The sequence below is a fragment of the Neomonachus schauinslandi genome, chromosome 4 (assembly GCF_002201575.2).
Source record: "Neomonachus schauinslandi chromosome 4, ASM220157v2, whole genome shotgun sequence".
Lineage (NCBI taxonomy): Eukaryota > Metazoa > Chordata > Mammalia > Carnivora > Phocidae > Neomonachus > Neomonachus schauinslandi.
This window is the reverse complement of record NC_058406.1, coordinates 32,325,534-32,390,304: the sequence shown is the minus strand read 5'-3', so window position 1 is coordinate 32,390,304 and position 64,771 is coordinate 32,325,534. Positions and strand designations below refer to the sequence as shown.

Sequence of the window (64,771 nt, the reverse complement as noted above, 5' to 3'; positions counted from 1 at the left end):
AATGCAGCAAGAGAGAAGTGACTTGTCACTTACAGGAGATCCTCAGTAAGATTATGAGCAGATTTCTCATCAGAAACTTTGGAGGCCAGAAGGCAGTGGGCTGATATATTCAAAATGCTAAAAGAAAAAAACTGTCAGCCAAGAATTCTATATTCAGCAAAACTGTCCTTTCAGGAGTGAGGATGAAATTAAGACATTCACAGATTAACAAAAACTGAGGGAGTTTGTCACTACTAGACCCACCCCGTGAGAAATCCTAAAAGGAGTCCTGTAGGTTGAAATGAAAAGATACCAGATAGTAACTCAAAGCTATATGAAGAGATAAACATAAATACATGGGCAATGATAAAATCTAGTGTTATAGTGACAGTGGTTTAAAACTCCAATTTTGGTTCTCTACATGACTTAAGAGATTGATATATTGCTTTAAAAATTATTATTAGCCTAAAATCTAGTATTATTGGAACTTTCATTCTAATTCCATAATTCGGTTTCTATGTAATTTAAGAGACTAATACATTTTAAAAAAGCAATTATTAATTCATGTTTTTGGATACACAATATATAAAGATGTAATTTGTGATGTCAATTTCTGAGAACAGAGCTGTAAATGAGCAGAGTTTTTGCATATTATTAAAGTTGAGCTGGCATAAATTCAAGGTGAAGTATTATAATTTTAGCATGTTAAATGTAATCCCTATGGTAACTGCAAAGAAAATAGTTAAAGAATATACTCAAAAGGGAATGAAAAGTAATTAAAATGTTTTATTACCAAAAAAATCAACTACACACAAGAGAGACACTTAAGCAGGAAATGAGGGAGACAAAAAGCTATAAGGTACATAGAAACAAATGACAAAATGACAGAAGACCTACTTTAATAATTACTTTAAATGTAAGGTACTTAATCTCTCTGATCAAAAGACACACATTGGCATCATGGATAAAAACACAACATGATCTAACCTTATACTGTCCACAGAAGATTCACTTTAGATCCAAAGATGCAAAGAGGGTGCAAGCAAAAGGATGCAGTAACCAAAAGAGGGCGGGGCTAGTTAAACTAATATCAGACAAAATAGACTTTAAATCAAGAAATATTACAAGAGACAAAGAAGGGCATTATATGTTAATAATAGGTTTGACACAACGATAAGATATAATAGCACCTAATCACCAACCAAAATATATAAGGCAAAAATTGGTTAAATTGAAAGAAGACATAGACATTTCTACAATAAGAATTGGAGACTTCAATACCCCACTTTCAATAATGGATAAAGAGTCAGATATAGGATAAGTAAGGAAATAGAGGACTTGAACAACACAATAAAGCAACAATATCTAAAAGACATATATAGGACACTCTACTCAATGACAACAAAATACTGACTCTTCCCAAGTGCACACAGGACATTCTCCAGGATAGACCACATTTCAGGCCACAGACTGAGTCTTAGTAGATTTTAAAAGACAGATATCATACAAAGTATCTTCTCCAACCACAGTTGGATGGAGACAGATATTAATTACAAGGAAAACTGAAAATTTCACATGTATGTGGAAATTAAACAACATACTCTTAAACAACAAATGGATCAAAGAACAAATCACAAGAGAAATCAGGAAATTTCTAGAGATGAATGAAAATGAAACATGAAACTACAACATATCAAAACTTATGGGATGTAATGAAAGATGTGCTAAGGGGGAAATTTATAGGTATAAATGCTTACATTAAAGAATGAGAAAGATCTGGGGTGCCTGGGTGGCTCAGTCGGTTAAGCGTCTGCCTTTGGCTTAGGTCATGATCCCAGGGTCTGGGATCGAGCCCCACATCGGGCTCCCTGCTAAGAGGAAAACCTGCTTCTCCTTCTCCCTCTGCCTGCCTCTCTGCCTACTTGCGCTTCACTCTATATCTCTGTCAAATAAATAAATAAAATCTTAAAAAAAAAAAAGAATGAGAAAGATCTGAAATCAACAACCTAACTTTTTAATTTAAAGAAGTATAAAAAGAACAACAAACTAAATCCAAACACAGCAGAAAGAAATAATAAGAGTTACAGCACAGATAAAATATAGAAAAACAATATAGAAAATCAGTGAAACCAGAAATTGGTTCTTTGAAAAGATCAACAAAATTGACAAACCTTTAGCTAGAATGACTAAGAAAAAAAGAAAAGACTCAAATTACTAACATAAAAGTTGAGAGTACATTCCTATGTATTTTACACATAAAAAAAGCATAGAAGAAAGTACTTCGAACAATTGTACACCAATAAACTGGATAACCTACATGAAATGGACAAATTCCTAGAAACACAAAACCAATGAAGATCAGGGATACCTCGGTGGCTCAGTCAGTTAAGCGTCTGCCTTCGGCTCAGGTGATCATCACAGGGTCCTGGGATCGAGTCCCATATTGGGCTCCCTGCTCAGTGGGGAGCCTGCTTCTCCCTCTGCCAGCTGCTCCCCCTGCTTGTGCTCTCTCTCTCTCTCTGGCAAATAAATAAATAAAAATTTTTTTAAAAATCCACAACAAAGACTGAATCGTAAAGAAACAGAAAATTTGAATAGACCTGTAACTAGTAGGATACTGACTCAGTAATCAAAAAGCTCAGGTACAAAGAAAAGCCCAGGCGTGATGGCTTCACTGGTAAATTCTACCAAACATTCAAAAAAGAACGAACACCAATCCTTCTCAAACTTTTCCCAAAACTTGAAAGGGAAGAAACACTTTCTAACTCAATCCTGTGAGGCCAGCTGACCCTGACATGAAAGTCAGACAAAGATACAAAAAGGAAGAAAAAAACACGGACCAGTATCCTTTATGAGCATTGATGTAAAAATTCTCAACAAAATATTATCAAAATGAATTTAACACCATATTAGAAGGGTTATACACCATGACCAGATGAAATTTATTCCTGAAATTTAAGTATGGTTCAACATACAGAAATTGATCAATGTAATACACCACATTAAAAGTATGAGGGAACAGGGGCACCTGGGTGGCTCAGTCGTTCGGCGCCTGCCTTCGGCTCGGGTCACAGTCCCGGGGTCCTGGGATCGAGCCCCGTGTCGGGCTCCCTGCTCGGCGGGAAGCCTGCTTCTCCCTCTCCCACTCCCCCTGCTTGTGTTCCCTCTCTCGCTGTGTCTCTCTCTGTCAAATAAATAAATCTTAAAAAAAAAAAAGTATGAGGGAACATTGACATGATCATCTCAATGATGGGGAAAATGCATTTGACAGGATCCAATGCCCTTTCATGATTAAAAATACATGAAATAAACCAGGAATAGAAGAAAACTACCTCAACATAATAAGAGATTTATAAGAAACCCACAGTGAGCATCATATTCAATGGTCAGGGATTGAAAGCTTTTCCTATAAGATCAGGAACAAAGCTTTCACCACTTCTATTCAACATAGTATTGGAAATTTGAGTCAGCAATTAAGCAAGAAAAAAAAAGACATCCAAATTAGACAGGAAGAAGTAAAATTATCTCTATTTGCAGATGAATTATCTTACATGTAGAAAATCTTAAAGATTCTACAAACAATTAGACATAATAAATGAATTTGCTGAGTAACAAGATACAAAATCAACACACAAAACTCAGTCCCACTTCTACACACTAACAACAAGCAATCTAAAAAAGAAATTACAAAAACACTTCCATTTATAGTAGCATCAAAAAGAATAAAATGTTAGGAATTAACCTAACCAAGGAGGTGAAAGACTTGTACAATGAAAACTACAAAACATTGCTGAAAAAATTAAAGAAAACAAACAGAAACATATTCCATGTTCATGAATTGGAAGACTTAACATTGTTGAGATGTCAGTACTACCCAAAATGATCTACAGATTCAATGCAATCCCTATCAAAATCCCAATAACATTTTTTGCAGAAACAGAAAAACCCATCCTAAAACTCATATGGAATCTCAAGGGATGCTGAATAGCTAAAACTATCTTGGAAAAGAACAAAGCTTCATGACTCATACTTCCTGATTTTAAAATTTACTACAAAGCCAGAGTAGTCAAAACAGTGTGGTACAGGCAGAAACACAGACGTATAGACCAATGGAATAGAATGCAGAGCCCAAAAATAAACCTTCATGTATATGGTCAAATGATTTTTGACAAGTGTGCCAAGACCATTCAATGGGAAAAGGCCAGTCTTTTCAACAAATGAATCTGGAATAACTGGATATCCATATGCAAAAGAATGAAGTTGTACCTTAACAGCATATATAAAGATTAACTCAAAATGGCTCAAAGATTTAAATGCAAGACCTAAAACTGTAAAACATAGAAGAAAACATGGGAAAAGCTTTACAACATTGGATTTGGCAATGATTTCTTGGATATGATATCAAAAGCACAGGCAATAAAACAAAAAATGGACAAACTGGACTTCATGAAATTTAGAATTTTTTTGTGCATCAATATAGTGAAAGTAAACTTATGGAATGGAAAAAGATTTGCAAGGTATATATCTGATAAGGGATTCATATAATCAGAATATGTAAAGAGCTACTAAAACTCAACAACATAATAACAACCTGGTTTAAAAATAGGCAAAGGAGGGATGGCTCGGTGGCTCAGTCCATTAAGTGTCTGCCTTCGGCTCAGGTCATGATCCCAGGGTCCTGGGATCAAGTCCCACATTGGGACTCTTACTCAGCAGGGAGCCTGCTTCTCCCTCTGCCTGCTGCTCCCCCTGTTTGTGCTCGCTGTCTCTCTCTCTCTCTCTAACAAATAAATAAAAAATCTTTAAAAAAATAGGCAAAGGACTTGAATAGATATTTCTCCAGTGACAACATATGGAAGGTCAATAAGCACATGAAAGATGTTTAACATCATTAATTATTAGGTAAATGCAACTCAAAGCACAATGAGAAACCACCCTGCATCCATTAGGATAGCTAGCACCAAAAACATAGAAAATAACAAGTGTTGATGATGATGTGGAGATACTGGAACCCTTGTGTACTGTCAGTGAGAATGTAAAATGGTGCAGTCATTATGGAAAATGGTAAGGTGGTTCTTCAATAAAATGAAAGAGAATTACCATATGATCCAGCAGTTCCACATCTAGGTATATACCCAAAAGAATTGAAAGCAGAGACTTGAACAGATATTTGCACACTCATGTAAATAGCAGTGTTATCCACAACAGCCAAAAGGCTGATGCAACCGAAGTATCCCTTGAGGGATGAATAGATAAACAGAATGTGGAATATACAATGGAATATTATTCAGCCTTAAAAAGGAAGGAAATTCTGACCTATGCTGCAACATGGATGAAACTTGAAGGCATTTTACTAATTGAAATGTGAGTCACAAAAGGACAACTAGTGTATGATCCCCCTTTTATGAGGTAGTGAGAGTAGCCAAAATCATAGAGACAGAAAATAGAATGGTGGTTGTCGTGGGCTGGGGGAGAGAAGGGCAGAAAGGGGAGTTACTGCTTAATGAATAGACAGTTTCAGTATTACAAGATGTAGGGAGTTCTGGAGGTGGATGTCAGTAGTGGCGGCACAACAATGTGAATGTGCTTACTATCACTAAACTGTACACTTAAAAATAGTTAACATGTGCGGCACCTGGGTGGCTCAGCGGGTTGAGCATCTGACTCTTGATTTCAGCTCAGGTCATGATCTTGGGGTTGTGAGACTGAGCCCCACCTTGGACTCCGCACTCAGTGCAGAGTTTGCTTCTCTCCCTCTCCCTATGCCCCTCCTCCTGCTTGCATTCTCTCTCTCTAATATAAATAAAGAAATCTTAAAAATAAATAGTTAACATAATAAATTTTCTGTTATGTGTATTTTACCATAGTAAAAAGGTTTTTTTGGGGGGGGGGGAAAAAAAGTAAAACAAAGACTTTTGCAAACAGACAAAACCAGAAAGTTTATCACTAATAGATCTACACTAGAAGAAATGTTGACTTTAGGCTAAATAAGTATGGTACCAGATAGAAACTTGGATCTATGCAAAGTAATGATGAGCTCTATAAATGGTCTATATTTGGTTAAATGTGAAAGACTTGTTTTCCCTTTAAAAGGTAATAGGCTAAAGCAAAAATAATAACAATGTATTATAGGGTTTAGAACAAGTGTTGTTCCTTTTTACTAACAGTTAATTCAATTTATCTTTTACCTCTCACATTTTACCATAAGCATCAAGGTTAAACCATACCTTACACATTTTGTTTGGAAATCATCATAGTTAAACATCCAAGTTCATCACTTATGGTTTTGGGTGCAATTGTAAATGGGATCGACTCCTTAATTTCTCTCTCTTCTGTCTTGTTGTTGGTGTATAGGAATGCCACTGATTTCTGTACATTGATTTTATATCCTGCTAGATATCTATATATATTATATCTATATATATTACTGAATTCCTGTATGAGTGCTAGCAGTTTTGGGGTGGTCTTTTGGGTTTTCCACATCAAGTATCATACCATCTGCAAAGAGTGAGAGTTTGACTTCTTTGCTGATTTGGATGCCTTTTATTTCTTTTTGTTGTCTGATTGCTTTGGCTAGGACTTCTAGTACTATGTTGAACAGCAGTGGTGATGGTGGACATCCCTGCTGTGTTCCTGACCTTAGGGGAAAGTTCTCAGTTTTTCCCCATTGAGAATGATATTCACTGTGGGTTTTTCATAGATGGCTTTTATGATATTGAGGTATGTACCCTCTATCCCTATACTCTGAAGAGTTTTGATCAAGAAAGGGTGCTGTACTTTGTCAAATGCTCTTTCTGCATCTATTGAGAGGATCATATGGTTCTTGTTCTTTTTTTTTTTATTAATGTATTGTATCACATTGATTGATTTGTGGATGTTGAACCAACCTTGCAGCCCAGGAATAAATCCCACTTGGTCGTGGTGAATAATCCTTTCAATGTACTGTTGGATCCTATTGGCTAGTATTTTGGTGAGAATTTTGGCATCCATGTTCATCAGGGATGTTGGTCTGTAATTCTCCTTTTTGATGGGGTCTCTGTTTGGTTTGGGGATCAAGGTAATGCTGGCCTCATAAAATGAGTTTGGAAGTTTTCCTTCCATTTCTGTTTTTTGGAACAGTTTCAGAAGAATAGGTATTAATTCTTCTCAAAATGTTTGGTAGAATTCCCCTGCGAAGCCATCTGGCCCTGGGCTTTTTTTTGTTGGGAGATTTTTGATGACTGCTTCAATTTCCTTAGTGGTTATGGGTCTGTTCAGGTTTTCTATTTCTTCCTGGTTCAGTTTTGATAGCTTATATGTCTCTAGGAATGCATCCATTTCTTCCAGATTGTCTAATTTGCTGGCATATAGTGGCTCATAATACGTTCTTATAATTGTTTGTATTTCTTTGGCGTTGGTTGTGATCTCTCCTCTTTCATTCATGATTTTATTTATTTGGGTCCTTTCTCTTTTCTTTTTGGTAAGTCTGGCCAGGGGTTTATCAATCTTATTAATTCTTTCAAAGAACAGCTCCTAGTTTCGTTGATCTGTTCTACTGTTCTTTTGGTTTCTATTTCATTGATTTCTGCTCTGATCTTTACTATTTCTCTTCTCCTGCTGGGCTTAGGCTTTATTTGCTGTTCTTTCTCCAGCTCCTTTAGGTGTAGGGTTAGGTTGTGTATTTGAGACCTTTCTTGTTTTTTGAGAAAGGCTTGTATTGCTATATACTTTCCTCTTAGGACCGCCTTTGCTGCATCCCAAAGATTTTGAACAGTTGTGTTTTCATTTTCATTTGTTTCCATGAATTTTTTAAAATTCTTCTTTAATTTCCTGGTTGACCCATTCATTCTGTAGTAGGATGCTCTTTAGCCTCCATGTATTTGAGTTCTTTCCAACTTTCCTTTTGTGACTGAGTTCTAGTTTCAAAGCATTGTGGTCCAAGAATATGCAGGGAATGATCCCAATCTTTTGGTACCAGTTGAGACCTGATTTGTGACCCAGGATGTGATCTATTCTGGAGAATGTTCCATGGGTACTAGAGAAGAATGTGTATTCTGTTGCTTTGAGATGGAATGTTCTGAATATATCTGTGAAGTCCATCTGGTCCAGTGTGTCATTTAAAGTCTTTATTTCCTTGTTGATCTTTTGCTTAGATGATCTGTCCATTTCAGTGAGGGGGGTGTTAAAGTCCCCTACACTTACTGTATTGTTGTCAATGTGTTTCTTTGATTTTATTATTAATTGGCTTATATAATTGGCTGCTCCCATGTTAGGGACATAGATATTTACAATTGTTAGGTCTTCTTGTTGGATAGACCCTTTAAGTATGATATAGTGCCCTTCCTCATCTCTTATTATAGTCTTTGGTTTAAAATCTAATTTGTCTGATATAAGGGTTGCCACCCCAGCTTTCTTTTGATGTCCATTAGCATGGTAAATGGTCTTCCACCCCCTCACTTTCCATCTGGAGGTGTCTTTGGGTCTAAAATGAGTCTCTTGTAGACAGCATATCGATGGGTCTTGTTTTTTTATCCAATCTCATACCCTGTGTCTTTTGATTGGGGCATTTAGCTCATTTACATTCAGGGTAACTGTTGAAAGATATGAATTTAGTGCCATTGCATTGCCTGTAAGGTGACTGTTGTTGTGTATTGTCTCTGTTCCTTCCTGGTCTATGTTACTTTTAGGCTCTCTCCTTGCTCAGAGAACCCCTTTCAATATTTCTTGTAGGGCTGGTTTCGTGTTTGCAAATTCTTTTAGTTTTTGTTTGTCCTGGAAGCTTTTTATCTCTCCTTCTATTTTCAATGACAGCCTAGCTGGATAGAGTATTCTTGGCTGCATATTTTTCTCATTTAGTGCTCTGAATATATCATGCCAGTCCTTTTTGGCCTGCCAGGTGTCTGTGGATAAGTCTGCTACCAATCTAATGTTTCTACCATTGTAGGTTCCAGACCTCTTGTCCCGAGCTGCTTTCAGGATCTTCTCTTTGTCTCTGAGACTCATGAGTTTTACTATTAGATGTCGGGGTGTTGACCTATTTTTATGGATTTTGAGGGGGGTTCTCTGTGCCTCCTGGATTTTGATGCCTGTTTCCTTCCCCAAATTAGGGAAGTTCTCTGCCACAATTTGCTCCAATACAACTTCTGCCCCTCTCTCTCTTTCTTCTTCTTCTGGGATCCCAATTATTCTAATGTTTTGCTTTATGGTATCACTTATCTCTCAAATTCTGCCCCCGTGATCCAGTAGTTGTTTATCTCTCTTTTTCTCAGCTTCTTTATTCTCCATCATTTGGTCTTCTATATCACTAATTTTCTCTTCTGCCTCATTTATCCTAGCTGTTAGAGCCTCCATTTTTTATTGCACCTCATTAAGAGTCTTTTGGGTTTCGACTTGGTGAGATTTTAGTTCTTTTATTTCTCCAGAAAGGATTCTCTAGTTACCTCCATGCTTTTTTCAAGCCTAGCTAGTATCTTTATAATCGTCATTCTGAACTCTAGTTCCAACATCTTACTAATGTCTGTATTGATTAGATCCCTGGAAGTTGGTACTGCCTCTTGTTCTTTTTTTTTTGAGGGAGTTTTTCCATCTTGTCACTTTGTCCAGAGAGGAATAGATGAATGAGAGAATAAAATGCTAAAAAAAAAATGCTAAAAGGGTAACAATGACCCCAGAAAAATATACACTAAACAGAAGAGACCCGAAACTTGGGGGGAGGGGGGGGGGAAGAAACGGGAAAAAAATATGATTAGGCTGGTGAATATAACAGAGCCACACACTAGATTTTGGGTGTACTTTGGTCTGTTAGAAGAAATCACCTCCCAAAATTTTACAGGAAGAAAAACTCATATATATACAAAAATAAGGGTAAATATGATGAAGGGATGGAATATGACTGTAAAGATGAAAATTTAAAAAGATTTTTAAAAAGGAATTGATAAGAAGTTGGTTGAAAAAAGAATGAAAAAAATTTTAAAAAAGAGAGAATGTGATCAGGCAGGAGACTAGGACAACAACGTCATACACTAGATTTAGGGTATATTTTGGTCTGTTAGAAGAAACTGTATCCCAAAATTTTAAAGAAAGAAAAACTTATATATATATACAAAAAATAAGGTTAAATACAATGAAGAGATAGAATATGACTGTAAAAATGAAAAATTAAAAAAGATTTTAAAAAAGGAATTGATAAGATGTTGGTTGAAAAAGGAACGAAGAAAAATTGAACAAAAAAAATAGAAAAAGAAAAAGTAAAGAAAATTTTCAAAATTAACTTTGAAAGACTAAAGCATCATGGGAAAAAAGCCATGAATTCTATGTGCTGTATTCCCCTAGCGCTGGAGTTTTGCCCTTCTCATTGATCGGTAAACTTGGTCTTGGTTGGCTGTTCTTGCTGATCTTCTGGGAGAGTGGCCTGTTGCTGTGGTTTCCAAGTGTCTTTGTCAGAGGTGGAATTGCCCTGCCCTTGCCAGGTCGGGCTAAGTAATCTGCTCGGGTTTGCTCTCGGGAGCCTTTGTTCCCTGCAAGCTTTCCATACAGCTTTGGGAGACGAGAGTGAAAATGGTGGCCTCCCAATCTCCGCCCCGGAGGAGTTGAGACCTCGGGGCCCCGCTCCTCAGTGAGCCCCGAGAGAAAAGCAGTCAATCACTCCCGCCTCCCTGGTCTCCGGCCACTCTCCATGCTCACCCAGCCTGTGACCGAGCATTTCTATCTCTGGCACCTGACCCCGTGTGGAGTCTCCAAAACCAGCAGATCCCTGTGGTGCGCTCCCGCGCCACTCCTCCCGGGGGAGGAAGGGGAGTCTCCCTGGATCTGCCGCTTGTTGGGTCCCTGCTGGAAGAGCAGTGGCCTGACTGTGCCGCGGATCACGGCTTATGGCAACCCCGAGCTGAGAGTCCACTCCTCGGCTCCGTGTCTGCAGCCAGTTTCCCTGCTCTGATACCTGGGAGCTCTGCCGCACTCAGGCACCCCCGGTCTTTCTGTCAGTCTGGCAGTTTTTTAATAAGATTAAACATACATTTACTTTATGACTTGGTAATTTCACTGCTAGGTATTTATCCAAGAATAAAAAAAAAAAGGTGTAAGGATATTAGTGGCAGCTTTATAACAGTCAAAACCTAAAAACAATCTGAATGTCTATCATCCAGTGGGTGGATAAACAATTTATGGTATATCCAAATTCAGGGATATTACTAAGCAATATAAAAAATGAACTACTGACACAGGCAACAACATGGATAAATCTCAAAAGCATCATTGTAAGTGAAAGAAGCCGAACACAAGAGCATATACTAGATGATTCTATTTTGTTTGAAATTCTAGAAAAGTTATGGTAATAGAAAGTGGGGGAGTGGAGACTGGGGTTGGAAGGTGGGTTGATGGCAAAGGGGGAGGGAACTTTATAGGTTAATGAATATGTTTTCTTTCTTGATTGCACTGGTTGGTTGTGGTTATAGGTGTATGCACCTGTCAAAACTCGCTGAACTCAACTCTTATAATATGGATGTTTATATTGTATTAAATATTTCAATGAAGCTAATTTTATAAAAGAAATACAAATAACTTTTAGACATATGAAAAATCCCCAATTTCACTATAAACAGATAAATGAACATTAAAACTACACTTAGATGACCATTCTCAGCTATCATTTAGTAAAAACACAAAAGCTTGACAATATATTCAGTTGGTGAATTCTTCAAGAAATTGGTTTTTACATGCATTGTGGAAGGAGAGGAAAGTGGTACAATTCTCTCTGAGGAGTATCTGGCAATATCTACCCAAATTACAGATCCATCTACTCTCTAATCCTACAATCCCATTTCTGTGACTCTATCCTACAGAAACACCCACATATGTATGCAATAGACTAGAAACAACCCAAGTGTCCATCAAAAGGAGACTGGTTAAATAAATTATAGTACATCCACACAATAGAAAGCTAGACTGCTCTAAAGAATGAGGAAGACTTTTTTATATGATATGGAAGGATCTCTAGGAGCATTTTAGTAAAAAGAAAAGGAAACCAGGAAAGGAGGAAATCTGAATAAATATTCAAAATTTTTATATTTGAATAAAGAAATACTGAAAGGATAAATAAGCTAATCAAAATGGTTACTAAAAATCGCCTTTTTTAAAAAGATTTATTTATTTGACAGAGAAAGAAAGAGAGCAGAAGCAGGGGGAGCAGCAGAGGGAGAGGGAAAAGCAGGCTCTCCACTGAGCAGGAAGCTCAACATGGGGCTCGATCCTAGGACCCTGGGATCATGACCTGAGCCAAAGGCAGATACTTAAGCAACTGAACCAACCAGGTGCCCCTCAATTTGTTTTTAATTAGAGAACTCTGAGTTCTTTTTTTTTTAAAGATTTATTTATTTATATTAGAGAGAGAGTAGGAGAGTGTGAGCAGGGGAAGGGGCAGAGGAAGAGAGAGAGGGAGAGAATCTGAAGCAGACCCCCCACCGAGCAGGGAACCTGACTCGGGGTTCAATCCCACGATCCCAAGATCACGACCTGAGCTGAAATTAAGAGTCAGACGGTCAACCAACTGAGCCACCCAGGCACTCTGAGCACTACTTAGTTCTTTGGGAATAGTTTTGGTAAAAGTTACTGAAGTCTTGCCTAGAAATTCCTTCTTTCCTTCCCTCCACTCCTCTCTTCCACCTTCTCTGCTTTTCCTCCCTTCCTTCCTACAAAAATGCACTGCTTCTATGCAAGAGGGTTTTGGAAGACAAGGAAGGATACTAGTTCCTTGGGTCAGAGCTAAGAATCCTATAGCTGTAGTTTCCATGATACCTAAGAGGTCTGGGCTATAGGGCCCAGGGAGCAACAATAAAAACAAGTTCAGCAACAAGGGATGTCACTCATCTTAGGTAAGTAAGAGGAAAGCCCCCCAAAGCAGTCTAGCCCCTTGCCCTGAGTGTCTGACACAGCCCTATCTAAAACATACAGGCTCCTGCTTCATTCCAGCTTGAGGTTGATCACCTTGCCCACCACTTCAGAGGCTGATCATGCTGAAAAGACCAGACACCGTGCACAGCGTCTAAGCCTTTCTGATTCTTTACCATTGTTTATTACTTTTAAGTGTGACTCCAACTACCCACTCCCCCATCATTGGTTGATTCTATAAATTGACTTCATTTTGATGATTAAAAATGCCCAAATTGTATCTTTGTAAGATTCCCTTTTTTTTCTTTAAAAAAGATTATAGTCCATTATATTCTTCATATAAATTTTCCCTGTGGGGAAGATGTGAACAGTAACACATCCTCTGTACCCCAGTTTCTTCCTCCACTCTAACTGGCCAAGCAATAGAAAAAGGCAATTAAGAGTTGAGGAGAAATGATCAGCACAATCACTCAGTGTACTCTGCAAAAATGCAACTCACTTAAAAATTCTAAATCAGAAAGAATAGACTTTAAAATACTTGTTCTTTCTGTTCAGCACCCACAGTTTACCCATGGGAGTGGTTTCCAAGTTGTTTATTCTCTTGAGATTCATAAATCTCTCCTTTAAGTCTTCCAACCTTAAATACAAAAGCATTTTCAATATGAGAGTATGGGGTTGGGGAAGTGGTTTGCTTTGTTTTTAAAAGATACAAGTAATACATGAATACATTCTTCATGAAAAAATTTCAAACAACACATAGATATATAGAGTAAAAAGTGAAATTTTCCTTCACATAACCTTACCCCACAATCCCATTTCCCTTTCCAGAAGTAACACTGTTTGGGATATACCCTTCTTGAATTTTATCATGCATGTGTATACATGTACGTGTATGTATTCAATATATAGGTATATGTTGGTATTACATATGTAAATGTAAAAAAACTAAGACAACTCGAACAGTTGTCGTTTATTCATTCTTTTTATGACTGCATTTTAAAAATAATGATAAAATATACATAATACAAAATTTACCATGTTGACCATTTTCAAGTGCAGAGTTCAGTATTATTAAGTACATTCTAATTATTATGCAAACATCACCATCATCAATCTCTAAAATTCTTTTCATCATGCAAAACTGAAACTCTATGCCCATTAAACAAGAACTCCCCATTCTGCCTTTCTCTTCCCCAGCCCATGGCAACCACCATTCTATTTTCTGTCTCTATGATTTTGGCTACTCTCACTACCTCATAAAAGGGGAATCATACACTAGTTGTCCTTTTGTGACTCACATTTCAATTAGCATAATGTCTTCAAGTTTCAGCCATGTTGCAGCATAGGTCAGAATTTCCTTCCTTTTTAAGGCTGAATAATATTCCATTGTATATTCCACATTCTGTTTATCTATTCATCCCTCAAGGGATACTTCGGTTGCATCAGCCTTTTGGCTGTTGTGGATAACACTGCTATTTACACGAGTATGCAAATATCTATTCAAGTCCCTGCTTTCAATTCTTTGGGTATAAACTCAAAAGCAGAATTGCTTGATCATATAGTGATTCTACATTTACTTTTTAGAGAAAGTGCTATTCTGGTTCCTATAGTGACTGCAGCATCATTTTTCACTCTGAACAACAATGCACAAGGGTTCCAATTTCTCCATATTACCATCAACACTTGTTATTTTCTGTTGTTTTTATAAGAGCCATCCTAATGAGTATGTATTCATTCTTGTAACAAAATTACTTGAGAACTTAGTATAGCCAGGTGCTGTGTGAGACATTAGAGATATGATTGCAAAATGAATATAAACTAAAATTGAAGACATATATCCAGAACTTGGAAGTACATATTAAAAATCAATAAATTAATGGGCGCCTGGGTGGCTCAGTCATTAAGCGTCTGCCTTTGGCTCAGGTCATGATCCCAGGGTCCTGGGATCGAGCCCCGCATCGGGCTCCCTGCTCAGTGGGAAACCTGCTTCTCCCTCTCCCACTCCCCCTGCTTGTGATTCCTCTCTTGCTATGTCTCTCTCTGTCAAATAAATGAATAAAATTTTTTTAAAAATCAATAAATTACTAAAAAGAAATGGTTCAAAAATGTGACACAACTCAAACTTATCCAATAAAATAGGGAAATAATTTCTATCTGGTAAATAAAGTATAAATAATTACCTAAATCTTTATTAAAAAGAAAAGATCCTAAACTGACATAATAGCAATAACATTACTGTTTAGCATGGGTAGTTAAAATGTATAAAACATAAATACTGATAGACTGCATCTAGGTCAGAGTGTGGCATCTATCTGGGATACTCTAGCTACCAGGATTGGTCCTCACTCATATGTATATAATGCTCTAGTTGCTGATTGTTATTTTATACACATTTAAATAAATTCTAAGAACAAATTATACTAAACAACTTACCACTTCTTCAAGCACTTTTTTTTCTGAGTCCAGTGATCGAACTCGATTTCTTAAAGTCAGAATTTCCTCATCCAGTCTCTATGTTCCCTTGCTTTCTGTAGGTCAACAGAATCTAAAAGAGAGAACAGACACAGTTGGCTCAATTGGATCAAAGTTTTAATTTGAGGGACTAACTTTAAAACCAAGGAAGTGCTATTTCCTGCCTTCTCATCAGTCCTACCATGTCTCTACATATGTGATTCTCTGCACAGGCGAGCTGCTACACTCTCAAGTCCAGCCCTAGAATATTCTACCAACCTATCCAAACAAAACAGAATTTTTTTATTACTCACATCAGACTAATGGGCTAGATATTTTGAGAATAGGATTTCCAGCAATAGAGGCTCTTCAAGGAATTGTACTTTCAAAGCAGTGGAGCCTACCTCCTAAAAGTTACACAACCGAGAAAATGATCTTCCCATCTTGCTTGGGGTCCTGTCTCTCTTACACACCACATATACTCCTAGACACTTTTCTTTTACTCAGCAACAGCAGGGCCCCACGGATGACAAGTGGTGAGCCATGAGCAGTGAATGGACAGATTTTCCTAGCTAAATAAAGTTCATGCATCAAAACCATCTTTCTGCCTGCACCACAGCCCATAAAATAGTAGTCAAGTCTGAGCTTAGCACCTCACGGTAAGACCTGCTCTTTCCAGCGTTCATCAGTTTCAGTATTGCAAACTTGCTGCCTGAGACTTTCCTGAATTTGTGGCTGTTTCTTTTGAGCTACTTCTGCTCATATTTCTCTTATTTTTCTTCTGCTTTAAAGTCTCCTTTGTTTTCCTTCTTCATCGCCTTCATTAATTATTCCTTGTGTTTTTTCTTTCTTCATTTTTTCTTTTTTCCACTTCCTATTTTCTTTTCTCCCTTAATATGTAATTTTTTTTAAATTTGAAAAGTGTTGAAAACACAGCAAAAAGAAAAAAAAAATCTTTCACAATCCCACCCAGTATGTGCAAGTGGATGTGATATATAATGAGAGAGACAGAGACAGAGACATTTGGTTTTTGGCCTGTGAAGTTTTTTTTAAAGATTTAAACAATGCTACATAATCTGTCTGCAACTTTACCACTTGTGAGTATGTCATGGATGTCTTTAGAGGACAACCCTTATAAAGTCACTTTTCATTTCTCATTTGGAACTATTTTTAGGTTAGTTTTACTGGTTCTTGCTCTTCCTACAAATGGAATCTTAATATACGTATTTTTTGTGTCCGGCTTCTTTTGCTCAATATATATTTTGGGGATTCCATCTGTCATATTGATAATTTATTCCTCTCTACTCTTTAGTCCATCTTATTCATATACCACTTATAAATATATCAGTCTTCATCCAATCTCTCATTTTGTTCTGCACAGTGCACCATTGTCCAAATGCGCCATAATGTGTGTCACTTTTCCCCTACTGAAGAAGATTCAGGTGTGTTGCCAATGCTTTACTCTTATAAACAATTCTAAAATCATTATCCTTGTTTATCAATCTTTAGGCACTTATGACATTATTTCCAAAAAATAAATCCCCAGAAATGGGACAGCTGGATCAGAGGATATGTGCATTTAGAAAATGTAATAGATATTGCCAAATTACTCTTTAAAAAGATTGTACAAAGTTACATTCTGTGCAATGACACTGCCCATTTCTCCACACTAAATGTTACCAGAATTTCAATTTTCATAAATCTCAAAGATGCATTTGAATAATGGCTTGTTTTAAACACTGATTTATTTATTTTAGAGAGAGAGAGAGAGAGTGTGTGTGGGGGATGGCCAGAGAGAGAGGGAGAGAGAAACCCAAGCAGACTCCACACTAAGTGCGGAGCCTAATGCAGGGTTCAATCTCACAACCCTGAGGTCAGGCCTGAGCTGAAACCAAGAGTGGGACACAACCAACTCCACCACCCTGGTGCTCCAAATAATGACTTGTTTTAATGCAATATTGTTTTGCTGATCACAAATGGAATATAGGCTTTCTGTTAAAAAGAAAAACTATACAGTTATGTTCAAAGTGAATATTGTCATCTAACCCTTATTCACCACGCTGACCTAAAATAATATTGTTAATACTTAGTAAATATTCTTCAAAATATTTTATATGCATATTCTTCAGATAAGGGTTGTATTAAAGATATTTAACAACTGCTAAAGCATGGGCCCTCACCTATAAGAACGTAGCTCCAGAGAAGAGTTCTAGAGAACTGCCAAGTATTATCCCTTTAGTGGCTGGGAAGACAAGGGGTGGGGAGGAGCTGGGATTGCTGGGGTAGGTGGTAGACAGCTGAAAGACTCAGGGCAGCAGCTATTTACAACTAATACAAAATTATTCCAGTGTTTTCACAACTTTATTGCCATACATTAATGTGTACCACCTCAGAGCAGTCCTGTGGACATACACACACAGACACACACACCCAAAAAATAAAAGCCAAAATAGCATTATACCACATATATTACTCTACAACTTGCTTTTTTCACTTGATAATATATCATAAACATCTATTCACATCTGTGCACATAGATCTATGTCCTTATTAATAGATACACAGTCACTTAGTTAGCCAATCCATTGCGGATAAACACAACTTAATTTTGCTACCCCAAAATTTACTTCTTACTCTCGGTACTTTTACAAGTTCTTCTATAGTCATTAGTGATAATGTAATATCTTTATCTGGTTTTGATATCAAGGTAATGCAGATCTCTTAAAAGTTGGAAAGTATTTTGGCTTCTTCAATTTTCTGGAAGACTTTATGTAAAATTGGTATTATTAATTCTTAAAATTTTTTTAGACATCTGAGCCTAGAGTTTTCTTCATGGGAAGATTTTTAACTACAAATTCAATTCCTTTGGCAGATTTCTTCTTGAGTGAGGCTTGGTAGTTTGTCTTTGAAGGAATGTGTTCATGTCATAATGGTCATTAAATATAGTGGCATGAAGTTGTTCAAAATATTCCCTTATTATCTTTTTGGTCTGTAGAAATGTTCTTTTTATCGTTTCTTATACTGGTGATTTGTTGTCTTCTTTTTTTCATGATCAATCTAATTAGAAGTTTACCAGTGTTACTGATCCTTCCAAAGAACCACTCTTGGTTCCATAATTTACTCTCTTATGGTTCTGTCTTTAATTTTATTGACTTCCACTCTTATTTTTAATACCCCTTTCATTTCGCTTGCTTTGGAATTAATTTGCTCTTCTTATTCTGGGTTTTTAAGGTGAAAGGTTGGATCACTTTGAGTCCTTTCTTGATTTCTGGTATAAGCATTAAATAGTATAAATTCCCATCCAAGCACGGATTTAGTTACTTCCCCCCAAATATCGATATGTTTTGTTTTTTTTTTTCATTTTCATTCAAGTTAACTCATGGAAAATATTTTCTAATATGCCTTGTGATTTTTTTCTCCGAAGGCATGGCAGTTTAGAAATATCTTGTTTGGCTTCCAAATATTGGGGGATTGTCTAAATACTTTTGTTATTGATTCTTAGTCTAATTCTATTATGGTCAGAGAACACAATTTGTGTGATTTCAGTTCTTCCACAGAAAGTTGTTTTATGGCTCAGTACAGCCTCTCCTTGTGAATGTTCCATGTGTACTTGAAAAGAACCTGTGATTTGGTGGAGTTTTCTAAAATTATCAATTTGGTCATGTTGGTTGGTACTATTCTTAAGTCTTTATCCTTACTGATTTTGTTTTCTTGTTTTATCAGTTACTAAGAAAGCAGTGCTCATGTTATAATTGTATTCATGTATTTTTGAAAAGGAGGGTTAACAATCTTGATCACCAATTACAATGTGTGGGGTTTTTTTCCCCACACATCCAGGCAATTCTTGGACACTAGCCAGGTATCCTATAATTCAACTCAATTTTGACACTATCTAGCTCGAGACAGCAGCAGATTCCACAGGTAAGGGCTAAGTCCCACAAGAATGCCCACCACTTCAGATGCCAATGACAAACCCATCTTGTTACCTGTGCTTCTGACTGACTGGTTATAAATCAGAGGTTGCCACAACCCCCATCTTCGTTTGATTAATTTGTTAGAGTGGCTCACAGAATTTAGAGAAACATTTTACTCACTAGATTACCAGTTTATTATAAAAGGATATGACTCAAGAATAGCCAGATGGGAGAGATGCGTGGAGCAAGGTATTAAGTAGAAGGGTCAGGAGCTTCCATATCCTCTCAGTGCACACCAACCCAGAAAGCTCTCCAGACCCTATCTTTTTGGGTTTTTATAAAGGTTTCATTCATAGGCATGATTGACAAAATCACTGGCCATTGCTGACTGAACTCAATCTCTAGCCACTGTCCACTTCCAGCCTCTGGTAACCTGGGGGCTTTCCAAAAGTCCTCATTAACATAACAAAAGACAGTTTTTATCACTCCCATTACAGGAAATTTCAAGGGTTTTAGAAGCTTCGTGCCAGAAACAGGGCCAACATTGACAAATGAATGGATAAAGAAGATGTGGTATACACACACACACACACACACACACACACACATACACAATGGAATATTATGCAGCCATCAGAAAATAAAATCTTGCCATTTGAAACAACGTGGATGGAACTAGAGGGTATTATGCTAAGCGAAATAAGTCAATCAGAGAAAGACAATTATCATATGATCTCACTGATATGTGGAATTTAAGAAACAAAACAGAGGGTCATAGGGGAAGTGAAGAAAAAACAAAACAAGATGCAACTAGAGAGGGAGACAAACCATAAGAGACTCTTAATCATAGGAAACAAACTGAGGGTTGTTGGAGGGGTGGGGGTGGAGAGATGGGGATAACTGGGTGATGGACATTAAGGAGGGCATGTAATGAGCACTAGGTATATATAAGACTGATGAATCACAGACCTGTACCTCTGAAACCAATAAAACACTATATGTTAATTAATTGAATTACAATAAAAATTTTTAAAAAAGAAGCAGAGACAAAGACCAAATATATATTTCTTATTATAAATCACAATATCACTGGGAAACCTAGTTTTAGAATTATTTAAAATGGGTAACATGCTATGGACTCCGGGAAACAAACTGAGGGTTTCAGAGGGGAGGGAGGTGGGGGGATGGGTTAGCTGGGTGGTGGGTATTAAGGAGGGCACGTATTGCAAAGAGCAATGGGTGTTACACGCAAACAATGAATCATGGAACACTGTATCAAGAACTAATGAAGTATTGTATGGTGACTAACATAACAATAAATAAATAAATAAAATGGGTAACATGTTTTTAATTATTTTTGTAGTTGCTACCATTATAACACTCAAATTTTATTGTATTATTTATAGCTGGTAACATTTGTACATAGTCAAACTAGGGTCAGATTAACAAATTCACCATGGATTCCAAGCCTGTTGGCTTCTGGGTGAACAAATCTGTGTGAGGTATTGTTAAATTCATCATAAGGTGTCTTGATCTCAGTGGTAAGATATGTATTATTTGTGTTGACCACAGGTTTTAGAGTCAGATATATATGGGTTCAAATACCAGCTCTATATTACTTAATTCATTAATACTTAATGTAGCTATTGGATAACTCACTTAACCTTGCCATAACTCAGCTTCTTTGTTTATGAAATGGGAATAATAATACTCACTACTTGGAATTGTTGTGAGGATTAGAGTTAATACATACATATAAGGCACCCAGTACTTAGTAAGCAATAAGTGGTAGTAGTAGTTATAGTAGTAGGAATAAGTAATAACAGTGGCAATAGTGCTTTATTATTATTATTAAAGATATTATGTTAAAACATGTATAATACACTTACGTTATTGTTTAATGTATTATTAAATATTATATCTGCTGACATGCATGAGTCACCATTTTCTTTCAGTTTTGTCAAATTTTCTTTCAGTTTCTCAATTTCTAGCTGAGCCTTCCCAATGGCAGAATCTAAAGAAAAAAGAAAATATTTCTCTAAGGAGCAAATGGTTAGTGTAATAATCAAATTTAAAATGATTCTCTTTCTTTGGAATACTCCCTTTCTGCTGACTGTCCTTTCAGTTTCTGCATAAATGTCACCTCCAGGAAACTTTTCCAGACTCCTTCTCTTAATGTTCCTACTGCACCCTATCATTATTCCTGATTATGTGATCATATACAGGAAATGTGGGATATGAAGCTGGATAGATAGGCAAGGGCCTAACCAGGAAGTCCTTAGACAGCTCAGTATTTTACAGAATAAATTTTTTATGGAGGCTTAAATTACTGAAGGTAATTGAGAAGTTCTGCAAACATTTGATTTCCACTTAAAAAAAAAACAATCTATATTTACAATAACACATACAGCCAAATATATCATATACCAAACTCAAATATATCAGAGACCACCAAATGCATTAATTCATGCTGCCAGGTTAGCTTCTCCTGTCATGTTTATGCAGATATTTGAAAATCATAGCTCTCCATCATGACTCTTAAACTAGTAATATTTCTGAAACTGTTGGTTTTAAGTTTTCGAGACCTCTCTATTTGACAGTTTTACTTCCCAAGTCTATTCCTTTAGTGGTTACCCGAGATATTTTTTTGGAACTTTTTATTATGGAAAGTTTCAAACATATATAAAAGTAGATAGAACAGTTATGGAAATACCTATATCTATCATCCAGCTTTTAACAATTATCAAGCCATAGCCAATCTTGTTGCATTTACATCCTTAAATATTAAATACTTAGTTTTTTTTTTTAAGATTTTATTAATTTATTTGACAGAGAGAGACACAGCGAGAGAGGGAACACAAGCAGGGGGAGTGGAAGAGGGAGAAGCAGGCTTCCCGCAGAGCAGGGAGCCCGATGCGGGGCTCCATCCCAGGACCCTGGGATCATGACCTGAGCCGAAGGCAGACGCTTAATGACTGAGCCACCCAGGCGCCCTTAAATCATTTTTTAATGCTGTATAGCAAATCACCACAAACTTAGTGACTTAAAACAACATCCATCTATCAGCTAACAGTTTTGTAGATCAGAAGTCCAGGAAGGTGTGGCCGGGTTTTCTGATAAGAGTCTTAGGAGGCTAAAATCAAGGTGTGAGCTGGGTGTGTTCCTCTCTGAAGCTTCAGGAAAGAATCCATTTCCAAGCTCATTAACGTTATGGGCTGAATTTGGTCCCATGGTTGTAGGATTGAAGTCCCCATCTTCTTGCTGTTAGCCAGGGAGCTCTATCAGCTTTTAGAAGCAACCAACATTCTTTGTCACATGGTGTCTTCCATCTTCAAAGTCAGCAAAGGAGAATTTCCCTCACGTTGAATCCTTCTCACACTTTGAATATCTTTCACCAGGAAAAGACTAACCCCTTTTAAGGGCTCATCTGATCAGGTCAGTCTCACCCAGGATAATCTCTCTTTCTTAAAGGCAACTGATTTGGGGCCTTAACTACATCTGTAAAGGTCTTCACAGGAGCATCTATATTGTTTTTGATTGAATAACTGGGAAAAGGTATGTGTTCACCAAGTGGGATTCTTGGAGACGATCTTGGATTTCTTACCACCTTTGCTTTTGGTTCTGAACTAACATTTCATTGCCTAATCCAAGATCATGAAGATTTACTATGTTTTCTTCTGAGAGGGTTATAGTTTTAATTCTTACATTTAGCTTTGTAGTCCATTTTGAGTTAATTTTTGTGTGGGTATTACGTAGGCGCCTTTATAAGACAAATCCCAAAAACCATATCACTCATCTATAAATATTTCACTATATATCTCTAAAAGATAAGAACTCTTTTTTAATATTGCTCATTATTTTACTTTATAGTTAAATTACCAGATAAGAACTCTTTTTAAACCTAAACTCCACATGTGGTTAAGGAAATTTAACAATTTCTTATATATCCAGTACATATCCACATTTCCAATTCTTTCACAAATTTAACAAACGTGTTTGAATCAGGATCCAGTAAAGGCCACACATTATAATTGGTTAGTAATTCCTTTAAATTGGGGCGCCTGGGTGGCTCATTCATTAAGCGTCTTCCTACAGCTCAGGTCACAGTCCCAGGGTCATGGGATCAAGCCCCGCATCAGGCTACCTGCTCCACGGGAAGCCTGCTTCTCCCTCTCCCACTCACCCTGCTTGTGTTCCAACTCTTGCTTTGTCTCTCGCTGTCAAATAAATAAATAAAATCTTTAAAAAGTAATAATAATAATTCCTTTAAATTTAAAAAATTCATCTTTTTCTTTCAATTTATCTATTGAAGAATACTCTAAATATTTGACATGAATTCTTTTTTATTCTTAAAAAATATCTTTGTTATTATTCAAAATTTTTAATTCCCATCCAAATTTTTGGAAATGATATAGAGAGAACTAGAAAATAAATTAAAATAGAGTACTTCATCCAAAAGAGTCATTTTGGGGGCACGTGGGTGGCGTGCCCATTGGCTCAGGTCATGATCTTGGGGTCCTGGGATCCAGCCCTGCATCAGGCTCCCTACTCAGTGGGAAGTTTGCTTCTCCTTTTCCCTCTGCCCCTCTCCCCTGCTCCTGCTCTCTCTCTTTCAAATAAATAAAATCTTTAAAAATAAATAAATAAATAAATAAATAAGTCAGTTTGTTGAAAGAAGTAGACTAATAGTTGGTAAACACTGCCATAGAACACAGTTACCTAGAAATACATTCTGACTTATAAATTGATGACTCAAGAAGTTATACATAGGGCACACATTGGTACTAATATATTTTATTTTATTTTTTGATACTACATATATTTTTAAAGGACTTGCTAATTCAGCTTCCCAACAGTCCCCCAGTATACTTACTGGGGAGACAGCTTTCAGTTAATAGTTTAGGATCTACCAGACTAACCAACTGCTGATGGAAGAGAGGGCCATATGATGGTGTTCTGTTGTGTCCAAATGTAACTAAGAGGAATGAGTGTCCTGCTTTACCTTTCTCCTTCTGTATTGCAAGCAGCAAAGACTGCTTCTCATCATACTCACATAGCCAAATTTCTTTTCTTTTTTTAAAATTGGGTGTATAGCTTGCATACAGTAAAATTCACCCTTTTAGGTGTACAGTTCAGCGAATTTTGACAAATATAATGGTGTACACACCAACCCTATCAGGATATAGAACACTACCATATTCCAAAAATTTCATTTGTGTTCACTGTTTAAAACACATTCTTTTTTTAAAAAATATTTTATTTATTTATTTATTTATTTGACAGAGAGAGAGAGAGCAGGGGGAGCAGGCAGAGGGAGAGAGAGAAGCAGGCTCCCTACTGAGTAAGGAGTCCGATGCAGGACTCGATCCCAGGACCCTGGGATCATGAACTGAGTCGAAGGCAGATGCTCAACCCACTGAGCCACCCAGGTGCCCTTAAAACACATTCTTAACAAAATCTCAACCCTCCTGATATTCTTTGTTTTTAAATCCACATCAATTTGGCAGAATCTTTACTGTTTTAACATTTAACACTTTAAAGATATGATCCTAAAGTAACCTATATACTGCATTTGAAAATTGGCCCAATTTCTTAATCATTGTAAATTATAAATATAGAAAGGGGATAATTTTTAAAGTTTAAACTTTATTCTAAAATAAATTGTTGATAAAGGAAAGATTTAAATATAAACAATGAAACCCTAAAAGCACAATAAAACACTATAGGGATGAACACTTTAAAAAACCTTGTAGTGATATAGAAAAGGCTTTTAGAGGAGGAGCAAGATGGCGGAGGAGTAGGAGACCTAAATTTCGTCTGGTCCCAGGAATTCAGCTAGATATCGATCAAACCATTCTGAACACCTACGAACTCAACAGGAGATTGAAGAAGAGAATAGCAGCAACTCTCTGAACAGAAAAGTGACCACTTTCTGGAAGGTAGGACGTGCGGAGCAGTGAATCCGAGGCGATATTCAGGAAGATAGACCGCGGGGGTAGGGAACCTCTGTCAGCCGCTACTGGCAAGTGATAGAGCCCCGGAGCACAAAATCAGAACTTTTAGAAGTCTATTCCGCTGAGGGATGTCGCTCCAGTGGCTAAGTGGGGGGGTGGAACCCTCGCCGGGACAGTGTGGTCTCAGGACCCTCAGGGTCACAGAAAGACCAGGGGTGCCTGAGTGTGGCAGAGCTCCCAGGTATCAGAGCAGTGAAGCCGGCTGCAGAGACGGAGCCAAGGGCGGGCTCTCAGCTCGGGGTTGCCATAAACTGTGATCCCCGGCACAGTCTAGCCACTGCTCTTCCAGCAGGGACGCAACAAGAGGCAGATCCAGGGAGACTCCCCTTCCTCCCCTGGGAGGAGAGGCGCAGGAGTACACTGCAGGAATTGGCTGGGTTTGGAGACTCCAAATGGGGTTGTGTGCCAGAGATAGAAATGCTCAGTCACAGGCTGGGTGAGCACGGAGTGCGGCCGGAGACTGGGGAGACGGGAGTGATTGACTGCTTTTCTCTGGGGGCGCACTGAGGAGTGGGGCCCCGAGATCTCGGCTCCTCCGGGGTGGAGATTGGGAGGCCACCATTTTCACTCTCCTCCCCCAAAGCTGTACGGAAAGCTTGCAGGGAACAAAAGCTCCCAAGAGCAAACCCGAGCAGATTACTTAGCCGGACCAGCAAGGGTGGTGCAATTCCGCCTCCAGCAAAGACATTTCAGAACCACTGTGACAGGCCCTCCCACAGAAGCAAGACCAGCTAGCCAAAACCAAGTTTACCAATCAATAAGAACGGCAGAACTCCAGCACTAGGGGAATACAGCACATAGAATTCATGGCTTTTTTCCCATGATTCTTTAGTCTTTCAAAGTTCATTTTTTAAATTTTCTTTTTTTCTTTTTCTATTTATTTTTGAATTTTTCTTTTTCCCTTTTTCAACCAAACAACTGATCAATCTGTTTTTTAAGTATCTTTTTTATTTTTCATTTTTAGAGTCATATTCTATCCCTTCATTGTAGTTAACCTTATTTTTGGCATATATATAAGTTGTTCTCTCTTTAAAATTTTGGGAGACAGTTTCTTCTAACAGACCAAAATATACCCTAAATCTATAGTGTATGGCTTTGTTCTAGTCTCCTGCCTGATCACATTCTCTCCTTTTTTGTTTTGTTTTGTTTTTTTCAATTTCTCTTTCTTTTTTCAACCAACTTCTTATCTTATCAATTCCTTTTATAAAATCTTATAATTTTCATCTTTACAATCATATTCCATCCCTTCATCATATTTACTCTTATTTATGTACATATATAAGTTTTTCTTTCTTTAAAATTTTGGGAGGCAGTTTCTTCTAACAGACAAAAATACACCAAAAATCTAGTGTGTGGCACTAATCTGTTCACCAGCCTGATCATATTCTTTTTTTATTCTTTCTTCTCCTTTCTTTTCCCCCGGTTTCAGGTCCCTTCTGATCTGTTTAGTGTATATTTTTCTGGGGTCATTATTACCCTGTTAGCATTTTGTTCTCTCATTCATCAATTCTCCTCTGGACAAAATGATAAGACGGAAAAATTCACCTCAAAAAAAAAGAACAAGAGGGTGCCTGGGTGGCTCAGTCGTTAAGCGTCTGCCTTCGGCTCAGGTCATGATCCCAGGGTCCTGGGATCGAGTCCCACATCAGGGTCCCTGCTCGGCAGGAAGCTTGCTTCTCCCTCTCCCACTCCCCCTGCTTGTGTTCCTGCTCTCGCTATCTCTCTCTCTGTCAAATAAATAAATAAAATCTTAAAAAAAAAAAAAAGAACAAGAGGCCGTACTGACTCCCAGGGACCTAATCAATATGGACATTAGTAAGATGTCGGAACTAAAGTTCAGAATGATGATTATAAAGACACAAGCTGGGCTTGAAAAAGGCAAGGAAGATACTAAAGAAACCTTTCTGGAGAAATAAAAGAGCTAAAATCTAACCAAGTCGAGGGGCGCCTGGGTGACTCAGTTGGTTAAGCGACTGCCTTTGGCTCAGGTCATGATCCTGGAGTCCCGGGATTGAGTCCCACATCGGACTCCCTGCTCAGCGGGGGGTCTGCTTCCCCTTCTGCCCTCTTCCCTCTCGTGTTCTCTGTCTCTCATTCTCTCTCTCTCAAATAAATAAATAAAATCTTTAAAAAAAAAATCTAACCAAGTCGAAATCAAAAAGGCTATTAATGAGGTGGAATCAAAACTGGAGGCTCTAACAGCTAGGATAAATGAGGCAGAAGAGAAAATTAGTGATATAGAAGACCAAATGATGGAGAATAAAGAAGCTGAGAAAAAGAGAGATAAACAACTACTGGATCACGAGGGCAGAATTCAAGAGATAAGTGATACCACAAGACGAAACAATATTAGAATAATTGGGATCCTAGAAGAAGAAGAAAGAGAGAGAGGGGCAGAAGTTGTATTGGAGCAAATTGTGGCAGAGAACTTCCCTAATTTGGGGAAGGAAACAGGCATCAAAATCCAGGAGGCACAGAGAACCCCCCTCAAAATCCATAAAAATAGGTCAACACCCCGACATCTAATAGTAAAACTCATGAGTCTCAGAGACAAAGAGAAGATCCTGAAAGCAGCTCGGGACAAGAGGTCTGGAACCTACAATGGTAGAAACATTAGATTGGTAGCAGACTTATCCACAGACACCTGGCAGGCCAAAAAGGACTGGCATGATATATTCAGAGCACTAAATGAGAAAAATATGCAGCCAAGAATACTCTATCCAGCTAGGCTGTCATTGAAAATAGAAGGAGAGATAAAAAGCTTCCAGGACAAACAAAAACTAAAAGAATTTGCAAACACGAAACCAGCCCTACAAGAAATATTGAAAGGGGTTCTCTGAGCAAGGAGAGAGCCTAAAAGTAACATAGACCAGGAAGGAACAGAGACAATACACAACAACAGTCACCTTACAGGCAATGCAATGGCACTAAATTCATATCTTTCAACAGTTACCCTGAATGTAAATGAGCTAAATGCCCCAATCAAAAGACACAGGGTATGAGATTGGATAAAAAAACAAGACCCATCGATATGCTGTCTACAAGAGACTCATTTTAGACCCAAAGACACCTCCAGATGGAAAGTGAGGGGGTGGAAGACCATTTACCATGCTAATGGACATCAAAAGAAAGCTGGGGTGGCAACCCTTATATCAGACAAATTAGATTTTAAACCAAAGACTATAATAAGAGATGAGGAAGGGCACTATATCATACTTAAAGGGTCTATCCAACAAGAAGACCTAACAATTGTAAATATCTATGTCCCTAACATGGGAGCAGCCAATTATATAAGCCAATTAATAATAAAATCAAAGAAACACATTGACAACAATACAGTAAGTGTAGGGGACTTTAACACCCCCCTCACTGAAATGGACAGATCATCTAAGCAAAAGATCAACAAGGAAATAAAGACTTTAAATGACACACTGGACCAGATGGACTTCACAGATATATTCAGAACATTCCATCTCAAAGCAACAGAATACACATTCTTCTCTAGTACCCATGGAACATTCTCCAGAATAGATCACATCCTGGGTCACAAATCAGGTCTCAACTGGTACCAAAAGATTGGGATCATTCCCTGCATATTCTTGGACCACAATGCTTTGAAACTAGAACTCAGTCACAAAAGGAAAGTTGGAAAGAACTCAAATACATGGAGGCTAAAGAGCATCCTACTACAGAATGAATGGGTCAACCAGGAAATTAAAGAAGAATTTTAAAAAATTCATGGAAACAAATGAAAATGAAAACACAACTGTTCAAAATCTTTGGGATGCAGCAAAGGCGGTCCTAAGAGGAAAGTATATAGCAATACAAGCCTTTCTCAAAAAACAAGAAAGGTCTCAAATACACAACCTAACCCTACACCTAAAGGAGCTGGAGAAAGAACAGCAAATAAAGCCTAAGCCCAGCAGGAGAAGAGAAATAGTAAAGATCAGAGCAGAAATCAATGAAATAGAAACCAAAAGAACAGTAGAACAGATCAACGAAACTAGGAGCTGTTCTTTGAAAGAATTAATAAGATTGATAAACCCCTGGCCAGACTTACCAAAAAGAAAAGAGAAAGGACCCAAATAAATAAAATCATGAATGAAAGAGGAGAGATCACAACCAACGCCAAAGAAATACAAACAATTATAAGAACGTATTATGAGCCACTATATGCCAGCAAATTAGACAATCTGGAAGAAATGGATGCATTCCTAGAGACATATAAGCTATCAAAACTGAACCAGGAAGAAATAGAAAACCTGAACAGACCCATAACCACTAAGGAAATTGAAGCAGTCATCAAAAATCTCCCAACAAAAAAAAGCCCAGGGCCAGATGGCTTCGCAGGGGAATTCTACCAAACATTTTGAGAAGAATTAATACCTATTCTTCTGAAACTGTTCCAAAAAACAGAAATGGAAGGAAAACTTCCAAACTCATTTTATGAGGCCAGCATTACCTTGATCCCCAAACCAAACAGAGACCCCATCAAAAAGGAGAATTACAGACCAACATCCCTGATGAACATGGATGCCAAAATTCTCACCAAAATACTAGCCAATAGGATCCAACAGTACATTGAAAGGATTATTCACCACGACCAAGTGGGATTTATTCCTGGGCTGCAAGGTTGGTTCAACATCCACAAATCAATCAATGTGATACAATACATTAATAAAAAAAAAAAGAACAAGAACCATATGATCTTCTCAATAGATGCAGAAAAAGCATTTGACAAAGTACAGCACCCTTTCTTGATCAAAACTCTTCAGAGTATAGGGATAGAGGGTACATACCTCAATATCACAAAAGCCATCTATAAAAAACCCACAGTGAATATCATTCTCAATGGGGAAAAACTGAGAACTTTCCCCCTAAGGTCAGGAACACAGCAGGGATGTCCACCATCACCACTGCTGTTCAACATAGTACTAGAAGTCCTAGCCAAAGCAATCAGACAACAAAAAGAAATAAAAGGCATCCAAATCAGCAAAGAAGTCAAACTCTCACTCTTTACAGATGGTATGATACTTTATGTGGAAAACCCAAAAGACTCCACCCCGAAACTACTAGAACTCATACAGAATTCAGTAAAGTGGCAGGATATAAAATCAATGCACAGAAATCAGTGGCATTTCTATACACCAACAAGACAGAAGAAAGAGAAATTAAAGAGTCAATCCCATTTACAATTGCACCCAAAACCATAAGATACCTAGGAATAAATCTAACCAAAGAGGCAAAGAATCTGTACTCAGAAAACTATAAAATACTCCTGAAAGAAACTGAGGAAGACACAAAGAAATGGAAAAACGGTCCATGCTCATGGATTGGAAGAACAAATATTGTGAAAATGTCAATGCTACCTAGAGCAATCTACACATTTAATGCAATCCCTATCAAAATAACATCAACTTTCTTCAAAGAAATGGAACAAATAATCCTAAAATTTGTATGGAACCAGAAAAGACCCCGAATAGCCAGAGGAATGTTGAAAAAGAAAAGCAAAGCTGGCGGCATCACAATTTTGGACTTCAAGCTCTATTACAAAGCCGTAATCATCAAGACAGTATGGTACTGGCACAAAAACAGACACAGAGATCAATGGAACAGAATAGAGAGCCCAGAAATGGACCCTCAATTCTATGGTCAACTAATCTTCAACAAAGCAGGAAAGAATGTCCAATGGAAAAAAGACAGTCTCTTCAACAAATGGTGTTGGGAAAATTGGACAGTCACATGCAGAAGAATGAAACTGGATTTCCTTACACCACACAAAAAAATAGACTCAAAATGGTTGAAAGACCTAAATGTGAGACAGAAGTCCATCAAAATCCTAGAGGAGAACACAGGCAGCAACCTCTTCAACCTCAGCTGCAGCAACTTCTTCCTAGAAACATCGCCAAAGGCAAGGGAAGCAAGGGCAAAAATGAACTATTGGGACTTCATCAAGATAAAAAGCTTTTGCAAAGCAAAGGAAACAGTCAACAAAACCAAAGACAACTGACAGAATGGGAGAAGATATTTACAAATGACATATCAGATAAAGGGCTAGTATCCAAAATCGATAAAGAATTTATCAAACTTAACACCCAAAGAACAAATAATCCAATCAAGAAATGGGCGGAAGACATGAAAAGACACTTTTCCAAAGAAGACATCCAAATAGCCAACAGACACATGAAAAAGTGCTCAACATTGCTCGGCTCCGGGAAATCCAAATCAAAACATCAATGAGATACCACCTCACACAAGTCAGAATGGCTAAAATTAACAAGTCAGGAAACGACAGATGTTGGCGAGGATGCAGAGAAAGGGGAACCCTCCTACACTGTTTGTGGGAATGCAAGCTGGTGCAATCACTCTGGAAAACAGTATGGAGGTTCCTCAAAAAGTTGAAAATAGAGCTACCATATGACCCAGGAATCACACTATTGGGTATTTTCCCCAAAGATACAAATGTAGTGATCCGAAGGGGTACATGCACCCCAATGTTTATAGCAGCAATGTCCACAATAGCCAAACTATGGAAAGAGCCAAGATGTCCATCAACAGATGAATGGATAAAGAAGATGTGGTGTATATATACCATGGAATATTATGCAGTCATCAAAAAAAAAAAACAACAACAACGAAATCTTGCCATTTGCAACAATGTGGATAGAACTAGAGGGTATTATGCTAAGCGAAACAAGTCAATCAGAGAAGGACATGTATCATATGATCTTACTGATATGAGGAATTCTTAATCTCAGGAAACAAACTGAGCGTTGCTGGAGTGGTGGGAGGTGGGAGGGATGGTGTAGTTGGGTGATGGACATTGGGGAAGGTATGTGCTACAGTGAGTGCTGTGAATTGTGTAAGACTGATGAATCACAGACTTGTACCTCTGAAACAAATAATACAGTATATGTTAAAAAAAAAAAAGAAGATAGTAGGAAGAGAAAAATGAAGAGGGGAAAATTGGAGGGGGAGATGAACCATGAGAGACTATGGACTCTGAGAAACAAACTGAGGGTTCTAGAGGGGAGGGGGTAGGGGGATGGGTTAGCCTGGTGATGGGTATTAAAGAGGGCACGTACTGCATGGAGCACTGGGTGTTATACACAAACAATGGATCATGGAACACTACATCAAAAACTAATGATGTATTGTATGGTAATTAACATAACAAAATAAAATTTAAAAAAAGATATGGCATTAACAGCACAATCTGTGAAAGAAATACTTGATAAATGGGACTTCATTAAAATTAAAAACTTATGCTCTGTGAAAGACACCATCAAGAGAAGGAAAAGGCAAAGAAACCATAGCCTGGGAGAAAAATTTTGCAAAAAGATGCATCTGCTAAACCTTTACCCCCCCCCCAACAAAAAGCCTCTTAAAACTCAACAATAAGAAAACAACCCAATTTAAAAATGGGCAAAAGAACAATATAGAAAATGGATATTAAATTTCAGTCATGATCTTCTGTACAACTTTGTGCTTATAGTTAACATACTGTACTGTACATGTAAAATTTATTAAGTGTATAGATCTCATGTGTTTTTACCACAAAAAAAACACAGAAATAAATACATTACAAACATGTCCTTAATGAAAAAAAAAAAAAAGAAAAGGCTTTTACACATGAAAACCCAGAAGCCATACAGAATAACTCTGTTAAACCCAACTTGATAAATATTAGCATTTCTATATGGCAAAAAACCCCAACATAACATTTATAACCAATAGAAGGCTCATATCCATAATATATAAAGAATTAAAAAATTTTTTTTTACTAAGTAATGCCTATGCCAATGTGGGGCTCGAACTCATGATCCCGAGTTCAAGAGTCACACGCTCTATGGACTGAGCCAGCCAGGTGCTCCAGGAGTATATAAAGAATTTTTACAAATTAATAAAAGATATAACCCAATAGAAAAATATACACGTGACTTAAGCAGGTACTTCACAAAATAGTATATCCAAATGAGCAACAACAACAGTAACAACAAATTATGACAGGGTTTTCAACTTCATCAGCCATCAGGGAAATGCAAATTAAAGCCGTAACTAAATATCACGACACACTTACCAGAGAAGGCAAAGTTAATAAGACTGACAATACCAAATACTGACAAAGAATTGGGAGCAACCAAAATCTCATATACAACTGAGGGGGGCTTAAATTAATACAACTATTTGGAAGACAGTATAACAGTTATCTACCAAAGTAGAATATGCACATAACCCTTTGATCCAATAATTAGGTATATCACAATTAGAAATGTGTTGGTAAGTCCACGAATATTCCTAGCAGCACTATTCATAATAGAGCACAGCTGGAAGCAACATAAATGTCCACCAACAGTAGAATGGCTAGATAAGGAAATTGTAGTATGTTTATTCAGTGGACTACTATACAACCAGCATAAGTGAACAAAGTGCTGCCACATGCAACAACATGAGTGAATCTCACAAACATAAGATTGAACAAGAGAAACAAACTAAATTCAAGAATGCATATTGCCTGCTGTCAAAACTCAGAAATAGTGTTAAAAGTCAGGATAGTGGTTACATCTGGGTGGGAGAGAGGGTGTAGACCTAGAGAGAAGAAACAAAGGGGGCTCTGGAATGCTGGGAGCTTCTTGCACCGCATGATGTACACTTAGGAGTTGTGTGTGTTTGGGTAAGTATGTTATGCTTATGCTTCAGTAAAAATTTCTGGACACTGTACAAAAAAAAGCTGTTTATCAAACTTTCATGTGTTTTAGATTTTTTTTCTCAATGTACGCATGTTCTACCCTGAGAAAAGATCAATTACATTTAAAGCATCATCAGAAATATTCCTCTGCAACCACAGCTTACCTAATTTACTCTGTTCTTTCTACCTCCCTTGTAGCTCATCAGTGAGCCTTTGGATCTCTTCCTGGGCCATCCTTCACCTCTCCGTTGCTTGTTCCGCATTTCTCTCCAGGCAGTTCTGTGAAGTTTTATCTTTTTCCAGGTCTTCATTATGGGACTGAAATAAAACGATTATTAGTAATAAAACAAAAATTAAATGTACTCTTATAACACTGCACTATTTCCTACAAGCATTTGAAAGCTAACAAAGAAAAGCAGCAAACAATATTTCATTTGTATGTATTTCTTTTATTAAATGAAACCATAGGGCGCCTGGGTGGCTCAGTTGGTTGGGCGACTGCCTTCAGCTCAGGTCATGATCCTGGAGTCCCAGGATCAAGTCCCGCATCAGGCTCTCTGCTCAGCGGGGAGTCTGCTTCTCCCTCTGACCCTCCCCCCCCTCATGCTCTCTCTCTCTCAAATAAATAAATAAATCTTTAAAATAAATAAATAAATAAATAAACCATATAAAATTGGTGATACTTGGTTTTTTTACCTATGAACATACAACTTCATATAGTTCAACCTAATATATCTAAGAGTTTATGGTTATACGATTATAAAAAATAGAAATTTTATCATAAAAATGAGTATCGTCTGACAAAAAAGAGAGAAAAAAACTCCTCCTGTATATGGTCCATTAAATACTGTTTATAAAATGCTTTCACATAGAGTATTTCATTTAATATCAAGATATGCACACACTCAAATCATATTTACAGATCCTTTTCTGCAATTATTTTCAAAGCATTTTAAAAGCTAAGAAATTCAGTCTCCATTATACCTTGCTTTTGATCCCCAAAATATGTATTCATTTATATAATCATCATACAAATATTTCTAAAAGATAAGAAGACAACCAAAATACCATCTGTATAACAAAACCACTTCTAGTATATTGGTATATATCCTTGCAGTATTTTTTATTTATATACATTTTTACATAGTCATAATCCCAATCTACGTACATTTCTGTCTTTTTCATTTAACATTATATGAGAAACATTTCCCAAAAAAACTATACAAATTTTGTAATGATAATTTTTTTAAAGGCTATATAGTGTTCCATAGTGGGTGTAATATGATTTATATAATCATTTAAATATTTGGTAGTTTCTAATTTTTGCTATTTAAAATAATACTATGATAAACAGTTTCATCCATATACATTTATCTTGGGTTACTTCCTGCGGTTAAATTCCTAGCATATACTTTATTTACTGGATTTAGCACTTAACAACATTTCTCCAGATCAAAAAATTTAATTCCATGAAGAGAATTGATTATACTTAAAATAATGTGCTATATATATTAAAGGACTACCCCCCAAAAAGGGCTCCAAACATATTTGGGAAGGATTATCCCAAAGTGATTTTTCAAAGGTCATAACACACATTGATTGTTTAAATTTTGATGCATTCAATAATAATCAGCTATTAATTTTTTCTTCTCAAATCTTTGTGATGTATTTATAATACTTTTATGCACAATTTTATAATCTTCACAGCATCAATCTATATTTTAATATATTCAAACAAAATACTTGGTAAAAGCTAATGTGTAATTAGCTGCTATTATTAAGTGAAGGATTTTTTTTTTTTTTTTTTTTTTTTTTACCTCACTCAGATTTTTTTCAGATTGCTGCACAGGTTCCTGATATTTCTCATGTTCTCTTTGCAGAGGCTGGTGGATTTGTTCAAGTTTCTCCTAAATAAATAATGAGATAAGTGAAACTTACATCAGTCCGGCTTCATAAATTAAAATGTCATTTAAATTTTTTTAAAAAGCAAAAAACAAAAAAAAGGAGCACAGTCCAATCCATTTCATCAAGTTAGGCCATGCATTTTCAATGAGACAATATCACCCCAAAGGGAGTGAAAATTGGTTCCTATGGGGGCAAAAAAATCTTACTCTTTTTATGTACAAAGCATGATATGCCTACACTATGTAGAACTCTACAGTACTGTTAAAATTTCACAGGAGAGTGATTAGGAAAATTATCTAAAAAGTCTTACTCTAGAGGCAATAATGAAAAACAATTGGCTAACACTGGCTAGCCAAACCTTGAGATTAAAACCCAATAAAGATAACAGGAGAAAGAAAAATCACAGGGCAATCTTCTTATTCATAAATATAGATACAAAATCCTAAACAAAATTTTATGAAATCTAATCTAATAATATCTAGAAAGGACAACATATCATGAATAAGTTGGATTTATCCCAGCGATGCAAGATAGATTTAATATTAGAAAAATAAATCAACGAAATTCTCCCATTAACAGATTCAAGTTCTAAATTATTTCATCATCAATGGCTACAAAAAAAACATTTTCTAATATTCACCACTGGTTCCTAATAAAAACTCTTAGCAAATTAGGAATAAGAGTGTAAATAATAAATAATAAAGACTACCATCTGAAATAAAAGCTTCAGCAAACATCATACGTAATAGTGATTCACTGAATGCTTTCTCCAATATTAATAACAAGATGATAATACTAGATAATACTAATAATAATACTAATTTCAAGATAATAGTAAAGAGCCTAGCCAGTATAAGGCAGGAAAAAGAATTGAAAGGAATAAGGACTGAAAAGGAAGAAACAAAAGTTCATTATTCTCAGATAATATGATTGTACAGGTAGAAAATATTTGAAATCTTCAAAAAAATTATTAAAATGAATAAGAGGGGTGCCCGGCTGGCTCAGTCAGTGGAGCACATGCCTCTTGACCTCAGGGTTGTGAGTTCAAGCCCCACATTCAGTGTGGAGCCTACTTAAAAAAATAAATAAATAGGGGCGCCTGGGTGGCTCAGTCATTAAGTGTCTGCCTTCAGCTCAGGTCATGATCCCAGGGTCCTGGGATCAAGCCCCACATCGGGCTCCCTGCTCAGCGGGAGGCCTGCTTCTCCCTCTCCCAGTCCCCCTGCTTGTGTTCCCTCTCTCGCTGTGTCTCTCTCTGTCAAATAAATAAAATCTTTAAAAAATAAATAAATAAAAATAAAGAGTAAAAAGTATTTTATAAATAAATAAGTAAAATGAATAAGAAATTTTAGCAACAATGTTAGGTGTTGGTCAGTATATAAAATAATTATACTTTTAAATACCGGGCGCCTGGGTGGCTCAGTTGGTTAAGTGACTGCCTTCGGCTCAGGTCATGATCCTGGAGTCCCGGGATCGAGTCCCGCATCGGGCTCCCTGCTCGGCGGGGAGTCTGCTTCTCCCTCTGACCCTCCTCCCTCTCATGCTCTCTCATTCTCTCTGTCTCAAATAAATAAATAAAATCTTTAAATAAATAAATAAATAAATAAATACCGGTGACAGTTAAAAAATTAAATTCTTTTTAAAAAGATAGCATCTGGGGGCGCCTGGGTGGCTCAGGCGTTAAGCGTCTGCCTTCAGCTCAGGTCATGATCCCAGGGTCCTGGGATCGAGCCCCACATCGGGCTCCCTGCTTGGCGGGAAACCTACTTCTCCCTCTCCCACTCCCCCTGCTTGTGTTCCCTCTCTCGCTGTGTCTCTCTCTGTCCTATAAATAAATAAATAAAATCTTAAAAAAATAAAAAAAAATAAAAAAGATAGCATCTGTTATTAATAGCATCCAAAAATATGAAGTACCCAGGAATAAATGTAACAACAAGAGTGTAAGATTTTATGGAGAAAATCATAAAACTTTACTTATATACATTAAAAAATACATGGATATTCCATGATCACAGATCACATCAATAATTTTAAGATAGTAAATTCCTCTTGAACTGATTCATTAAAACCAAAAATCAAAATCCCAGATTTTGTAATAACATGAATCAGAATGTTACTCTTTCCTCTTAAAATTATTTAGTGACTCTCCAGACCTTCTATAACAAAATCCATCAAATGTTTTTATGCCTTGGGGTGCCTGGCTGCCTCAGTGGTTATAGCCTGCAACTCCTGATCTTGGGGTTGTGGGTTCAAGCTCCGTGCTGGGTTTACAGATTACTGAAAAATAAAATCTTTTTATTTTTTTATTTTTTATATTTTAAAGATTTTATTTATTTGACAGAGAGAGACACAGCGAGAGAGGGAACACAAGCAGGGGGAGTGGGAGAGGGAAAAGAAGGTTTCCTGCTGAACAGGGAGCCCGATGCAGGGCTCGATCCCAGGACTCTGGGATCATGACCTGAGCTGAAGGCAGATGCTTAATGACTGAGCCACCCAGGCACCCCTGAAAAATAAAATCTTTTAAAAAAAATGTTTTTATGCCTCTAGTATGGTTCAGGAACATTGATGGGTGCTAAGTCCAAACTTTAGCTTGGTATATGAATCTCATCATGAGGTGGTTCCTGAAAATATCTCCAGCCACATTTCTCAGCATTCACTCACACGAACCAGTCTGTAATATACACTGTTTCCTCTGCAGAAATGCCTTTCCCAGCTTCTTCATCTAGCTAACACATATTCAGCTTTCAAACTACTACTCAGTATCTTCTCTGGAAGGCTTTTCAGTCCCCCGACCCATCACATCTGACTCAGCCCCTTCTCTCAGTTTCTTGAACCTTCTATGCCTTCCCTTATCATGGGATTTTACACACTGAACTATAATCACTGGCTTTTTCCTTTCCTCCATTAGCTTATAAGTTCCTTGCAAGTCCAGATCATGTCTAACTTGACTTTGTTTCTACATGCACTGGCACAGAGCCTGGCACATGGGAAATTCTCAATAAACAATAATAATAATGCTAATTAATACTCTGGTTTCTCTTCAGATGGCATAAATCTTTCACCTTTTACAGATTTCTGTGGAGAAAAAAAGCCTCACAATAATGCTAATTAATGTGTGAGGTAATATTCTAGAGCCTTATATATGTTATTTCATTTTCATGATAACCTTGTGGAGTAGCTGAGTCGATCCCAGATTTTATAGATGAGAAAATCAAGGCTCACAAAAGTTAACTAACTTGCTCAAGTTCATACCGAGAACAAGTGGCAGAGAAGTCCATCCAAATATAAAACCTATATACTTGGGGTGCCTTGGCAAAGTCGGTTGAGTGGCCAGCTCTTGGTTTTGGTTCAGATCGGGATCTTAGGGTCCTTAGATCGAGCCCCACATCTGGCTCCCCACCAAGCAGGGTGTCTGCTTCAGGATTCTCTCTCTCTCCCTCTGCCCCTCCCCCCACTCACTTGGACACGTACTCTCTCTCTCAGATAAATAAGTAAATCTTTAAAAAAGAACACCTATATACTTAAGCATTATTAAAACTGGCTTCCTAATAATTTAATGAATGAATTATTAAAGAAACAAACAAAAAAACTGGCCTGCCTCTTATTCAATTACCTACTTAATTTCAGAATACCTGGGCAAGTCCTTTCTGTAGGTTACTGGTCATACGTCTTTGTGACTCTGGCTTGGAGCCCCCAGTTTCCAGTTTCCTCCAGAGTGTTTTCTTTCTACCAGTAAGTATGTAATCTGTTCACTGGGGCTGCTCAGAGCTATTTCGGATAAGCCCTCTTGATACAACATTTCTTCAATCTCTTTTATTTGCACTTCTGTTAGGAAGAAATAACAGAAACAAAACTGTTAAAAGAAATGCCGGCGAATAATTGCTGTTATAAGATGTTAAATGTGTTTTTAATGAAATAGCAAGTTAATTTTTAAAGAATCAGCTATACGGCTACCACCACTCTTCTCCCCATCCCTCCAGGGTGTTTGCAAACTTTCAGAAAAAATAACAAAAAAAGTAGTCGGAAAAGGTTCTCAAAAGCGGTAGATATTCTTACTGTTGCATAACTTTAAAATTTATTGTTTTTTTATTGAGCGCTTACTATGTGGTAGGTATTGTATTAAGCACTTAAGATAAATTTATGTCATCTAATCCTTGCAACAATCCACTGAGGTAGGAAATATAATTATTCCATTTATGAGACAAGGATGCAGGCACCAACAAGCCAACTAATTTGTGTAAGGTTACTTAACTAGCCCTGCCAAAATTCTTGGTGATTTCAATATTCAGGTAGATTATTCCAGTGCCCTGGCTTCTCAAGGCTCTTCACCAACTAACTTCCAAAGATTGAGTCCTCCACCCCATCTCAGCCCCTACTCCACAGTAATTCTCTAGACCTTGTTGTTAGCAGCAACTCCCCAGTCTCAACTTCAAGCATCCCATTCTCCAATCACCCTTTCCTATGTACTTCTTCTACTACCTAGATGTTAACAAATTTTTTACCATACTGGCAACTATAATCCACTAACTTTAAACACTTTTTAATGTTCCTTATCCCACTCCCGTTCTCATCTACTTTCTTTTTTTTTAATTTTTTAAATTAAAAAAATTTTTTTATTTAAAGATTTTATTTATTTGACAGAGAGAGACACAGTGAGAGAAGGAACACAAGCAGAGGGAGTGGGTGAGGGAGAAGCAGGCTTCCCGCCGAGCAGGGAGCCCGATGCGGGGCTCGATCCCAGGACCCCGGGATCATGACCTGAGCCGAAGGCAGACGCTTAACGACTGAGCCACCCAGGTGCCCCTCATTTACTTTCTTACCTAGCTTAGATTCATCTAAGCAATTCATCATTATAATCACCCCCCTTGAAAACATTCACAACTCCCTTGCCCCTCTTTCCTTCCATTATACTTGGTTGACAGAACTCCAGCCTGTAAACCAACCCTTCACTTCTGCCCCTCACTCCAGAATTGGAGTGAGAAGTTCTAAAATGAAAAATAAAACAAAACAAAACAAAAAACCATGATTCCAAATGGAATATCTGAGGTGCCAGGGAAAATGCTGAGCAAAGAAAATAATAACTGTGGTAAATATAAATAATCACTGTCCCTATGTAATAATATTATCTAATTTGTGAGGTTAAACAAAACAGAATATTCTAAAGGGGTCCTATCCATGTCTTCTCTTGTAGCTTTGTAGTACTTAATAAATATTTCCTGAGTCCTTAATATGCTAGGTCCTTTACAAGGCAGGTGCTATGGGAAACACAGAAACCACTAAGACCAGGGCACGATCTCTGCCCCAAAGGAGCTGACACAGGTCACTCTGACACAGTGTGGTAAGCGCTAGAATAGACATTGAAGGAAATAACCATCCTGTACTCTCTCACACACATTTCCGACTATTTCAGAATAGATAATTTTAAAAGACCAGACAGAAAATACACTGTAAGTACTTTTCTTGGAGTGGAGGATTATATTTTTCCCCTTCTTTCTACTTTTATACATTTCCCAGATTTCTGTAATTGTCACATATTATTTTTAGAAGTAGGAAAAAAAGTAAACTTCACATTGTTACAAAAAGAAAAATTACCCTGTTTGGGTTGGAGCTCATTAACCACATGTCTATGCTGTTTGTTTTCCTTTTCACGACCGTGAGAAAATGCTTCTTTTTCCTCTGTTATGGACATGGTTTGCATACTTTTCCACCTAAAAAGAAAATAATACATTTTCTTACTCTTAGTCCATGGTTCATATAGTAATCCATATCAAATCTATGAAGTGAAAGAGTCATTGAGAGATCACCATACTATCGTGTCTATAATCTAAGAAACAGAAAACCTGGCTTTCGTTAAGTATGGGTCTCCCTCCCTAAACTTCCTTCCAGCTGCTTCATGTTATCAGACACTGTTTCCCACAGATATGATGACACATCACCACAAATTTCTGGGACAGTCACAATCTCTAATTTCTTTTTTCCATTAACTTACCAGGTTTCAAATCAAGTCTCCTTATCTATGATTTAGGAAATACAGCATGATACCCATGAACAGAGAAAAATCTCCACAAAAATTTATACTCCTGTACTAACAATGATTAAAATGTCTGAAATGTTAACAGAAGATTGTATTAAAATACTAAGTATTTTTTAAAAATAGCTTTTGGTTAATATGGCAGCTTCATAAAAGGTACTTTTATGTGATGCATAATAATAGATTAAAAGCTAGCTCGATGCTCCCGGCACTATATTAAGGACATCAAATACTTCATTTTCACCGCAATCCTCTGAGACTTATTATCCTCCCACTTTATATGGGAAAAAGCAGGCCGTTAGAGGCCAAGGGATTTGCACTGTCATGCAGGAAATAAGGGGAGGAGCTAGACTTCACACTCAGCAGGCCCAAACCCAGAGGCTAAGCTCTTACCTACTGTGCCAAATTGCTTAGAAGTAGACTACCAAAGTAACTGCATTTTGCTGCATTGTGTTGAGACCTATTGCACAACTCCTCATAAAACGAACAAAGACCTGAATGGTACAGCAGACGTAACTTGGCACTGCCACCCAACTTTATAACTTCCTGCTAATCTTCAATTTCTTTCTCTTCAAAATGGCAGGAAGAATAACACCTATCTCTAATAATAACTATAATTTATTGAATACTTGCTAGGTGTCAAATACATGTCTGTGAAATGTTTTATGGACCTTAACCTGTGTAAACCCCACACATCTCTTTGAAGAGGCTATTATCATCCCCATCTTACAGATGAGGAATTTCAAGTTCAAAGATGTTAACTAACTTCCCCAAGGTTACACAGAAAGACAGTACTAAAGGCAATTTTTCACCCCCATGTGCCTAATGTTAAAGTTCATGTCTATTATGCTGTCCTGCTTTTGTTCTAAAGAAGCTGCATTCTTCTTTAAGAGTTTGGAAATCAAATCAAAAACTCCTCTAAGAGTTAAATTTAAAAATCAATGAGTTGCCTATCTGAGCTGAGATGTTGAAACACAGTAGAATGATTTCCAGTCAACCTGAGAGAATTTCTTAACTCATTTAAAGAAAAAATATGTTGAAAAGTAGGTTGATCAGTATTGGAAACATCAAAAGAGTGATAAGAAAGTCAAAAGATGCCATTATCGACTCCTCTAAGGGCTAGGTACCCTGCTAGGTTCTAGTCTATAACAGGTCCAGAAATAAAGGCAGGTATAGAGAGCTCTATTGTGGAAATCAGGCTATCTTAGCCAGTGCTATAAAAATTAGAATCATTTGTTCAGCAAGTAAACATCTGTAATGCAGTGCACGTGTAGAGAAAGAATCCATCAGTCACAGGACATGCATGTCTGGTTCTTGTGGCAATTATATTTCTTTCTGTCAGCTAGTAAGCTGGTATCTATTTTTCTACAAACTTCTCTGTGGGTGTAGTTAATATAAGATCACCTTTGAGAAACAGATCCACTGACTAATCAGGTTTCTAAGCCTACAAGCTACAAGCAAGAGTCAGCTAAAGGGTCGGTTATTGAAACATGGATGAATTTACAAAGATAATGAGAGCCACCTTGAGCGGACCTATTTGGATGTCCAACCAGTCATCTCTGGGTAACATTCTGTACATGTACTCTACTAGAAATAAATACAGACTGTTGGAACATTTTAGGGGAAAAAAATGTACGTGCAAGTGCTTTGCAAACTACACAGTAATATTCAAATGTTGGTTTTTAACATGTCAATTTAATGAAGGACAATGAACAAAACCACAGGTATCTTAGAACTTTATGTTATTAGCTCTTACTTCTTTCATTTCTTCCATGTACTTCACTGTAAGTTCTAAATTTCTGGTAGCAGTGCTCAGCCCGTCTTCACTGTTCTGGAATAAGCACCAAATAAAATAGAGTGGTTCTTCTGTAGCAACAAAGGATTCAACCCCTCCTTTCTCGAGATGGTGAAATACGTATTTTATCTGAAGTTGTCCCTTGGTAAAAGAGATAAGCATATGTGTATATACATACATGCATACAACACACATGCACACACAACTGAGCATGCAAGAAAACTGACATGTATATACACCTAGAGTTAGACTCTGTACAAAGTAGTTTAGTTCTCCTGTTAATTAATGGGTATGTTATCCAGTTATGATGAACATTTACATGAATAGCCAACAACACAAAGAAAATTAAAGTTTCAAACAGCTTTATAATATCTTCTAGAATAAGAAATGATGAAATTATATATATAATGCAAATATGTGTTTTAAAAAATACAAGCTTTTCTGTATGCCCAGTTCTGAAGTTTACAATTTAGTAATCTGAAAATTGCCCAAAGGCCCCTTGCAAAGTTATATGTTCCAAAGAAGCCTTTTTTCTCTCAATTGAATTTGAGAGATAAAAGGACTCCTCTGGAAGCTAGAGAGCTCACTGATTCTGTACTATCAAGGAATACTCACAGAATATGGCTTATAATTTCTGGTGACTTTTTTTTTTAAAGATTTTATTTATTTATTTGAGAGAGAGAATGAAAGAGAGAGAGAGAGAGAGAGCACATGTGAGGGGGGAGGGTCAGAGGGAGAAGCAGACTCCCTGCCGAGCAGGGAGCCCGATGCGGGACTCGATCCCGGGACTCCAGGATCATGACCTGAGCCGAAGGCAGTCGCTCAACCAACTGAGCCACCCAGGCGCCCTAATTTCTGGTGACTTTTAAATCATTCAGTTCTCTTCTAAAACCTCTTGATATAAGCCTGTCATCAATATTATCTTTAGTTTTTTAAGTTAAAAGTAGTCATGCTACAAAAGAGCTGACACTATAATGGTAGGTGAAAGATAAATTTCTGATTGAAGTTGTATCTGTGTTTCTCTGTTACTAGAACCTCTAGCTGTGAATAGGACTAGCTGTTATAATCAAACATAACTTTTTAAAAAATATTTTATTTATTTATTTGAGAGACAGAGCACGAGCAGGAGGGAGGAACAGAGCGAGAGGGAGAAGCAGGCTCCCCGCTGAGCAGGGAGCCTGACTCGAGGCTCGATCCCAGGACCCTGGGAGCATGACCTGAGCCGAAGGCAGACGTTTAACCAACTGAGCCACCCAGGCACCCCCAGACATAACTTTTAACCAAGTTAATCTGACCAAATTGTAGTGATCTGCATAATTATTATTGTACTGCTGATAGTCCACACAAACTATACTGTTTTGCTTTCTTAATTATTTGTATTATTTTTCTCCTTTCTTTCTAAGTGTTTCAGTGTTATCATTTTCACATCAACAGTTTTAGTGGGCAATATATAGAATTCTAATTATCATCTGAACCTCACACTGGAAGAAAAAAGGACCCAGGCCTGAATCTTTGTACCCCATGTGTCCTCCTCATGACTTACAGCTAAAAATCTTCTTGTGCTCCTCCTCACCCCATTCCCATCATCTGGTCCCCACTCACATTCTCCTTCTCCCTTTTTAAGGCTGACTAATATTCCGGTGTATGGGTGTGTGCATGCATGTGTGTGTCTGTGTGTGTATGTATCACATTTTTTCATTCATTCATCTGTTCATGGATATTTGAGCTATTTCCACCTTTCAACTGGTGTGAATTAACACTGTTGTGAACATGGGTTACAAGTATCTGTTTAAGTCCCTGCTTTCAATTGTTTTGGGGATATACCTAGAAGTAGAATTGCTGTCATATAACTCTGTTTAACTTTTTGAGGAGCTGCCCTACTGTTTTCCAAAGTAGCTGCACCATTTTTTTTTTTTTTGCCAAATTTTTACTTCTTTATTTTTTTTAAATTTTTTTATGATTTTTTTTAAATTTTATTATGTTATGTTAGTCACCATACAATACATCATTGGTTTTTGATGTGGTGATCCACGATCCATTGTTTTCGTATAACACCCAGTGCTCCATGCAGTACGTGCCCTCCTTAATACCCATCACCGGGCTAACCAATCCCCCCTCCCCCCTCCCCTCTAAAACCCTGTTTGTCTCTCAGAGTCCATAGTCTCTCATGGTTCATCTCTCCCTCCAATTCCCCCCCCCTCATTTTTCCCTTCCTTCCCCTAATGTCCTCCATGCTATTCCTTATGTTCCACAAATAAGTGAAACCATATGCTAATTGACTTTCTCTGCTTGACTTACTTCACTTGTAGTCACACCATTTTATGTTCCCACCATACTACCCAGAAGGGTTCCAATTTCTTCACGTCTTTGCCAACACTTATTATATTTGTTTTATATATATAACAAAGCCATACTGATGGGGGTGAAGTGATTGCTCTCTTAAACTGTACTTATTCTACAATGACAGTGAGACCTCAGTCCCTAGACCATTACATCTTTCAAACCAGCAGATACTTTTGGTTTTTCCCCTCAAGCCTGGACCCAGTAGCTGATCACTGCAATCTCTCATCAATGTCCCCAGTTATCTTGCTCCTTGTCCCACCTTCCCTGAAAATCCCAGCCCTGGAAAAGTTTGACCATTTGACTATCCTATATTGATTTTAGTTTGCTGAGTGCTCATAGAGAAAAATAAAACAAGCAAGCAGACTGGGGCCACTACAGATTCATGGTCTGCAGCCTGAGCCAAGCTTCTCTCCTGCTAGATCAATCTATGCATTCTTTACCAGATTCTGCTACAATTTCACTCGGCAACTATCCAGAACTTCCAGCTCTCCCATCAAACTCCAAATCTTACCTCTCCCCTCTTTTGGCAGATGATCTTGTCTTCCACAGCACTAATAAAATTAAAGTCATTATAAAACTCTGTCAGCTTCTTCCCCTACACCAAGATACTAGCCTTCATCTTTAGAGAACTTGTTCTCTTTCTCCGCTCAGTGGAGACTTCCATCTTCCTGATGAAAGCAAGTCTCTTCACCTGTGTTCTAGATCCCATCCCATATTGCTTCTTCAAGGAAGCTTTTTCTTTTCTGTATACTCATTATCTGCCTCTCTACTGATCTCTTGCCCTTCATTCAAGATGTTTCTGGTCTTAAAAATAAAGATACAAAAATAACTCTCCTTTGACCCCACCACATTCCTCTGAAGGTACTGTCCTTCTTCTAATTTGTCTTCCCCTCCTCAAACATCTGCATTTTGGCTTCTGTTCTTACCACTATACTCAAAATACCACTTACCAATAACCCTCAAAATGCCAATCAAACTGGACATGTTTCTATAATTTTTATATATAATCTCTCTGCACCCCTATCTTGAAAGTGTTTCCTTTCTCTTTCCTGTCACATCACTTTCTCTTGTGTTTACTCTTACCTCCCTGGCCTTTCCTTCTCTGTGTTCTCCCTGAGCTCCTCTTCTTCCATAGCCCCTCGAGATGCTGACATTCCTAAGAATCCTGCCTTTGGCTCTCTGCCTTTCTCACTTTCATGGTGATTAACAGCGTGGATATAGGAGTCTGACATACCTTGGTTCAAACCCTGGCTCCACCAATTTCTAGCTTCGTGATTAAGCAAGTCACCTAACTTCTTCAAACTTTTACTTACCCCCAAATAAAATGGATTAATAATAATGCTACCTCATGGGGTTGTTAGGGTTGAATAATAATCTATCTTTGCTAAGCTCCAGCTCTATCTAGAAAAAAATGGGAAGAAACAGAAACACGCTGAAGTTAGAACAAACACAAGTACGTGTGGCAAAGACTGCCAGTTGTCCCCCAATATTTATTCTTCCCTTTTCCCGCAGCATAAGATAACTGACTTCTTGAATGATCATACGGCTGCCTGCCTTACTGCTAGATACAGCCAAGTTCTGACCAATGGGATGTAAACGGAATTGTGTGCCACCTCTAGGAAGTGCCCTGAAAGGAATGGGATCGCTCTTCCTCACTCCTTCCTCCATTCTACTGGCTGCAATACACACAAGATAGTTGAAGCTTGAGCAGCCATCCTGGACACCATGGGGTAGAAGCCACCTGCCATAGATAATATACTATCATGGGAGAAGAAATCTGTGAATCTCCGACAATTTCAAGATGCTGCCCTATCAGTTCTGGACTGCTTTCTTCTTCACTCTTATTTGGGAGAAATAAATTTCTATCTTTTTCAAGCCATTTTTACTTTGAGGTTTCTGACCCCCATGGCCAACCAATCCCAACTATTACAGAAGGGTTACTTAAAGAATAAGATACATGTGCATATACTGGAAAATAAATATGACTACATAGGAACTGGATATGGAACTGGACAGCCCATCCTGGACCAGACTGGACTAGTCTATCCTGACCCATGAGGTCTTTCGTCTCTGAGTTTCCACATGAATCTGCCCATTTACTTGCTTTTCCGCATGGATAGATTTTCTCTGCTTGCTCATCAGCCAGGCTAGAAACAGCCATTCATGTGTTAAGCCTAACTAACTTTTCAGATTAAGTCATTTCTGTTCTTTATCTTTTAATTCAAATTCATGAAAGAGAGATGATTATTTTTTGCTCATTCAATGATCCATGTCCCCCTCTCCAAAGTTAGTTATATAATCCTCATTCAGTCCCTTGTCACTGGAATGGGTTAGAAGCAAATATGACATACAAACATGGCCACTAAAGCCTACTCTTTAAGTAAGGACTGGTAGAGAGGTACAAATTCCAGAGAAGAGGATGTGTAGGTAAGAAGACAATATAAAATGAGTCTACGGTTTAAGAGCAATGCATATCAAATTGTCTAATGAACAACTCGGCTTGAATCCACTCATCTTTCCCTTCCACCTGCTCCTCCTTCTGTATTGTACAGTTAATAAAATCACCATCAATACAGTTTCCCAAGCCAGAAATCTGGGAGTCATCCATGACCCTGCCTTCTTATTCATCCCACTCTCATTAATGACCAGTCCCTGAATATGTAGATTCTACTTCTTATCTAAGGGTGCTGCCTTAATTTAGGCTCTCCTCACTTACTGTCCAGTTTAGTGTAATTGCATCCTTAACTGATATCCCTGCTTCCAGGCTGTCCCCCATTCAAAGCCCTCAGACTGACTGTTCTGAATGCAAATCACTTGCTGCTCTTCATTCCCACTGCTTTCAGGAAGAGTTCAAATCCCTTAGCTTGGCACCAGAGATTCTTCACAACCTAGTTCCTGTCTGTCTTTCTAGCCTTATCTTCTGCCACACCTTGACATTAGTATACTTACCAATCCCCATCATGCTGCTTATATTTCCATGACTTTGAACATTTGGGTCACTCTGCCTGTTCTGCTATGACACCCCAGAACACACATTTTTCCAGGGGGTTAGTTCACTGAGACTCAATGGTTAAGTAATTTGAAAATTCTAAAAAAGCAGATCTTGAGGTAATATAAATCCATTATTTAGCATCTGCCTTCGGCTCAGGACATGATCTCAGGGTCCTGGGATGGAGCCCATTTCAGGCTCCCTGCTGAGCAGGGAGTCTGCTTCTCTCTCTCCCTCTGCCCCTCCCCCTGACTCGTGCTCTCTCTCTCTCTCAAATAAATAAAATCTTTTTTAAAAATCCATTATTTGAATTATAAATGCTCTAACATCTAAACTGCACCTAAAATTACCCACATAACAAAGTATACACACAAACTATTCTCTATAAAGTAGATACTGAATAAATGCTCATTAACGATCTTAAAAAGTTTTTGCCCTCCTCCCCAAACTTCCAGATGTAAAGAATGAGTTGGTAAAACTGTCAAAGCAAACTGAGACAGAGACAAAGAATTTTAAATGGAAAGAGAGCAAGGAGAATGGGTGCAGAGTCATTGCTTCTTGTTCTTATTTCCCCTACAGGTGCCCTCGAACTACAGTGAGGGGCCAGGACCATACCTCATGTTACAGCACATCTTTTGGCCCTAAGCAAGGGATGAGTTTTGGATCTTATGGTCTCAGAGTGACATTAGGGAACAAAAGTAAATAGCATGGCCGCAAAAACTGATATACCCAGATAGGCTATTCACCCTAACCCTTCTTTCTCCCTTCTACACAAATATAATTTAAAAATCATAGGCATCGGGCGCCTGTGTGGCTCAGTTGGTTGAGCGACTGCCTTCGGCTCAGGTCATGATCCCAGGATCCTGGGATCAAGTCCCACATCGGGCTCCCGGCTCAGCAGGAAGCCTGCTTCTCCCTCTCCCACCCCCCCTGCTTGTGTTCCTGCTCTCGCTGTCTCTGTCTCTGTCAAATAAATAAATAAAATCTTTAAAAAAAAAAAATCATAGGCATCTTAAATATAATACATATTAAACACAGTTTTTTCCTTCTCAATTCCCAAGTAAAATGAGAAAAATACTTTTCAAAAAATTGAAAACAACGTAGCAATGTTTAAATGCTTAAAATATAAAATTAAAAGAAAGGCAAAATGCACACTATCATTACAGCTACGTAAAAATGTACACTCATGGGCAAGGGTTGACCCAGAACAGAAAAATGAACTTGATATGTTGGGACAGGGTTTCTTAACCTCAGCGTCATTGACATTTGGGCTGGATAATTCTTTGTTGTGGGGGGATGTTCTGTGCATAGCAGGATGTATAGCAGCATCCCTGGCCTCTGCCAACTAGATGCCAGTAACATATCCCCAGCTGTGACAACTGAAAATATCTCCATCCTTTGCCAAATGTCTCATGGGAAGCAAGATCACCCCTGGGTTTAGAGCCACTGTCCTAGGGTGAGAGGAAAGTTTTTAAAGAGTTACTTTTCAATGTTGCCCTAATGATGTTTGTTCAGTAAATACATATTGGAAGGGGAAAGGTAAGACCCTTAAAATATAGCATCTAATACTCTGCTTTTCAAAAGTTAGAATTTATCCATTAAATGTGAAAAATTGAAAAAGTTTCACAACTTTTTCTTTTCTTTTTTAAAGATTTTATTTATTTATTTATTTATTTATTTATTTATTTATTTATTTAGAGTGCAAGCAAGGGGAGGGGTAGAGGGAGAGGGAGAGAGAGAATCTCAAGCCGGCTCCACACTGATCGCAGAGCTTGATCTTAAGACCCTGAGATCATGACCTCAGCTGAAATCAAGAGTCAGACGCCCAACCGACTGAGCCACCCAGGTGCCCCCAGAACTTCTTTTTCTTTTCCAATCTATTACAGAAGAGAAAGCTGAATTTCTCAGCATTTGGAAAACTGACCTGGCTGTAATATGAGATATCACAGATAAGTGCTATAATTGGTCTGAGAAAATAAAAATATCCAAATCATTCTAGCCGCCAAAATACCCGCTAAAAGTGCGTATCTTCAAAATAAGTTTACATTTAAACCTGAATACTGAAAAAGAAATAGTAAGACTTAACCAGGAACACATACTTTAAGACATATTAAAGTTTTTCAACTAAAAGAAAATTGCACTGGCTCTAAATGAATCTCATTCTATTTTTTAAGGTTCTATGTTCCAGTCTTTTTAGGACTATTAAGACTTCTCCCTTGCCAAAAATGTTTATTTTCAATCACTCCTCCTCATTGTTTCTGTTTCTTGGCTCATATCACAAAGAATGTCTTCTGATTAAGAAACTGACATGAAGGGGCACCTGGGTGGTTCAGTCGGTTGGGCAGCCCACTCTTGATTTCCCCTCAGGTCTTGATCTCAGGGTCCTGGCGGAGCCCACCCCCGCAAACCCCCTCTCAGTGGGTATCTGCTTGAGGATTCTCTCTCCCCCACTCCCTTTGCCCCTCCCCCATGAACACGTGTTCTCTAAAATGAATAAATCTTTAAAAAAAAAAAAGGAAATTGACATGAATAGAAGGCACAAGACCTGTTTTAAGCATCTCCTCTCCAGAAAATTCGATGGTATCAAGGCACTGTGTTCATACGGGCTTAAAGTTGAAATCCGGTTACATGATCATTCTGAATGATCTTTTCATACGCATGAATACATCATGTAAATTAACATAGTATTCACTTGAGCAAGGCACAATCTCCTTTTTTTATATAAGCCTGGGACAGGCCTAAAAATGCATTTTTATTTTTCCCCCTCCGTTTTCAAAACACACTAAGCTTGCAGAAATTTACTGTTTGTTTTTACCAACGTGCACTTCTCCATGCTAGTTAGTTTACCCAAGACAGGAAGCTTGCCATAGTGCAGAGAAACAAAGAAAACCTTCCAAATGATTCCAGAGCTGGAGAATGTGGAATACTTAGCTACCCAAAGCATTGTAGCAGGAAAACAGAGGGAGGTGGTCTATAGATGGCAGAGGTGGTGGAGACGAATGAACATTCAGTGATGCGCAGCATGGACAAGAAAGGGTGAAAATGGCTGTGGAATGAGCAGGATGAGAAAAGTGGCGCTCAGGGTGATGAGAGAAGCGGATGAGATTGTAGCTCGAAAGGCAGAAGGTAACTGACTTGATGACGTCGGATGCTGAAGATAACCAAAGGCCTCTGCAGAGCTTCATCGGCAATTAAGGTTCTGCATGATGAACATAGGACGAACAAGCAGAAAACGGCAGTTCTTTGTTCACAAGCCTACGACCTGGGGAAGCCGTGGCTCGGAGGACTCGGGCCAGGTCCGTCAGGCGCAGTGGTCTGCGCAGGGCTGAGTCTTCGCTTGGGCAGTGAGAAAAGGAGCGCCCACCTAACTAACTGACGGGTTCCAAGCCCTCTCTAAATAAGACAGACAGCCTAATTCTAAAGGCCTGTGGCGGTTGGGTCCCTGGGGACGGGCGAATCCTTCTTCAGGCAGAATCACTCCAGCCCGCCACAACAAAGGCAGAGCCAGGAGAGGCTCTCCTCCGGTTTCGGGCCACACGGATGAGAGAAGCGGGAAAGACCTGGAATGCTGAAAAGGAACGCAGAAAAGGCGCTTTCTTCCTTGGGGCCGAGGCGGAACCGCGGGAACCAGGCCGGAAACTGTCTTTCGGAGAGTGCCGTGAGGGTCCCGGCTCACTCGGCTCCACCGCTGCTCAGCGGCCAGAGGCAGGTGCCTACCCAGGCCCGGGCGTCATAGCAACAGCGCTCACCACAGAGACGCTGAGGCGTCCTTCCGGCGGGAACCATAGAAACGACGCGCACCATTGGCTCAGGGGCTGCTCTTCCTGTGGAGACAGCGCACAGCATTGGCCTTCGGGCCGTGGGGCGGGGTTTTTCGGCAAAACGAAAGTACGGCTCATTCCATTGGCTTTGCAGTAACCATGGTAACAACATAGGTGCGCTTTTTCTACTTTGAGGCTACATTTTTGTTAGCGGGCATTTATAATTCTCAAATAGCTTCCCGCCGGCCTAATAATCTTGGTTTTATTTTTCTAGAAGTAGCTTCATTCTTAAAAGGGAGAGGGTCAGGAGTTGGGAATTTTAAGCCTAGATCTGTCACTACCTGGGGCGCCTAAGACAAATCACATTTTTCGGACCTGGCTTTATTATTGTAAAAATGAAGAAATCGGACTTGACTAGAATTGTCCCTAAGACAGAAGCCCTTTAGAAGTCCTAGAAAATTCAGTTTAAGTGAACCGTTCCTCCACTTATGTCGTGCAAAATAAAAATTTCTAAACGACAACTTGAGAGGCTTGGTTTATATCATGTTCATTTAAATGCTCTTATTGCATTTTTATTGCAAGATTCTAGTTAGTTCATCAAAGCTTGATTTTACCCATTTTTGGGGGGCCCTTGCTTTGCTGATATCCCAAATAGGTACCCACATTTCAGTCTTATTCTAGTTCCACATAGGATCCTTTCCAAAGCTTTGCCAGTTATCTGGATAGATCGCATCCCTTACTTTATGGAAGTACTTCAACCATTTCCACCTTACAAATGTATTTTCTCTTATCTAAAATGCGCAGTGCCATCACTTCCAGTCCACTTAACTCCTACTTATCACTTGTCACTTCCTCAGGGAAACAATTCTTAGTCCTCCAATCTAGATCAAGGGCTTTCTCATTTGCTCTCATTGACTCGCGTTCCTTTTCATTATTTCTTTCTTTGCACACTATTTGCTGTCAAAAAAAACAAAAAACAAAAAACAAAAAAAACCTCTTGGAATTTTAACATGTGTAAATACTGTTTAAGTGCTCCAAATGGAAATTAAACTGAATTGGAAAACACTTCAAATAATTCCATGTAGGAAAGTGGTGTTTGTTTAAGCCTAACAAACCAGGATAAGAAATGGTTCCCAAGGGAAGTAATAGTTATGGTAGAAACAAACATTAAGATCACTTCTAGTTTTCACTCCATTTACCCTCGTTGGACGTTCAAACATCATAATGACAGTCATCATCCACATGAAGCTATAGATGCAGGGAAGAAAATCAATCTTTTGCTTCCTATCCCTTCAGTACTGCAGCCACTGCTGACAGAGCCTGTTGTCTTTGAGATTTTGCTAATCGGACCTTAAGTTAATTTATAATTTTTGTTCAATGGGACTGCTGCGTCCAGAACAGTCCTGATTGCTGCAGTTATTTTTCCTCTGCTTGAAAGTCACATTTCTTGATTTAATGACATATTTCAATGCATCTTTGCACCTCTGCTCAAATCTTTTCAACTAACATTTATTGTATCACTGTCATCAGACACATTGGGCTAACCTTCCCAACTCTATGATTATCAGTAGTTGCATTTTAAATCAAGTATGTAAAGTGTATTTCCTGCTTCTACCTACTTATTAATGGTAGTTTCTCAACATGCACTCTGGACCAACCTACAGATCATTTAGGGGATTTTTCTGAACCACATTTCTTGTACACTCCCATCCCAAGCCCAGGACAGTATAGTATCTACATGCCAGACACCAGATGACTAATGCTTTATCTTCACTATTTTACTTACTCCTCACAACAAAGGGCATTATTCAGCAGAGAGATTTATTATCTCTATTTTATAAATGAGGAACTTGAGATTAAGTCAAGGGTCTAAGCTTACAAAGGTAACAGGTGACACAGCTCGAAGAGTCAAACTTGGCTGAGATGGCTCCAAAGCCCCTACTCCTTACCACATAGTAAAGCTTCCCTCAGGGTAGAAATCACTAATAGGCCCCTTCCTGGCCCCAGGTAGAAGTCAAGTTTCCCTTAAGAACAGTTCTAAAATATTTGAAAGGTAAACTGTTAACTCAAATAGAGAGTCAATCTAGGAAAAGGAGCAAAAAGTAAATGTAGTGGGAAGCTCATCATTCTACAGGCTATCTATCTTAGGTGTCCTTCTCTTGTACTCCCACCTTGGATAAATTTCCAAAAAACATCATTTCCATCATGTTGGCTTTTGGGCACACACTTTATTGCACTTTATTTTTCATACATCCATTTCCCAGAGACATTATTTATTCATCTTTTTAATCCTCATAATCCTCAGGGCCTACCACATAGTAGGCATCAAGAAATATTTGATCTTTAAGGCATGGCCATTCATGCATCCATAATCCTTCTCATATTATGAAGGTTGATATTCAGGCCTCACATGTATATGCTGAGGAATATAATTCCCAATAAGCTCTTTTTTTTAAAGGTGAGGACCAGCTCATGTTCATTTTCAAAATCCAGGTGATAATCAGATGAGTGTGTCAGGTGGCTTGGTCATAAGTGCTTTGCTTTTGTTTTCATTTTTATTGAGTATGAAATGATCTTTAAAAGACAAATACCAAACTATATTCACCTGCATACCACTCACTGTTTTTTCCCTTCATTTTTTGTCTTTATGAAAGCAAAGGATTTGTTTTTACCAGTGGTAAGAGCCCTGGAAGGCAGCTATGCTCACCACTATACCACCAACGCCGGCTTAAGAGCCCTGATCCACTGAACAATTTTTGATCCTACAAAGGCTTTTTTACTTCAGTTCTCATGTATAAAAGCTGTGTGTCGAGACTGAAGATCACCCACTATCTTCTCTTCTATATCTATGCCTTTTTCTACTTCTTCCTCTGACAGCAATATCTTGGTTTCTGAGTCTTTCGTTAAAATAACCACAGACGACCGTCGTGACTCAAGGCTATTGGCCACCACCACTTGATGTCGATAAACTTCCAAAGCATTCCGTGCACGATCAATTACGATGGAAGGGTCAGTCTCCAACTTAAAGGAAATTATAAATGCTTTGGGAGCCCAGTCTTTAACCAAAGGAGAAAGCATTTTTGGCACCATCTTCATTGTTATCTGTATTGGAAAAAGAAAAGCTTAATAAGCAAACAAAGGTCAATATCTACCAGGTCAGTCTCATGGGAAACTAAGGAAGCAGGGACTCAGATTTTTGGCTATGTCAATTTGAGTGGGATTTCTCACTGTCAAACTTTTCAGAGCATTTTAAATGCTTAGTTTAAGAGCCTTGGCTCTGTAGCGTTCATAAAGATTCCTAATTCCAAGGCGTCATACAAATTCTGAGACAAACCATGTCTTATGAGTTAACCTTGCCTTACCGCCCTCATCACCATTAACAGAGCTCTGAAAAACAGCATTATATTTTCTTAAACATTCCCCTTATTTTAAACCAAACACTCAAATAAACAAATCTATTCACGCAAATCTGTAACACAAATGTAACTTTGGCAAAAGTTTAATTAACGTTGGGTTTTTAAATCTCTTAGCCTAAAATATTCCTTGCACCAGTAGAATGGCTATTTGAACTGTCACTCATTACACATCTTAGCACTGAAGAAAATGAACTGATTTTCTTTATTTTCACTTGATCAAAACTCTTACTATACCATTCTTGATCCCTTCTAAGAATGTTGAGTTGGTTTGTGTACTTCCAAGAAAGAACTAAAAAATAGAGGATAAACTAAAGCTCCCAGAATTTTAAAAGTGTGAAATTACTATGATAATTATCAGGATTTCAGAAAGTTAGCAAGTGTGATAGGGATTATATTCCCATTCCCCACTTAATTTTTCTGCTTAGCATTTTTCACTACCTAACATAGTATGCATATGACTTATTTATGGTCTCTGAAGAGTGTAAGCAACACAAGGGCACAGTATGTTTCTTTGCACTGCTTTATCTCCAGGTCCTACTACAGTACTTGGCATATAGTAGGTAGTCAATAAATATTTATTGAAAAAATGAACAAATGAAGTATCCTACAAAGTCAGCAAGTGTCCCACAGGTAGTTTCTCCTATTTAAATTCTTCTTGAATCATAAATGATTAAGAATTCTCTTGGGTTCCAGGATGCCAGATCACCTCAACATCTCAACCACTAGCCACCCCATACCCTTTCCTTAAACTACAGCAATCTTCGTCATCTAACCTACACCCGCTACTCTCTCTAATTCACCTTTCATACTGATGCCGGAACGGTCTTTTCAAACAAAAACTTTATCTCATTCTCCTACTTGTTTGCCTTAGCTCCACAGGATAAAGTCCAAGCTCCTTAAGAAGGAATACAAAATCTTCCATGAAATAAGCTCTCTTCGGTCTGCCCGCCCACCTTGCGCCCCACTCTCCCTGCTCTCCAACCTTACCAAACAACTTCAGTTCACATCACACTGCTCATTTCCAAACTCCAATTTGTACTCTATCTGTACCTTCCCTACTTTGCTATACTCTCAGTTCATCTTTTAAAACCCAATTTATGTCATCTCCTCCAGGAAGCCTTCCTTGACTTCCCCAAGATTCACTCACCCCATGCTCTGACTTCACTTTGTACGTACCTCTACTAGAGCATTTATCACTCTGTACTGTAATTATGTCTGTGTCCAGCTCCCTCACTAGATTGTGAGGTTCTTGAGGGAGGGCGGTGTCTTATTCATCTCTGTATCCCTAGTGCCTATCCCATACGGAATGCAGAAAGGCCATCTCCAGATCAAGAGGGAATTAACCCAAGATTGATTATAGGGGATCAGATCTCTGGAAGAGAAGCGCCCATCACCTGCAGTGGGCCCCTAGATGACTGGATCTTGTGTTCAGGCATTTCTGAGACAGGAACATAGAAATCTGACACGGCCGCAGCCAGGTAAAACATCGCAGAAGAGCCTGCAGAGAGAAGCACAGGGTGTAATAAATCGGAGTGGGATATGGGATCAGCTCCTTTCAACTCAGGCTCCCCGGCTGTTAGACTGCGGATAATGAAAAGGTGAGGGGGAAAGTGTCTGGGGAGAAAGGCTCTGCCTGCAGGAAACCCTGAACTCCTAAGCGCACGCACCCAGCGGATTGAGCGCCTGGGCCGCAGCCTGCAGCAGATGCAAATAGTCCGCCAAAGTGGTGAACTCCACGGCCAGGAAGGTGCCGGCAGCCGCAGCCTCCTGGTAGCTCCGCAGAGCCGCCGCGAAGCCCGGAAGTGCATTCTCCTCGGCCTCCAGGCTCAGCAAACCCGAAGGGGCTGCGCCGCAGGGCCGCAGCGCCGACAGCCAGGTCTGGGGCGGGAAGCGGTGGGCAAAGGGGAAGGCGGAACGAGCGCGGTACAGAAACAGGACCCCGTAACCCGCGGCCAGGAAGGCCTCGGCCGAGGTAGCCCCGCGCCGCCCGCTGCTGAAGTTGTCCAGGAAGCGCACTGGCCGGGCTTCCAGAGGAACTTTGGTACCGCCGGACGTGATCAACACCACCCGCCGGCCCTGCGCGCCCAGCCTGGCGGCGAAGCGAGCCATAACCTCGGCGTAGCGCGCAGCATCCGCAGGTTTGGGAAACTCGGCGACCAGATCGACTTCCGCCATCAGTCCCCGGGCGCGCCCGCACTCGCGCACGCTCCACTGCCGCCGGCGCCGCGCCCCTGCCGGGATCCCGGTCCCCGCGCAGCCGCACTAGTGAGGGGGCGACCTTTCCCCTTCACGCCGCACGCCGGCGCCGTCTTTCTCCTCGTGTGGAGTTGCGTGCCCTTTCTGCCCCACAGCCTCGCAGAGGTGACCCTCAGCTGGCTGGAGCTGTCGGCTGGGCAGGCATCTGGAAGGGCCACCTCCCCTCATGTTCGTTTCCTACTTGGGTAAAGAACTGGCCGTTTTTGCCTCTCACCGGCCACCGTATCGGCCTTTCTGGACTTAGATTCCACTGGAGTCAGACTGCCCGGCCATTTAACCTTCGGGACCAACGAGGAGGAGTTTTGTGGTGGTGTTTTTTTTAACCCCACAAATACACTCGAGATGTCAGTGGAGCCACGCCCCTCCCCCTGCGCTTGAAATCCTGGGAACGAGGCTGCCCGATGGCAGTCACGTGACGCCGGCGTCCAGCGTGTCCTCGCCGGGCAACCGTCCTGGAGATCGACATTGCTGGCTGCAACATGGACATTATCTACCCGCTGGCGGTGCCCAAGGGGCGCCAGCTCTGCTGCGAGGTGTGCGAGGCCCCGGCCGAGCGAGTGTGCACCTCCTGCACGGTCACTTATTACTGGTAGGCCCTGAAATGTGGCATTTGGGTGCCTTACGTAAGCCGTAGCACCGGCTCTGCCAGGGAACAGTCAAGGCGGCTTCGAGACAGGTCCCTAAGCCTTCTGTGTCTGCCTCTTCTCCCACTCCCACTCCCTTGTTCGTCACCAGAGGTTTTGTTGCCCGCCTACTGTGCGCTATGCATTGTTCTAGCAGCCTGAATTACTGGGGGATACTTGGTGGACTGTGCCCCTTAAAGAAGCTAACATAATTAATGCGGAAGATAGATAAGTAAACAAACAAACAAAAAGAAAACAAGATAATTTCAGAGAGTCATTAATGCCATAAAGACAAAGGAAATGTGATGAGAGGTTGGACAGATGCCCTCCTAAGGATTTGAAGATAAAGTAGGAGCAGTCTGCCGTGGAAATGCTGAGGAAAAGTAAGGCTCTGAGAGAGGAAAGACTGTGGTGTGCTTGAGGAATAGAAAGAAGTGCACAGCCAAGGTGGTGAGAGTGTGGGGAGGGTAGTAGAAAATGAGGTGAGTTTTCATTCATTCAACGTGACATCCCCTGACCTTTGCTTCCCATTAGACCCTATGTTGGACCTGAGATAAAACAGCTCGGTTGCTGATGTCCAGAAACCTAGTCCAGAGCAGACTAACTTGTTTTTGAAAAGTCATTATAATAGACCCTGCATGACAAGTACTGTCACTTAGGGTGTGCTATTTCCTGGGACCTCTAAGGATGGAAGCCTGGGGCAATATCTGGAAAGGTTTCTCTGAATAAATAATGTTTGCGATGACTCTTGAAAGGTCAGTAGGAAATTGCTAGGTGAATGAAGAAGGAAGACAGAGGACAGGGTACTCCTGGCATCTGGGTCTACTTGGGTAAAGGGTGAAAGAACAGTTTGTTCAGAGCTGAGTAGAGAAGGTAGTAGTGGACGAAGCAGTCACTGATTTTCAAACTGCAGACTAGACCCATTAGCGGGTCATGAATAAACAAACATTTTAGGGAAAAAAGAATAAAATAGAAAGTATCAAAGTAATCCTACTTGAATTGTTTCTTGAAACTTTCTAGTGTTTTATGTGAATATGTGTGTGTGTAATGATAAAATATATTTCTTACTAAAAAGAAAGTTTAAAAACCATTGCAATAGGTAGTAGGAGGAGTTTAAACCAAGAAGATAGAGGTTAGGGCGAAATGGTGACATGAGATCAAGAAGTTTGGAATTTATCCTCTGGGAGGTCATGGATGGTTTTGACCAGGTCTCACTTGTGTTAAGGAAAGATGACAGGTAGCAGTGTGGAAGATAAATCGGAAGGTAGACCCTGGAGGCTGCATAACTGATTGAGAATTTGTTGCAATGGTCCCAGTGGAGAGTGAATATACCTCCTCAGACTGAATTAGGTGTCCCTCCTCAGTGCTCTCACAGCACTCTATATATTCCCTATCCTAAAACTTATGACACAGATTGAAATCAGTTGTTTAATAGTCTGTATTCCTCACTAGGTCTGTATATCCCGTGAAGGGAGGGATGGCATGTGTTTTCATTGCTGTTTCTTCATTGCATTTAGACTACAATTCAGAATTTGTGGCAGAAACTACAAAGCCCTGGTCAGCTCTCTACCTTCATTTCCCACCACGCTCACCCCCTCTTTTCCTTGATGTAATTACAGAGGTTTTCTTTCAATTATGATTTGCTAAGTCCTTTCCTCCCTCAGTTTCTTTGCCTAGGCTGTCCCCACTGCTGGGAACCTCCATTTCAACCACAGATCTTCCTAGGGCCCTCTCATCCTTTAGTTCTCAGAAATGTTATTTCTTCAGAGAGGTCTTTCTGAAAATACTCCTCTCTTATTTTTCTGTCTCACCTTTTTCTTCGTTTTTCCTGTACTTTTGTATTGTATTTTGTGTTTACTTAATATCTGTGTCTTTTACTGAACCTACTGGTCGCATATACCAGACATTCAGTGATCATTTGTTGCATAAGCGAACTTCTGAATGGATAGTAAACCTATTAACATAGAGGGAGGTGGTGGTGGGTGACAGATTGGGTTGGGGACACAGAGTTTGAGGGCCTTCAGGTCACTTGGGAGAGATGGCTAGTGAACAACTTCAAGTACAGGCCTGGCACTCAGGGAAGAGATTAGAGTCCTTTGGCTGATATGAGCATCTACCTCTTTCCCTCTTGCCTTCATCCCTGCAGCCAGCAGTAATGCGTTCATCCTCTCAACTCACTTTGTAGTCACTCTCTACTCTTCACTTGACTCTTATTTCCCTTCTTCATTTCAGTTGTCGGCAAGTGTGTTATGTCAATTTTCTTATGTTCCATTAATGCCGGATGTTATGTTGAATACGGATAGGACTGTCATACATATGCTATCTTTTGATTTGTGTCAAACCCATCTGTATATATCCTACAGTCTCTTGCAAAGTGTCTTGAAGTAGTTGAAACTAAATATTTGATGAATGCATGAATAAATTATTATTTCCTATGCCCTTATCCACCATTATTTCCTTTTTTCTCTTTCACTGCCTTTAATTCTCTTTAAGGCCTTCTTCTCTCCCTCCAGCCCACCTGCCTCTTTTCTCCAGATTTCTATATGCTTGTGTCCTGGAAATTTCTAGATTTTTCCATAAAATAAAACTGAAGTAATTGTTCTGTATCTCAGAAATGGGGGCTTTAATACTCCTCCCTCACAGGGTTTTTGTGGTTGAATGTAAAGCATGTAGCATCATGCCTAAGACCAAGTTGGCACTCAATAAATATTCTTTCTCCTTGTTCCAATTTAAGGAGCAGGAAGGCCAGTCAACTCGAATTTCTGAAAGTTTTTTTTTTCTTTTTCTGCAAAAGAGTTTTTTTCCCAATTGTAAATATAACTCATGCTCACTGTAGAAAATTGAAAATATAAAAAATAAAGAAGAGAAATAATCCATAATCTCACAACCCAGAGATTAATAACTTGACATTTTGATCAATTTCCTTATATTCTTTTCCTATACAAAGATCTGTTTTATACACTCTTTGTAATCTTGCACATATTGTTCTGTATTGGATTGTGAGAATGTTCCTAGGGAATTGAATATTTGTAAGAAAAGACAGTTTTATTAAAGTCCACACTGAAACATTACAGATAGTAAAAGAGGCTTCAGTACTATAGGTGAGCAAATCATAGCATATAGATAAGAGTAATTTGAAATAAGTTTTCCTTTTATTGAACATATGGGGCACAAATTAAAATGCTTTCACTGGCCAGGAAGAGAGAACAGCAGTGAAGTGGTATTCAATAGTAGGAGACAGGATCTGTGGTAAACTGCAGAATGAATGTCCTGCCTAATGACATCTAAATTCAGTTTTAAAAACAGGATAATGGCCAAACAAAGCATATCTGGCTTACAGGCTACTTGATTGTGAGCCCTAATTGAAAATATAATTTTCAACTCCTTCTTTATGCATGATCCTGTGTTGGGTGTTACGGGTGAAACAGACGAATAAGGAAAGAGTTCATGAATATATAAATAAAGCTCATTTTATTTGGAAAAGCAAGATATGTCAAATGCTCTCAGTGGAACAAAAGTCTAGGTAGTTAAGTAAATTAATATTTCCATTGCTCACACAATTACTCAAGAAGCCCCTATTTAATAAATACCCTATGGAATTCAACTATTTCTATATCCTGGCTGTTGAGTGCTTTTATTAATTTGTTTACAATAATTCCCTATAAAAAATTTTTAATGCTTTTATCATTTCATATCATACAGTTGCAGTTTATAAAGAAAATACTTTATTGCATTTCTGTTGTCCCAGAAGAAGGAAGGAGAGAGAGTGCTTGAACAAAGCCATATGTTGTCTATGACTGCTTTTCTGCTACAACAAAAGAGTTGAATTTTTGCAACAGAGACCATGTAGGTCTCAAAGCCTAAAATATTTACTATAAGGCCCTTTACAGAAAAACTGCTGACCCTGTGCTAGGTTATTGTTACCAGTTTTAGAATATGTATAATTGCAATCAAACAGTGAACTTAGTCACATTTGAGTAAAAATACACAATAGGCGATAAAAATGCAAAAATTCATGATTTATGTATCCAACAACAGAGACTCAAAATGCATGAAGTAGTAACTGTCAGATTGAAGGGAGAAATAAATAATAGTTGGACACTTCAGTTTTCCACTGTCAGTGATGAACAGGAGATTAGCAAGGCAATACAAGGCTTGAACAACGCTATAAACCAACTAAACCTAACAGACATCTATAGATAACACCACCACCAACAGCAGAATATACGTTCTTCTCAAGCACATATAGAACATTCTCCAGGATAGACCATGTGTTAGACCATAAAGCAAGTCTCAATAAATTTATAAGGATTGAAATTATACAAAGTATGTTCTGTAACTGCAGTGGAATGACATTAAGCAATAACAGAAGGAAATGAGGAATTTATGAATGTATGGAAATAATAGTCTTAAACAACCAGTGGGTCAAAGAAGAAATCACGAGGGAAATTAGAAAATGCTTTGAGATGAAATGAGAACAAAAACACAAATATTAAAACTTACAGGATGCAGTGAAAGCAGTACTCAGAGGGAAAGTTCTAGCTGTAAACACATACATTATAAAAGAAGGAAAATCTCAAATCAATATCCTAGCCTTCCGCTTTAAGAAACTAGCAAAAGAAAAGCAAACTCAATCCAAAGCTAGTGGAAGGAGGAAAATATTAAAGATTAGAGCAGAGATAAATGAAATAGAGAATAGAAAAGCAATAGAGAATCAACAAAACCAAAAGCTGGTTTTTAAAAAGATTAACAAAATTGACAAACCTTTAGCTAGATTGACCAGGAACAAAACACCCAAATTACTACTAGTCAGAAATGAAAGTGGGGACATTGCTAGCAACTTTGCAGGAAATAAGAGATTATAAGAGAATACTATGTACAATTGTACACCAACAAATCAGAAGACCTAAATGAAATATATTCCAAATAAGACACAAACTACAAAACTGACTCAAGAGAAAAAGAATATCTGAGTAGATCTATAACTAAAGAGATTTAGCTAGCAATCAAAAATTTCCCACAGAGAAAAGCCCAGGACCAAATGAATTTACTGGTGAATTCTATCAAATACTTTTTTTTTAAAGATTTTATTTATTTATTTGACAGACAGTGAGAGAGGGAACACAAGCAGGGGGAGTGGGAGAGGGAGAAGCAGGCTTCCCGCCGAGCAGGGAGCCCGATGCGGGTCTCGATCCCAGGACCCTGGGACCACGACCCAAGCCGAAGGCAGACGCTCAACTGACTGAGCCACCCAGGCACCCCTCTATCAAATACTTTAAAAAGAATTAATACCAATTCTTCAAAAACTCTTCCAAAAAAATAGAAGAGGAAGAAGTCCCCAGCTCATTTTAAAAGGCCAGTGTTATTGTAATGCCAAACCAGACAAAGATATTACAAGAAAACTACAGATGACTATCCCTCATGAATATGGATGCAAAAAATCCTCAACAAAATACTAGTAAACCAAATCCAGCAGCATATAAAAAGGATTATACATCATGACCAAGTGGCATTTCTCCCAGGAATTCAACGTTGTCTCAACATACTAATATCAATTTAAGACATCATCTTAACAGAAGACAAAAACCGCATGATAATCTCAATAGATACAGAAAAAGCATTTGATAAAATCCAATACCCTTTGTGATAAAAACAACAAATTAGGGAAAGAAAGGAACTTTCATGACCTATAGAGAAACACAAAGCTAACATCATATTTAGTGATCAAAGACTGAAGGCTT

General features: G+C 38.6%; 2 protein-coding genes and 1 long non-coding RNA gene across 5 annotated transcripts in view; 1 reads left to right on the top strand and 2 right to left on the bottom strand.

Moving 5' to 3' along the window:
* Positions 1-34,154: 34,154 nt before the first annotated feature.
* LOC110574949 lies at positions 34,155-39,518 on the bottom strand. Its single transcript, XR_002479993.1, has 3 exons — positions 39,449-39,518; positions 35,729-35,818; positions 34,155-34,229 (listed from the first exon to the last, which is right to left on the bottom strand). It is a non-coding gene; the product is annotated as an uncharacterized LOC110574949 (long non-coding RNA).
* A 15,430-nt stretch (positions 39,519-54,948) lies between these two features.
* PPCS (phosphopantothenoylcysteine synthetase) lies at positions 54,949-58,471 on the bottom strand. 3 transcript variants are annotated; one of them, XM_021683775.1, is made up of 3 exons: positions 57,819-58,471; positions 57,546-57,649; positions 54,949-55,837 (listed from the first exon to the last, which is right to left on the bottom strand). In XM_021683775.1, the coding sequence occupies exons 1-3, from the start codon at positions 58,324-58,326 to the stop codon at positions 55,517-55,519; spliced, it is 933 nt and encodes a 310-aa protein (XP_021539450.1). In that variant the 5' UTR covers positions 58,327-58,471; the 3' UTR covers positions 54,949-55,516. The 3 variants fall into 3 exon arrangements, with proteins under 3 accessions (XP_021539450.1, XP_021539452.1, XP_021539451.1); XM_021683777.1 differs by having other exon boundaries at positions 58,264-58,339; XM_021683776.1 differs by lacking the exon at positions 57,546-57,649 and having other exon boundaries at positions 57,819-58,056.
* A 415-nt stretch (positions 58,472-58,886) lies between these two features.
* The window catches only part of ZMYND12 (zinc finger MYND-type containing 12), a 23,765-nt gene continuing 17,880 nt past the window's right edge, over positions 58,887-64,771 (top strand). Inside the window, exon 1 of the mRNA XM_021683773.1 lies at positions 58,887-58,996. Coding sequence (XP_021539448.1) covers positions 58,887-58,996 — 110 coding nt within the window. The remainder of the gene's footprint in view (positions 58,997-64,771) is intronic.

Excerpts from the sequence above, each read along its gene's own strand:
- PPCS (XM_021683775.1), bottom strand. The coding sequence starts at position 58,326 with ATGGCGGAAGTCGATCTGGTCGCCGAGTTTCCCAAACCTGCGGATGCT. Across the intron at positions 57,650-57,818 it reads CCAGGCGCTCAATCCGCTGG|GCTCTTCTGCGATGTTTTAC; the intron begins GTGCGTGCGCTT and ends TTCTCTCTGCAG. Across the intron at positions 55,838-57,545 it reads CATCTAGGGGCCCACTGCAG|ATAACAATGAAGATGGTGCC; the intron begins GTGATGGGCGCT and ends TTTCCAATACAG.